A 72,089-nucleotide genomic window follows, 5' to 3' on the forward strand; every position below is an offset into this window, starting at 1 on the left:
CCACTATCTAAAATTTGAAAAATTAGAAAATATCAGAGGTCAGTGTAATAATATGCAAACTCTTTTAGACGGTATATGAGAAAAAAAATGACAGCTATCCTACAAGGTCAAGGCTAGCTCATAATCACATCTTTAATCCAGTTTGTGGGAAAGGAGAGAAAGAGGAAGCCCAGGTCAGGCAATTTCCTTTCAAGTAATGAATCAGAGGTTACACTAATTGCTTCACTCCTCTTTCTTTGGTGATAACTTTATGACATGGCCACGCCTAATTAAGAGTAAGGGCAGGAAATTTAACCTTTAGCTGAGTGTTTATGTGCTCAGGTAAATTCACTGACTAATACAGAAAGATAAGGTTTTTATTGACAATATGTTCAAAAGCCAATTTCATAATCTTAAATTTATATCAGAAATACCTAATGAGGTTTCTGTTTCTTGGCCTCCATAGTCCTCCTAGCCTCCAGAACCAATTGTCTATGACGCAGAATTTCTACTTCTAAGAATATGAATTTATTTAACAAATATTGAGTAAACTCCTATTTTATGCCCAGAACTTTTCTAATAGCTAAAGACATGGTTTTGAAAAAAAAATAAATTTTATTGCTGCCCTTATGGAGCTTATGTTATACTGGGGGGCCTGATGATAAAGTTAAGGATAGATACCACAAAATAAGGACAAATGTTAGTGAGAATAAAAGGAGACAGCACTCCCTCTTTAAATATTTCATACTCAAGGCAAAATTGCAAACAGAGAAATTCTGCATGATTCTTAGATAATAATTATGTATCTTTTACAAAAGTTCATGAAATAGTCACAAAATTAACAGTATATAACACTATAAATTAAGCCTCTTTAATTCCAAAAAAATAAAAATGGAGATAGATGATATTTTCTGTTTATAAAAAACATGAAGAAATGTCTCAAATTTAGAAAAACAGTAAAACATTTTAAGGAACTCTAGAGTAAGAGGCAATATACACTGAAATTTCAGTATTCATAGAAATCAACTGTAATGAAAATAAATATCAGAACCTGTAGACTACAGCTGATGCAGCGATCAGAGGAATATCCATAATCTTAACAATGTATGTCAATGAAAGAAAAAAGAATAAGAGAAAATTAAAATAGGCATCTTATTGAATTCAGTAAGGAATAATAAAATGAACAAAAGGAAAGCAGAGTAATGTATTAATAAAAATTAAAAAAGAAATGAATGAATTAGAAAAAGTAGTACTAGAACTAATAATTCTAAATTATGATTCTTTGACTTAAAAAAAGTAAAATAGGCAACTCTTTAGCTAACCTAATCAGAAGAAACACAGAAAGCACAAATGCATAAAATAAGAAATGCTAATAGAGTAATAATCATATGAACAAATAAAATTAAAACTACCATAAAAACATTTTTTGAACTTAATGCTAATATATGTGAAAACTTGAGGGAAATGAGTGAAATAAAGAATTTTCTACAAAAAGCACTTTACCAAAACTGACCACAAAATTGATAGACAATCACAACAGACTAATTTTCACAGAATAATTTAAGAAAATTATTAAAGAGATTATCTCATTGGACAAAAATGAAAACAAAAATAAAAATCCAGTTTAGAAGATTTCACTAGAAAATTCTAGCTTTTAAAGAGCAACAATTTTACTTCAGAGAACAGAAAATAAATACTAACAAAAGCAATTTAATTTCAATGTAGCTATTTTAACACCTATACTAAAAATTCAAATAATAACACAAAAATAAAATGATAGATCAAGACAACTTAGGAAAATTGATGTAAAAATCAACATACAAAATTAAAAATCCAACAGGACATTAAAAAAACAAATGCGTAGTGAGTGAGTAGTTTATTTCGGGAATGCAAAGATGGCATAGTAATAAAAAATCTACTAATTTAATTCGTCTTCATAGTAGATCTAAGAAAAATATTTACTGACTCTATAAAATGCTGAAAGATATATGGCAAACTTCAAGAAACTCTTGATTTAAAAAAATCCTTAACAAAATAAGAATGTATGGATATTTTCTTTATATAATAAAATATATCTACCTTACCCTAAAAGACAGAATCATGTTTAATGAGGAAATACCAGATGCATTCTCACTAAAATAAGGAACTAGATACATATATACACTATTGCTGTTATTGTTTAATATTATTTTGGAGATACTAGCTAAAACAATAGATGAGTGAAAGAAATTAGTTATAAATTAGAAAGAGAGAGGTAAAACTATCCATATTTGCAAATGACATTATTGTCTTCATAGAAAACCCACAAAAATCAACTGGAATACAAAAGGTATCATAAATTAATAAATTTGTGAGATGCAAAATGATATACAGAAAGCAATAACTTTCATATATATACACAACTATCAGTAAAGTTGTTGTCATCTGGAATAAATAACAATGAAAGAAGTCAAACATTTATAGTAGCAACAAAAATGACAAAATATTTAAGATAAGTATTAAAAGTGGTAGGTAAGTTCTACATAAAGAGAATCCTTTAAAATCACTCTTGTGGAACATAAATAGGGTGAGAAATATATACTGTCTGAATAGAAATTGTCAAAAAAAGGGAAACTTCAAGTAGTTTTAATGAGAATTTATCTTATTGTGAGTCAAGATGTCCATCTTTTCCATTCATAGTTTCTATTTATCTATCTATCTAAAATAGAATTTCTAAGACATTAGAATATATTGCTAATTTCTATATAAGAAACAGTAATTACATTTGGATGTGGGGTGAAAATTGGACAAATGAAGCACAGAGGTGGAAGGGGTATTTTTACTGTATAGTTTATATAAAATACACTTTTAATTTTGAACCACACGAAGGGTTGAATTGTGTCCTCTTAAAAAGATGTGTTGAAGTCCTAACCCTAGAATTTCAGAATATGACCTTATTTGGAACTAAGGTCATTGAAGATGTGATTAATTAAGCTAAGATGAGGTCATACTGGAGAAGGGTGGACCCCTAATTCAATACGACTGGTGTCCTCAGAAAAAAAGAGACATAGACACACAGACACACAGGGAGAATGCCATGTGATGCTGGAGGCAGAGATTGGAGTTGTGCTCCAGAAGGCCAGGAACACCTGGGCCTACCAGAGCTGGAAGAAGCAAAGAAGCATCCTTCCATAGAAACTTCAGAGGGAGCACAGTCCTGACAACACTTTGACTTTGGACTTCCAGCCTCCAGAACTCAGAAATGTGAGACAATACATTTCTGTTGTTTCAAGCCACCCAGTTTTTGATCATTTGCTTCAATATCCTAAAAAATAGATACAAGCACCTGACTATTTACACACACACACACACACACACACACACACACACACACGAACACTCTTAAATGTTATATGATGGCAACAGTTTGAGTAGGTAATGAATTTATACAGTACTTTTCACCTCATATTGGATCCATTCTTCACATTTGAGTTTTATGTACAATTAGGCTCTATTAAGCTAGTAAGAGAGATGTATTTGCTTTTGAAACTTAGAGAATTAATAATGATTTAACAAAAACCACTAAATCTACTCTCTTACAGATTATACCTTGTTCACTTCTTTTCTGTATGCATAATTTTATATCAATTATGGTAAGACTTCACAGGATATTATACTAAAGACGCACCTTGTAGAATAGAATCTCTATAAAGCAGTCTACTGTTAAAGCTTAAAATACTAAATAGAACTAGCAGGATTTGGGGGGGGGAATTACAGGTTTCACATATTTATATTAGAATATGTGGTGTTCTGGGATAAAGGAGAATCCATTAAGATTTATTATTTTCCATTAAAAGCAAAAAGCATTCTCAAGGAGACTGTTGTTAAAAAACTGACTTGATTTAAAGAGGAAAGAGACTGTATAAACACATGAATCACCAGAAGATGGTTAATCAGCTTTGTGTGACTCATAAGAATTCTTTAATACCTGCTAATAACATGCATTTGACATCATATGTATAGGGACTACTATTGAATAGAATAAAAATCCTATAAGCTGCATTAAAGTGTCACTTGTTGAAAATCACTTTAGATGTTTGTTTAATATAAGAAGTCTTAACCAAATGTGCTCTCATATTTGAAACCCACCTTACATATGACCTCATAAATGAATCTGTCTGTGCTAGGTGGTCAGCTTCCTTCTTGACAGATTGCCGAATTCCTAAATTCTGAAAAGTAGGGCAGCTGAGACTTTGGGGAGAGAACAGAGTCCTCATTTTGATATGATACTGGATATTAACTCAAGCTGTACTATTTGAAAGGGAGCTGTAGTATAGGAGATACAGCATTGGAAAAGGAAACAGGGAGCTGGGACCGAAAAGTCTAAATCTCAGTAAATCACTTCACCTCTCACAGCATCATTGTGCTCATCTATAAAAGAGAAATAACAGTACCAAGATAATTCATGTTGTGTGTTTTCTCCAATACACAAGGTTATTTGGGGGATCAAAGGCGCATGTGAAAGTGCTTCACTATTTGTGAAATTACATATATGAAATGTTATCTTTCAATTTTACAAAGAGGTGGTTTTTCTCTCTTAACTAAATATATTTTTCAGATGAATAAAAGAAAGAGGTGACATGAATGCAAGTCAACCATGTGGCATTGTGTATTCAATCAAATCAAGCCTACAAAACCATATTTTTAAGATGGTTGTATATATAACATTGCATTCATAACATTAAGTTCATTTTCCCATGAACTTATGCAAACTCCTATTTTGCATAATTATATTTTAAAATATATCTGTTGATATTAGCCAGAGCACTTTGAAAAATGCACTAGCATTTAATGCAGCGATATTTAAGAAGTGGAAATAAAAATAAATATAGATCACACATAAGGGAATTGGCACTTAAAATTCTAAGTACACCATTTTTAAAAAACGAGTCTGAATAACATTAATACCTTATATTAGGATAAAATTTCATGGCTTAAAAAAGTATTTCCACTTGCATTACTCTATTTGATTTTCACACTCACCCTGTGTAGTTATTTATATTGTTTCGCTGATGAGAAAATGGAGATTTTGAGAGGTTATCTAGGATATCACTGCCAGTGAATGACAGAACTATAGTAAAAGTTGGTTTTCCTGGTTCCTAAGTCATCATACTAAGCATCATGATTACTTGATTCAAAGTTATGTATTGGGATACACTATATGCCAGCTTTTTCATATTTTAAGTAGAAAATTTTTTCACATAACTGATTTTTTTTATTGTTGATTTTCAAATTGTGTTTCATTAATCCAATAAAATAAATGGCAATAGTTGTACATATCTGGGTGTATTCCTGCCACTGTGGGTTTGCTTGCTAGCTTTTTTTTACTGTTTTCAATATTGCAAATTGTAAATGGTAGCTACATGTCCTAAATGAGAAGATATTTAAGTCAGAGTGAGTAATTTTAAGGAGTTAGTTTCCTGCAGGGATCTGAGATTGAAGAACAAACACTTGGAGAAATGGTGGGGGAAGAAGCCTACCTGCTGTGCGAGTCCCTTTGTTTCCACACTGTTCCAGGATGCTAAATAGACCAGGATATGGCTGCGGCTGTTCATCCAGCCTGAATTAAAAATGCAAGGATCCACACAAGTAAAAGGGAATGAGATTGGGAGCAGAGCATTCATTCCGGAAATTCTAACCATCATGACATTTTCTATTTGTGCAAACAGAGGTAGTGTGGGTTGGCACGAATGCTTCCCTGAGAGTCACTGACTCTACTCGCTGAGACTGGGCAGGTGACATCTCCTTTCCAGTCTTCACTCATTGCTTCTGCAATGTAAGGGTAGCGGGCTTCTCTAGAGTATCTCTAGAGTTCTTTTGAAGTTTTTGTTTACCTTGTACAGCATTATCCTTCTGACTTAACAGCCTTCCTCTCGCTTTCTAACTTTCCTCAGTCTGGTGAATTTGTACACATCCTGTAAGACACAGCCATAGCTCAAATGCAACCTCTCCGCTAACATTTCCCTGACACCCCTAGGAACAAGTTCCCATAAGTTTCTTCTACATTCAAATGTTATCTACCCTCTAGTGTTACATGATAATGTAATGTAGCATATTCACTTAAGAAAGCTGTCTTCCCTCTCGAAGTGAGTTTACTGGTGGCAAGGGACTGATCATATTTGTCTCTGTGTGCCCCTTGCATATTAAATTCCATTGCAAACTAAACGTGATCTAGAACAGATACTAAATAAATGTCTGTCGAAATGGTATTATTAAGTTTCTCTTTAGTGGACAGCATATGCTAAGGGGTCTACCTTGTGCTGAACAAATAGGCCTAAAAGACACTTGGTAATAATGTACATTCTCTTCTAAAACCTGTTCAAAAGGAATGAGCTGAAGAAAGATATGAGGAGGTGTTCCCTTAATGTTAAAAGTAAATGCATGGTAACTGAACTGTAGAATATTTCAGTTACAAAGCAATTAGTGCCTTCATGCCAGTAAGATCCCCCCCCCTCAGGCTTTAAGAAATGAGGATTTCATACACTCAGTCCCTATTGGATGCAGCAGACATTGGGCATAAAAATCCCCATGCCTTATGTAATAAGATGCAACTCAACATATATTGGCTAAAAATGACTGAATTTTTAAAATTTATTCTTTGAGCTTTTCCATTATTGATTTTAGAAATATTTTAACAGGGATGTCAAATCCATTATTATTTCAAACTGAATCCTCTTTTATCATTTCTACCATTTGGCCATATAGAAATCCTAATTGGCATACCACTTTAATTAGCCCTAGAGAGTATCCGAAAATCACACTATCTAAAATATATCAATTCATAGGTGTAAGTTTCTCCTGTATATATAAAGGAAACTTTGACTTCAATAAATGAAGAATACAGGCTTCAGATAATTCATTGAGAAGATGCTTACTTCCTGGCTTTTTCACAGAACACATTTTCTTTCCTTTTGTTTATAAATCTTTCAGCACCTTGTGAATCTTAATTGCCTGATGTTATAATTCAAGGCGGACATATAATAGCAGGCTTTGTGACAGGTAAGTGCATACAATGAAATGGAGAAAAAGGAAGGCAGAGCATTGAGGGAACAAATTTTAAAACCCATAGATATTAGCTGTCTTGAAACCACACCTCCACATTCATGGCCAGCTCACACCCCTGTCCTGTATGTCCCACTTAACCCCTTCAAGAAGCCTGATGTATAGACCACTTGTGTCCACACATTACAAAAATATATGTTCAAGGAAATAAGGGTAAGGTCTGTTACTTCACTGCTTTGATTTACGTAGAGATTGAATTCACTAAAGCTTAGCTCAGTTTGATGGAGAACCTGAAGTGCAGATCTGATTTAGGTTTCCAGATCAAAAATAGTATTAACTCATTCAAGTTATGAGTAACTTCACCAAGAGCAACTGCCCTAGGTCATAATTTACAAAAGTGTTTGGTTTAAATTCTCCTTCATTTGTGGGTGCTTATATAGGTAGGGGAAGGTGAGGAAGGTTAGGGGCATGGGCCGGCTTAGACCAATTAATTAGCTCCTGTCATAGTGATTAGTTTAGAGGTATGGAGATGGCCTAAAGTGGTCTAATCTACGTGACTGATGGGACTTTTGATGTGGTTTATTTCAGAACTTAAAATCAACACAGAAGTGATAAATTTCAGGAAAATAAGACCAAGATTAGAAATGAATGAGTTCTAAGGCTTATGCCTTATAACCATCACCATGCATCCATAAATCTCCAAACCAAAAGATATCTCATATCTTGCAAACTTAGTCACTGGCACCATTTCCTCAGGGGCTGAAATAATTCACAGGTTGTTGTATTAAAGTGCTTTCGACAAGCGTATGTCATAAGGAATGATTTAAAATATACTTCAAGGCACTTAATATGCCAAAAAACTTTTACTGTTAGGGAAGGAAAATGAACACATATAACCAAAGTATGAATAAATAGGACAATTAAAAAAGAATTGCACAATGTATTTTGATATATTTGATTCAGAAAAAAAAAATTCCCCAAACTTTAGAAAGTGACCAAGATACTGTATTTGAAAAACAAGAAAGGTACAACATGGGAGACAGTTTGTTTGAACTTATGCACTAGAGATGGCTTAAATGGTATAGGAATATAAGATATGAAGTGAATTTGAAACTAAAGTTTTAATTAATTGAGGCAAGGCTTGAGTGATGAGCTCATAAAGCTCATAGAATTTTTTTGTCAGGCAACTTATTAAACTACTCCTCTGTTATTAACTGGCAGAAGCTAGTATTAGTGCACCTGCCTCCCTCGTATTCTCCTTCTGAAAGAAATAGTGGGAAGGAAGGAAGAATATGAAATGAGGAATCAGAAAAAGTGGACTAAGTCCTAGTTCTGCAAATTATAGGAACTATAACCTTGGATAATTCATTTAATTTACTTGCATCTGTGTGTTCTCATCTATACAGCGGAAATAATGTTAATACTCTCTAAATCTGGTTTTTAGTCAAATACAATAATACACAGCAAATTACTTTTATTATTATAAAAGCAATAGCAAATTATTTTTATTATTATATAAAATATTACATATTACATGATATCAATAAATATGGAACACTAAAGTGGCATGACTGAAAATCATCTATATGCATACAACCTTGAGATATTATGTTAATGTTAATGCATTTCTCTCTTTTGATGCATTTTTTAATATAATTGAGATCATTCTAAATATGCAGTTTTCCATTTTTTAGTTTGATTTAATGTGTTATAATAATTTCCTTAGGACTTTAGAAATATTTTCTAACATAATTTTAGTGGCTACATATTTATGGTATTAATTTATTTGTTCAAGTAATATTTGTCTATTTAGGTCCTTTCTATTTTTTGTTCTATGTAATGATTCAGTGAAAATCTTTATGTATAAATCTTTCATTCAATTTTAGTTTATTTCTCCAGACCAATTCCCAGGAGTAGAATCATTGGCTCAAAGACTATGAGCATGTTTTCATATGGTCATGCACACTGCCAAATTGTCCACAGAAAATTTAAACCACTTGTATATCCACGAGGTCATTATGAGAGTATCCATGTAAGAGCAACTCTGCTGACATTTTGCCCTTGAAATGTTCAGATTTCATTTAAGTTATTTTATTTTGCATATCTGATTATTCTGTAAATCTTTGATTATTCATAAAATAAAACATCTTAATAAAAGGTCTTTGGAGTAGTAAAATGTTATATAAATGATACTCTTATTTAAAGCCATTTATTACCACTTCTCTGCTGTCAGCACTGCACTTAGAGGTGCCTGGCTATGCCCTGCGCCTTGTCTTTAGATAACTGTAACTCTGCTATACCATGATACATGGTTCAGTATTCTGACTCCTCAAACCTTGTAATAAGCATTGAATTTACTTGCTTTGGATTTCTGACTTGACTGATGATCTACGAGAACTTATTCACTCAACCACATTTCTCCAAGGCCCATAGTTCACTTATTGACCTCTCTGAGGATACTCACCCCCCTGAAGGGGCATCATACAAATATTATGAAGTTGCTATTATTGGGGCCAATTAAATTCTGTGAAGATATTAGAGATGTTACTTGTTCAATCGTGTGGTGGCTAAGGGCAAAATGAGATTAGTATAAGGGAGCTCACTTCACATTCTTATTTCCCATGGGAAATCATATCAAGTTTAATTTTGCTTACACGAGTTATTTGAATAATTATATTGAAAACATAATTTTCAAATGTGTAGATCCTATTAGTGGCAGAAAATCAAGACAAGCAGCAAATTAAGATTTACAATGTGACCTAGACTGTGCCGATATGAAATCCAGGCAAATGTTGCATTCAGCCAAATCTATCAACTCACGGAAAATATCAGTCCAACCAGCTTTTTGACTGAAGCAACAGGTAAGTGGACAAAGCTGGCTGACCCGATAGGACCTGGCTTGTCAGGAATTAGTGTGAATAAAACAGCTAGCAGGACACAGTGTGTCCTATGTTTAATTCCTGGTCCCTGACTGGCTCTTTCCTGGATTATTGGCTTTTATACTGATCCCCAGAAACCATCTCTGGCTTTCCCCACAAGCCACCTTACTTTTTTTCCTGGACTGCCATTCAGAGGTGTTCACTGATAGGAGCTAACTTTGCTTAACATTCTTTTGTTACCCTTTCTAAAATATATTTCTTATTTTCCTGCCCTATCTTGTGAAAATGTAGACACTGTTTTATAATTTTCCTCTGGCAAGCTACTACTGTTCAGATTAATTCCTTCTGATCCCAGCAAAGACTATAAAGCAATTTTATTGCTCAAATGGAAGCAAATTCTAATTAATATACCAATTTTCATTTTTATGAGACTGTGGGTACCTATATAACACTAAACAACACCAATGAACCAACAATGAAGCCACCCGAGGTAGCTTTGTGATTAACCTTTGGTGATTTTAAACAGTGCCCCTCTGCATGCATTCATAAAATGAACAAAGCTTGATTATATGTCTGGCCTTTCCCACCACTCTCCACAGTGCTTCTCTCCTTCTCCCCCAAGAATGCAGTGCTCCCACAATCTCCTTTCTCTTATGATATGAAATATATCTTTTAGTATAAGATCCCATTAACTTCCTCACAAAATGAGGTGTAAGAAATGATGAGGTTGAATGTAGGCCTCATCTCAAGAGAACTGGACTATTAACAGCTGAAGATAGTATCACTTAAATCAAGGTAATAAATGCCTAGTTCCATGATGGCAGACTCTTGGCACTTATGCCAACTGCTCTTCCCTCCCACATCCATAGCAGTCATTACTAATCATAACACTCTTTACTGCTGAGGCAGGAAGCATCCTCCTCAGAACCTTTCTCAACACAGTGCTTGAGGCAGTGACTGCTAACTAATCAGAACTGGTAATTAAAATGGAACTTATTTGCTATCTCTGGTTTTAATGAAACTCTTTTTAGGTTTGAGAAATATGGCTGATAGACGTGTTTGGAAGAATAGTCATTTCCTCTGAAATTATACCACATAGATAACTGAACATATTCTGTGTGTGTGTGTGTGTGTCTGTGTGTGTGTGTGTGTATGAATTTATTTCTCATCTTTCTATTGAGATCTCTCAATCGCAGAATGGAAAAAAAAGTGTATTTTTATTTGTTTTTGTTTTTGTTTTGCATCAGATAGACATGAGTTTAAATTTCAGCGCTGTAACTTAATTTATGACCCTGGTAAAGTCATTAAACTTTCTCATTGTATGGTCATAGCAGGTATTAAACTTTTATGTTTACTATTCCTGAGCTCTCCTCAAAAATAAGAAAAAAATTCTGGCGCATTTAACCCTATTGCAAAGGGTGAAAAAATGGTATAAGAAATAAAAAACAGGGGGAAAATCTTATAATCTTATAATGATTTGATCACCAGATCGGAGTCACAGAGCTGTAAGGGACTAATCAGTGGCTTAGATTGGAGAGGCCAAGGTATTGCTTCTGCTTGCCATATGCACTACTGTTGTTTGATCACTTTCTTTGACCCAGTTTTCTTTGTCTCTCAGTTCTTAAGTGGTACCAAATTATAGGGAAGAACTTCCTTGCTCACTCTTTCAACATAAAACAGAATTATTCTAAATTTAGATTTCCCTCAGATGTTTCATCAGTCTAGATTTTCAGTCTCTATGAAATAAGTCTCATCCCAGCTTTTTATGTCAGATATAAATTATAAAGCAGTCAAAAATGACCTGGCATCCTTAGTGCATTGATATTTTTCAGCTTTTATCACTATTTTACTTCAAATAGGTTATGCTTGGAAGACATTGACCATCTTCAGAATCCTCTGATTTTATAATAATTCTTGCCTCCCTGACAAGATGACTCACTAGGACCATGACCTAAGCCCCATGCAATTTTCCAGTATTTTCCTGTTTCTTAACAAGCCTTTACATTTGCATAATATTTAATAATCCAGGAAGCACTATCCTTCACTGTTTTTGACTCTTTTAACTATTCTATGTGGAGTAACCAGAGCCAATATTATCACCTTTTGGCATATAAAAGAAACTAAGCTCAAGCAAGGGTAAATATTGTATGTGCAGTCAAAATGCTAATAGACAGTAGAGCTCAGAGTAGAAACAAGTTCTATATGAAATTTCAAATTGTGAGCACATCCTAATACATAAAACATACCCAGAGTACAATTTCAGTCAACAGAACCAATAAATATGATATCATTTTCAGATCAGAGGAACATCAAAACCCCCTCAATCTCAATTTAACTTTGATTCTGGTCAGTGTGTTCTCTTTCTTACTTTCACCCCAAGTTAAATGCACTGTGCCAAGATCTCAGAGAAGTCTTTAATTGAAGTAGGAATAAGAGAATTCTCTATTACACATTCAGAAATCCATGAAACATTCCAAATTCCTGTCAGCAGACAATCTCTGGGAATGCAAAAAAACCTGCTGTATTGTATGTTGCTAAAATAAAGAGCATAGCCATCCAATGATTCCGATTAATGCCATGGTCCTCTTTAGGTCAAGGCTATGGATTGGGATCTTGGAAATACAGCAAATTCCCATGAATTACCATGAGATTTTATTTGTCTTATCAAAGTTCCCTGAATAATGATTCACTACCAAGCTATGAACTTATACAACAGGAAGGGCTTTAAAAATTCACATCCTCAAAAGCTGGAATGAAAAGTATGAAAAATGCTAGAGAACATATCATGAAAGATGTGAGTATGATGAGGCCAAGATGAGTGATTGTGTTTAAACATTTCTATGGTCTGTGTATTTTGAGGAGAAAGAGAAAGATACTAATTCACTTTAGATTTTTTTAATGTACATGTATATATTAAAAATAAAGGTAAAACACAACGCAATAAAACAAAAAACCACCACCACGATCACATCAGGAAAGCTAAGCATAATCACTACAGATTTAGAAATCAAATGACTAGCTTCAAAAGCAGGTCTGAGAACAGTGAAAAAATAAAGACAGTAAAAGGATCACAGCTGAGATGAACTTATCCGGGTGCCAGCTCTTGAATAAACCTACTTTCCAACAGGACAAGTAATAACAAATGTTGGAGAGGATGTGGGGGAAAAAAGAACCCTCATACACTACTGGTGGGACTGCAAAATAGTACAGCCACAATCAGAAAACAGCATGGAGTTTCCTCAAAACACTAAGAATTGATCTGCCATATGATCCAGCAATCCCTCTACTCGGTATTGACCCCAAAGACTTGAAAACTCATATCCAAAGAGATATTTGCACACCGATGTTCATAGCAGCATTATTCATGGTGGCCAAGATATGGAAGCAACCGAAGTGTCTCCTACAATAGATGATTGGCTAAAGAAGCTGTGGTACATATATACAATGGAGTGTTACTCAGTCATAAGAAGAGATGAAATACTGCCATTTGCAACAACATGGATGGACCTCAAGATAATTATGCTAAGCAAAATAAGCCAAACAGAAAAGTTGAAAATCACATAATATCACTTATTGTGGAATATAAACCTAAAAGCAATAAATGAGCAGGACAAACAAACAGAGACACATGGACTATAGGATAGTGGTTACTAGTGGGGTGGGGGAGGAGGAGAGAGGTAGGTAAAGGGGGTCAAATATAGGGCTTAGAGGGAGGGTGAAGCAGGTAAAGGGGATCAAATATATGGTAGCTAAAGGAAACTGGACTTTGGGTGGTGAGCACACAATATTCTATGATATTCTATGATACAGATGTCAAATGATAATGTACATCTGAAAATTATATAATTGTATTAACCAACGTTATCCCAATAAACTTAATTTAAAAAAATAAATAAAAGTGAATGGCACACATACTGCTTTCGATGGCCTAGACACAGCCAAGAAAAGGATCTGTGAGCCTGAAGATAGGTCAATTGAAGCTTTCCAAACTGAAATACAAAGTAAAAGAAGGAATGAAAACAGCAGAATATTCAAGATCTGTGATCATCTCAAAATGTGTAATATATATGTAATTAGAATACCAAAAAGAGAAGGAAGAGAGAAGAGAGCACAAAAAAATATTTCATATAATGATGAAGAGAAACGTTCCAAAATTAATAAAATACCAAATCACAGATTTGGGAAACTCATTGAATATCAAGCAGAATAAATATCAAATAATCCACACCCAGGAAAATCATATTCAAACTGCAGAAAACCAGAGGCAAAGAGAAGATCTTGAAAGAACTCAGAGGGGTAAAAACATCTCATCTATAGAGGAAAACCTTAAGAATGACATCATACTTCTGTCAGAAGCCATGCAAGCAAGAAGGGAGTTGTGAGATATTTAAAGTGTTGAAAGAAAAAGAGTCATAAACATAACCTAGAATTCTGTATCCACTGAAATTATCCTTCAGAAATGAAGATGTAAACACTTTCCTATACCAGAAAAGAAAAAAAAAAAGAAAAGAAAGGAAAGGAAAGGAAAGGAAAGGAAAGGAAAGGAAAGGAAAGGAAGGAAAGGAAAGGAAAGAAAGAAGAAAGGACGGAAAGGAAGGAAGGAAAGCCTGGAAGTGCCGAGGGATTTGGGGGAGGTAATGTTTTTTCCTTTCTTTTCTTCCCTCCTTCCTTCTCCCCTTTTCCTCCTCCCTCTCCTCCCTCCCTCCTCCCTCCCTCCCTCCCTCCTCCCTCCCTCCCTCCCTCCCTCCCTCCCTCCCTCCCTCCTCTTTCTTCCGTCCTTCCTTCCTTCCTTCCTTCCTTCCTTCCTTCCCTTCCTTCCTTCCTTCCCTCGCCCTCCTCCCTCCTCCCTACCTCCCTCCCCCTCCCTCACTCATCCCTCCGAACTAAAGAAAGAAAAAGCAAGCAAGAAAGAAAGAATCTCATTTACTTGGTTTGAATCCTGTGCCCACCAACCCTGGATCAACAATCGTGTCCAAGAGAACAAGATCCCATAGTATTAACATGACCACTGGTGACCTATTACTCCTGTATATTGGGGCCATTTTTAGCAGAAGGAGAATTGTGAGCTGGGGCACCACTCCAAGAGGTGTTTACTATAGGATGATAGAGGTTAAGAGAGTTAGTCGACATTAAACAAAATATAAACCATAGTTCACTCTTCCACTCTTACCACATCTGCATTATTCTATTGAACTTTCCGTCTGGTAGAAATGTTGACTGATAGTGATTTGCCTTTATTTAGGAATTGGAAAACACTATTTTTGCCATCAAATTTATATCTCTAAATGAGCTGCCTTTATTTTCTTGTCATTTGTTTTTTAAGTTGTCCACTTCAGAGTTAAAGCCACAAAATGTGCATGTCTGCTCAGCTCTAACGCTTAATGAAACACACACACACACACACACACACACACACACACACACACACACACACACACACACCCTAACTCTCTTCAGGATTAGTTAAATAGCTTTTTTTTAAACCAAACCATTACCTATAGGCAATCGTGGACATGATATAATGACTTTGCAGGTTGAAGGATACAGTTTTTATCAGTCTTCAGTAGTTCTGAGAACCAGGAATAGAGAAAGTAGATTCTGGAACTTCTCCTGTTTTGGTCCTTAAAGAGGACTGAAAGAAGAAAAATTAGACTGAGAGTGAAAACTAGATTTCATGTACCATAGATATTATAAGGACCAGCATCATCTTTATGGTTTTAAAAGGCATGAAACATTTTTACAAAAGGAGTAGGGATTAGTTTTTCTCTTTGCAGAAAAATCTCACAATACAAGGAACTGAACTTACATCAAAACAGGAAAAGTTTTCCTTAGTTATAGGCAGAAACTTTTTGTATGTTGATGTGTTAAGTTGCCTGAATGGGTAGTCAAAGATTACATGGCATTTCTGTTTCCTGGAATGCTTTGGAGAAGAGCAAAAACTCCTACACTGTACCTACATTGTACTAAATTGTACTAATCCTGCGTTATACTATACCAGACACTCCCTCAAACTTCTTACAACTCTTCAACTCCACTTGCTGTCCTTCTGAAGGTTTCTAAATGCTACTATGTTAGCAGCAATTATTATGTAAAGACTCCTCTGGAATGATACTTCTTACGCTTTTTCAGGTCTTTTGTAGGTTAGCTGTAACTCAAGTAACCATTCACTCAGTGGATATTATTTGCATTCATTTATTTGCACAATGCATAAAAATTAGAGGTATTTTCAGACCTACTTTTATATCATTTCTTGGCCTTAATTAACCTAAACTTTGAACAAATAATAGCATTTTCTTTTATTGCTCTCCACCCTGGTGACTGTAATAATTATTAATAATAAGGGACTTCAATAGTCAAGATATTGATTTAATAACTCAGAGTTTTTAGGGAGAATCAGAGAATCCACAGAGGCACTGAGGCACTGTCCTCCCTTCCCTAAAGTCATAAAATGACACTAGGAAAGGAACTAAAGTGTAAAAAATTTAAATTATTCTCTGGTGGAAAGAAGAGATACTTGTGGGTAGGTCCTGGGTTGGAGTTTCTATAGTGCCCTCCCCCAACTAAAAATTTTAAAGCCAGGCTGTGTGAGGAGGTAGAGAGTTCCCCCCCCAACTCCCACCATATGCAAATGGCTTTCAAAAGACCTAGCCAGCCTATGGGAACAAAATATTTGATTGCTGAGATACCTTTATAGTAGTGTTTGAAGGAGCTTGCTAATCTTAAGTGCCGTGCCACACATCAAAGGAAAAGTAAAATGGCAGCTCGTGACAAAGTACTCTGATGAGGGGCTCCCTTCAAAAAGTTAACATTTGTCAGAGCTTGACTGTGAGATCCTCAAGGGCAGAGAAGTTATTCAGTTTTCCTACCCAGAGAGAATTATGGGAATGCAATATAAAGGTTAAATTTGTGAGATAAGGCTGCAGCTAACAAGGATATACTCATGTTTTCCAAAGGCAAATGGCTTCATTCACTCATCACTTACTAAGCATTTACTTCTATGCTTTGCAGTGTACGAAGAGGTGGAGATTCTGTCCCAATTAAGACATTATTCCTATCCTAGAAGATCCCACACGCTTAGTGGAGGAGGGCAGAAAACAGGCTATTAAAGTGCAGCTAGTCGGGTATTGTGGTATGGAAATTATGGGGGCAGTAGGATGGAGTGCAGGGGAATAGCAAGCACTTCACCAGGAAATGGCAGGGGAAAATGGAGGTGGGCATGGACTTTGGAGTAACTGCTATTTTGTATACCTCATGCCACAAACCCTCTCTATTGGAATGACTAAGAGGTATTGAATGAATTTTAATTTTCTTTAATGTTTCAATTCTATTTTAATATTTAAGTTAAAATTATTTTTTTGCAAGTCACCATTGCAAAAAAATAAAGACAGCTTTTTCCAATTCTTTATTCAATAGGTAATTTCCTACATGAATGAGATGGTATCAAATGGAACATATTCATTCATTCAAAAAATTACATGTTAATGCCTCAAGAAGAATTTGAGCAGGAATTCACCTGACAGAACTTGGAAAATACTCCACTGAGGCCCACTGAGATGCCCTTGCCAAGACGAAGGACAGGTAATTTGCCATGACTAATTGAAAAACATAAAGAACATTAATATGAAAAATGAAAGCATAATCCATGGTATAACAGGCAGTGAAACTATTCGCATAATTGATTAATCTTCAAGGTAACGTGTTCTTTCTCTCAGGAATCTTTTTCTTTAGCCCAGTCTGTTTTAAAAGACTGCTCAAGTGACATCACTTGAAAGGTCATGGAGCAGCTGTTGCTATCCTAGAGGTGCAGAGAATGATACTGGATGCTTGTAAATTGTGAACATAATTATTAAAGAAAATATTTAGAGACCTTGGTGATTCTATATGCTCCATCTGGACATCCTGAGGCATAATATTAAGAAACAATGATTGTAATATTAGTGGCTTTTAATTTGAAAATTAGTTGCAGGCTATAAGAGGACCTAGAATTTAATCTTAGCTCCACCACTTACTAGCTATGTGAACTTGGACAAGTCACTTATCTCCAGGTGACATTCAGTTTCTTTATCAGTAAGAGAGAGATAATAGGATCTCTGCTTATTTTGCAAGGTTGTAAAAAAAAATAAGAGAGTGCTGGTGAAGCTTTTGAAGAATATAAAGATTAAACATAAGATAATTAGGAAAATCATGAATAGTTTATTTGTTCTTAGGTTAGTTAGATCATACTAGCTTATCAAAATGATAAGTAGCTTGTTTTTTTTTGCTTTGAAATTTAGAAACAAATTTTATTCAAGATCTGAAATATAATTCCTCAAATAGCAACTTTTCCAGAAAATCGTGGCTACATGATAATGCATTGCCTCTATCATGTTAGAACATGCATTAGACTCAAATACATAAACCATGAAACAAGCCACCATCCTTCAACAAATTTGAGCAAAGTTAGAATGCTTAAGGAACAACATAGATGGACTTGCAGAGGACGGGCTGTTTTACTTCAAGCATGATAAACAAGAGCACAGTGCGTGGGTTTTGGGGTATATACATTAAGTTGAACCACTGGCACTAGGAATCGGGGCATTTGGTCCTGTAGCATTAATACATAATTAGAAAATTATGTAGTGTCAAATGGATAGAACCACCAGCATTCAAGCAATGTTATCGACTAGGAAATAAAATGTTCTACTGAATGTTTGTTCTTTGTCTAATTACTGCATACACTGGTAGCAACTTTGAAATGAGAAAAGGAGCTTGTACTCCTTTTATTTTCTGCTTAAAACAACACAAAACAAACTGAAACATAAGCCCTGTTATACATTAACAATGATAAAGAACATCAATCATACAAGACAAAGACTTAGAGCCAAAAGAGTGTTTATAGATACCAGACATTACAATGAGCAGGTCAGTAGACCCTCACAGGGCTTTGAGGTGGTACTTAACGGAAGCCACTTTGTAATCACTGATAGTAAAGAGAGATGCAGCATCCTTTGCCAGATACTGCAGAAAATCATGGAAGTAGTCCAACAATAATGCAAGGCTCTTCTCATCAAGGGACATGTGTGCCAACATTGCTCCGATTTTTACGAATAATCTCAGTAGGTGTGGTGCTCCATAAACCTGGGACATCGGTGCATCTGGGTGAGCCAAGAGGATTTCGGCATACTGGAGCCTCTCAAATTTGTAGAGCAGCTGAGTGCCCAACATCACATTGAAGTATTCTTTTATTCCTGCCACGACATCATTCACTGCATATTTCATATTATCATCATTTCCTTGTGATTTCCTGCAATTTGCATACTCTTCCAGAACTTTATCGATATTTTTCTTAGCAGGGAGTTGAAACAGCTTCATCTGCCTGGTAACTAAATCCCAGTCCTCAACAAGCCATGGCTTTAACTCGTCAGGAATCTTCACTTTAACTTCCACTTTATTGTTTAAAGCCTTGTTTTCAGCAGTGGGGTCAGCCTGGGCCCTTTTCTTCCGAACTGGACGCGGGGGCCGAGGGGCTTCACTGGTACTGCCACCATCTCCATTTCCAGGAGTTTTATCTTGATTCTTCCTTGTCTTCCTCACAGGTCCTGAAGGGGGGTTCTCTGAGGAGTGACCCTCCCATCTTCCTGGAGGGGCCGGATCCAGATTCTTCTGCTGTGGACCAGCAGTCTTCCTTCCGGAGGAGGCTCCCCTCTTCTTACTTCTCTCCATATTGCTTCTGGTTGGTTTTTTGAAATTTTCTTCTACAAATTGTTGTCCACGAGTTTGAGAACCCTGCTTTCTGGAACTCACTCAACTCTGTTTTTATTCCAACCAAGAGTCCTCTTCTTTCTTGCTCTTCCAAGAACTAGCGTTTTCCCAGATTGAATCTTACAGATCCTCTAGGATGGTCTGGATGGCTGAGGTGGGAGACACAACCCAAGATTCTGTAATCAGGATCAGATCTTCTGATTCTTACTGTACAGCAAACTTAGCTTATCTGATAATGGCCTGAAACGAGAGTCCAGTTCTTTCCAGTAGCGGAGGTGTGCTCACCGCTGTCCCTCCAACTGCTGTATTAGTATAGCCAGGTATCCCCGGCAACTGATATCCGTAGGCAGACACGTCACACTGGAGGCGGGCTTATGCCCCTCAGCCAATCACAGTCGTCTAAGTTTTAGACTGTTCCACGACCAAATGATTGGACGAGGCCCATTACATCAGCAATGACACTTTGCTACAGATAAGCTGCTTGCTTTGCATATATTGTTCTTCTTGAAGCCCAAGGCAGAATAGGGCAAATAGGGCACTTTATAACATGGAAGCCTTTGATCTTCTGCAGATAGGTAGTTTCGTGGAAATACTAAGTTGGCAATGGGAGCTTCTGAAATGCTCATTTTCCCTCATGGTTTTGGGGGATAAAACGTAGAAGAGGATACAGGATAGAACTGGGAAAACACAGTAGCCATCGTGTGCTGACGAGACAAGGGTGAGTACCATTTTTTTCAATGTGTTGTGGCCTGTGACATCAAATTAGTGACTGATCAGTGTCCCTAACTGACCCTGTGCAAACATGCGAAGACAATCTACCTGGAGTCTAGATGGTGGCATATTGTAGTGGTTAAGAGAAAGGGATTTGGGGGCAGGTAAACCTGGCTTTAGATCCTGGCTTTGCTGCATGATCTAGAGTAAGTTACATAAGCTCACTGAGCCTGAGTTTCCAAATTTTTAAAATGGAGATGACAATAGTGTATAGTATATAAAGGCCTATTGGGAGGATGGAATGAGTTAATTTATGTAAAAAGATGGAATTCTTTGGTATTTCACAAATATTAACTATTTTTATTAGGGAAGGAAAGGGAAGGGAAGGAGAGAGAAGAGAAGAGAAGAGAAGAGAAGAGAAGAGAAGAGGAGAGGAGAGGAGAGGAGAGGAGAGGAGAGGAGAGGAGAGGCGAGGCGAGGCGAGGCGAGAAGAAAATAGAAAGAAATAAAACCTGAGGAAATTGTTCTCCAGTGGTTTTTCCTTGGATAAAATTTAAAATGAAATTCTTCAAAAGAGAAGAAAAATGAGGTAGGAGAAATGCATCTAAGTAAAGAAAGAAAAAGTATTAGATAAGGAATAAATGGAGGTAAAATCTTTTATTTACTCTTAATTAACATAATGAATAACTACTCAAAATTATGATAACAATATATTGTGTAATTATAACATATGGTCAAATAAAATGAATTTTATAAGGCAAAGGAGGGAGGAATTCTTATTTCTCTTATGTTACCTGCACTACACATGAATTCATATAATTTTATTTAAGGTGGACTTAGATTGGTTGTAAATGTATATTGCAAACTCTAGGGCAACCACCACTAAATTTTTTAAAAAGAAGTACAAGTCATATTGTGAATACCATTTCACCATAGATTTGAATTGATAATGTGAATAATCTGCACATATTAAAAGAGTAACAAATAGAGAAGAGTTACACACACAGTAAATATCATTCCAATTATACTGATAATCACTTTAAAAGTGAATGCTGTAAATATAGATATTAAAAAACAGTGATTGTCAGAGTAAAGTAAAAAAAAACATTATCTTAACTAAATGTTATTTAAAAGAAATCCAGTTTAAATACAAAGACCAAGACAGATTAAAGAGTAAATAAAGATATACCATGCTTTCATTAATCAAAAGAAAGCTGGAATAACTCTATTAATTTCAGACAAAGAAGGTTTCAGAACAAGGAAAACTATAAGGGATGGAAAGAGGCATTGCATAATAATAAAAGAGTTCCCTCTCTGAGGAAATGTAACAATCCTTAATGTGTGTGCATCTAACAAAGGACAACAAACGTGGGGCGAAAACTGATAGATAATTGATAGATCAGACAGGCAGAAAATCAGTGAAGACAGAATTTACCTGAATATCACTATCAATCGACGAAGTCTAATTGACATGCATAGAGTACTCTATGCAACAACAGCAGAACACACATTTTTTTCAAGCTCACATGAACACACTCACTAGGACCATATTCTGGGCCGTAAAAGACAGCTTAATGAATTGTAAAAAAATAGAATCACACAAAGCATGCTCTCATGAAATTAAACTAGAAATCGATAACAGAAATATAGTGAAAAATTACAAAATAGTTCGACATTGACATAACTCATGGGTCATAGAAGCCTTTTTAAGAGAAATTTTTAAATATTTGGAGCTAAGTAAAAGGTAACTTATCAAAATTTGTGAGATATAAAGAAAGCAGTGCTTTGAGAGAAATATATAGCATTAATGCCTATATTAAAAAAGAAAAAAAATTAAAATCAATAACCTAAGTTTCCACCTTAAAAAACTAGAGAAAGAAAAGGAATTAAAGACCAAAGCAAACAGAATAGAATAAGTAATAAAAAATTAGGGCAAAAATCAATAAAATTGAAAAGCAGAAATACAATAGAAAAAAATTAACAAAAATGCTCATTCTTTAAAAAGAGCAATTATATCAATAAACCTATAAGTAGGATAACCAAAAAAAGAAGATAGAAGACAAATCACCAATATTAGAAATGAAAGAGGGGTCATCATTATTGAGACCTTGGCAATCAAAATAATAAAGCAATATTATGAAAACTCAATGGCCGCAAATTTTATAACAGATGAAATGGACCAATTCCTTGATAGACACACAGGAGAAAGAGATAATTACTAGACACACAGGAGAAAGAGATAATCTAAATGAGTTTATTCCTATTAAAGGAATTGAATCATGATTAATAACTTTCCCCAACTATAAATTTCAGGCCCAGACAGTTTCATTGGTGAACTCTACCAAATCTATAAGGAAGAAACAGCATCAGTTTTCTACAATCTCTTTCAGAAAACACAAGCAGAAAGAATACTTCCTAATTCATTCTATGAGGTCAGAATTACCCTGATACTAAATGAATATTGAAGTATTACAGTACAGAGTTTCCTCAAGAAACTAAGAATAGAATTACCATATGATCCAGCATTCCCTCCTCTGGATATTTACCCCCAAAATCTGAAAACATTTGTCTGCAAAGATATATGCACCCCAATGTGCATAGCAGCATTATTCATGGTGGCCAGGACATGGAAGCAACTGAAGTGTTCTGTGATAGATGATGGAATAAAGAAGCTGTGGTACATATATACAATGAAATATTACTCAGCCATAAGAAGACATGAAATACTGCCATTTGTGACAACATGGATGGATCTTGAGATTATCAAGTGAAATCTTGCTAAGTGAAATAAGTTATACAGAAAAAAGTTGAGAAACATATGTTTTCATTCATATGTGGGATATAAAATTGAAAGCAACAAACAAACATGACAAACAAACAGAGACTCATGGACATGGACAATGGATTAGTAATTACCAGAGGGTAGGGGGTGAGGAGGGAGGTAGATAGGAGTGAAGGGGGTTAAATATTTGGTGACAGAAGGAAATTTAACTTTCGGTGGCAAACACACAATGCAATATACATATGCCATATTATTGAATTGTGCACTTAAAAACTACTTGATTTTATTAACAATGTCACTTCAATAATTTTAATTTTAAAAAGTATTACTAGAAAGATCTACTAACCAAAATTGCTCATGAACATAAATGCAAAAATATTAAGCAAATTATTAGCAAATTGAAGCCAATAATGCATAAAAGAATTACAGGTGATAATAAATTGATATTAGTTCCACTTATGCAAGGCTGACTCAATATTCAGAAATCAATCATGGTAACCCACCATATCAACCCACCGTATATTACAATAGCCAAGATACGGAAGCAACTTAAATGACCATCAACAGATGATCAGATAAAGAAATTATGGTTCATATATACAATGGAATATTACTCAGCTATTAAAAAAATGAAATCCTACCATTTGCAATGACGTGGATGGACCTAGAGGGTATTATGCTAAGTGAAACAAGTCAGGCAGAGAAAGATAAATAACATATGATTTCACTTACATGTAAAATCTAAGAAACAAAAAGAACAAACTAATCAATAACGGACTTGCAAATATAGTGGACAATTTGGTGACAGATAAAGGGGAGGGGAGTTTTGGGGGTTGGGAGAATAGGGTGAAAGGCTAAAGAAGTACAAATTAATAGTTGATGGATGATCTCGGGGATGGGGAGCAAGGCATAGGGAATGCAGTTAGCATTAATACGTTGGCTAGGTGGAGGATGAGGGGAGGGAGGAAGCAATTGGGGTGATTGTTTTATGAACTATATAGATGTCTAACCAATGTACTGTATACTTGAAACTAATTGGAATAAATAAATACATTCATAAAACTATGCTATATTGCCAATGAAATTCTGACATATTAGTTCAAATAAAGTTATTTTAAAGTTTTAAAAAATCATATGATCATGTTGACTGATATAGAAAAAACATTTAAATTATTTAACACCCATTATTAATAAAAATTCTCAAGTAAATAACAATATACAGGAACTTCTTCAACATGAAAAGGAACATGTATAAAAAACATAAACTTAAATGACAAAAATATATTTTGAACACATATAGCAATCAAATTGTTAATATTAAGCATACTGAAAACAGTCCTATAGATCACTAGGAAGAAAAAATAAAAATAGGTAAATAATATAAAACTGAATTCAGAGATGAGGACACTTGATGGACGATAAACACTGAAAAAATAAAATTGTCCTATTGCAGTGTAAATATGGGAATATTAAGAAAATAAGCTTAATATTACCAAGGAATGATGAGTATGTGGTAGAAAAGTAGCTCATATAATCTTTGTGGGAATATAAAATTAGTACTACCACTTGGGAGAGCTATTTGGAAAAAAATGTTAGTTTGAAAATATGTAAACTCTAACTCCTCAGGAATTTTTCTTTTAGGTATATACCTTTGAGGACCTCTTGTACATGTACACCATAAAATATGTATAAGAATGCTCACTGCAAACTTATAATAGCATGAAATGACATACACATCAACAGTAGACAAATGGACAAATATGGTACTTTCTTACAATAGGAGAATATGCAGAATTAAATATGGATGAATAATATATAACGACATGGATAGATTTCAAAAACACACTATAGATTGATAATACCAAGTATATAATAATATGAAAAATTAAAGCGTTCATGCAACTTTTATAAAATATATAATATACAGCTCTGTATGTATATTAAAAGCTATGACTGGTAGGATATGCACAAAATTCATGGTATCAACGGGATTGTGTCTAGGGACTTCTGTTATATTTTATAATTTTTATAAATAGAAAATTTGAAGTAATAAAAATCCAGAGTAAAAACAGGTTTTGTGTTCTTAACAATATTTCAGAGTACACTACATCTATAAACTAAGAATAACCAACCATAAGGGGAAAATGTGAAATTAGGAACAATTTTGCAGAAGTGAAAATTCACAATTATCAAATAAAAATATACCGCGGGGGAAGCATAAACCAGATTGATGCATAATCAAATCATTGAAGTAGAATACAAATTTGCTATATTTTACCAGAACTCTGAAGAAAAGAATAAATACATTAAAATAATGAAATAACCTCTAAAAGACACAGAGAACATATTGTGGAAATCTAAATTAAAAATAATCCAAAATCCAGAAGGCAGAACAAATATCAATGAAACTGTGTGTGTGTTATGTGCTTTTGAGTCTACTTACTCAATGCTAGCAATCTTATGAATGAGTGATGGCCACAGAGTTTCATCCTCAACAGCCCTGCTCAGCTCCTGTAGACTCACACATATGGCCTCTTTTATGGAGTCAATCCATCTCATATTTGGTCTCCCTCGTTTCCTGCTACCTTCTATTTTCCCCAGCATTATTGTCTTTTCCTTCCAGAGAACCCTGCCTTCTCAAGATGTGCCCAAAGTAGGACAGATTCAGTTTTGTCATTATTCGCCTCCAGCAAAGTTTCAGGTTAATTAACTACTGTTAACTAATTAATGTTAATTAATGGAATTAACGATAAAAAATTATTGAAGAAAATCTTCCTAAGTGAAAAAGACCCAACTATGATTAATAAAAATGTGTGCCATGCAATAGGTAAATAATGAAAAGAAATCAAGATTTAGATTTATTTTGGAAATGTCCTTGAATTTGAAAGCTTTTTCCCCCTACAAGCAAGCAGTTTAGTAGGAAAAAATAATCGATGGCAAATTATCAAATTCAGTTCGTTGTTTTGTTTTCTTTTCAGTATTTTTTAAACACTAGAGGAATTATTCTACAGAAGTCTGAGAGAAAAAAATTTGTGAATGAGAAATTATATACATAGCCAAGGCAGTACTTATGGGAAGTTAGCAAGAAAAACAAAATAACAATAACACTTTCTCATATCCAAGGGTGCAAAAAGAATGCCACCTACATAATTCCCAGAACTACACTCCTCCTCTCAAATTGCTAGAATTGAAGATTTGCTCCAGTTTCCTCAGGAAATAATCAAAGCAAAGAAGTCAAAATGAGTTGTTTACAGAATAAAAGACCTGCTGTGAGCACTAAAACCAGTTAAAATATAGACTTAAGTCTAAATAATTTAAGTGTGCTAATAAAACCTAATGCTACACTAAAAATACCTCTTAGAAGACAGATTTTATAAAATATTTCTGTAATAAAAAGTAATAATCTGAATATAAAATTCCATAGTGAATAAATAGAAATTGGTAAGGAATAAATCTCTCTCATCAGATAGGATATGATAGATATGGTTTCATTGTTAAAATTAGTGAATATAATTAAGCTCAAATATGTATTTAAATATTGAAAGTAACCTCTTGAATGAAAACAGAATGTATGCCTTCAAAATAAACTGAGAAACGCATTTTATTTAATAAAATAAAACAGGAAAAAGATATCAATGACGAGCAAGACATAAAAGAACATAAAGCATCAAACAGGATGGCAGAAGCAGCATTAAGTGGGTTTTATTACTTCTGAAGAAAAAAAATAGTTTAATTTTTTAGTGCAAAACAATTTAAGGTGCCTAGATTCTGGAATCAGCCCCTTCCTCCACCCCAGGATAACCAGTCAGGAATATCTACATTGACTTTTGCATGAGCAAATATGTTACACTTACTTGGTACTGTTATATAACATAGGGTACTACTACGTAAATTAGTATCTTGAAGTAGAGTGCTGCTGTAACAGAAATCTAAAATATGTGTCTTTGTTTCAGCTATGAGGTGCTGGGTAGCAAGGTAATAGATAAAAGAGGTTTAAAAGCTGACATTTTATGGTATGTAGTGTAAATCTTTTAACAAATAATTACTTACAGTAACTTAGAGACACAATCAGATGCATCCTTAGCCAGTATTCCTAGAGGATGGGTTGAAGAACAAACTATGAAGGTGTGTTCTGCTGGTTATTGCCTGCAAAAGTTTGGCAAGATAATAGGAGGAGATGAACTCAGGGTATAGTCACTTTGCAAGCAGAAATGAAAGGAAATAGGGAGAGTTAAGGAATTGGGGGTTTTGCAGGTTTAGAAAAGGCCAACTGTTCTCCGGACCCAATATTTTCAGAGTTGGGAATATAAAAGATGTTGAGAGAATAAGATTTTAGTAATACTTCTCAGTTGAATAAAGTGATTAAGGACAATAATCAGGTTAAAGCTATGGTTCTCAACCTTTTTATAGATAGCCTCAAGATAGCTACTATGAGAGGGAGGAAAGGATGGTGGGAAGGAGAGAGAGAGAGGGAGGGGGGAGGAGAGAGAGAGAGATTAGTTTTGTGTGTAAGGAAGCAAAATAGATCAGACTTGGAAATGCTTGTTGGTTTAGTGCATGGAAATGACTAGAAGCAAATAAGTCAAAATCCTTCAAAGCCTCTGATAATTGAGTTAAAAGAACTTGCAGTCTTATCTTTCAATATCACTAGTAGTAAGCTGGGACAGCTGTGGAGCCACTAAGGAGGGCATATTCCCATGTATTTCAGATGTGACCAAGGAAAATGATGTTAAAGAACTTCCCAGAAGGCAGAGCCCAGGCTCTGCAATAACCAATGAGGATTCCCACCCAGTGAGATGGGAAATCACGAGATTTCTACCACTCACACCGTAGGGGGCCTTCATAATGCCTGATTTTTAGGATTTCAGCCTTGCTATGTCCTACTGATTGATGGGTATATATTCCTTTACTCCTTTTTCTTAATAGAAATTTGTTTTTCATTCTTTCCTTCCTCCCTTCCTCCCTCCCTCCCTTCCTTTCTTCCCTGCCCCAATATCCTTGTACTTGCTCCACTATTATACTTTGGACGTGTGAGGTGGTAGTAGACAAAAAATTGTCTTCTTTAATTCATAAGTAACAAAACCGAAAGTGATCACATCCAGCCCTAAGGGAGACTGCTGGGCATAGGTTGGAGATTCTACATTCGAGCTGGATTCAGTACATGGAAGGGACTTTGGTTTGTCTCCATTAGGGGGCAGGTGAGCATTTTTAATTTTAGGAGAAGGAGAGTGAAATGGATATTTGGTGACTAAAAGGGCGAACTATGACAGAAACAAATACAGGAAAACTAGATTTCTCAGCTCTTCCTTATATCTAAAAGAGATTTTTGTGAATAGTAGTTCTAGTCGAGAAAATGTGCTAAAATGAGGTATTTTTTAAGAAACTGAGATTTTTTGAGTTGTTGGGTTTTTTTTAAACAGCCTATCTAGACTGATACAACAAAAAAGCATAAAACACAAATTTCATGGGAAGTATAAAAACAAATATCTATGCAAAGTTATAATGGAAATTACAACATAATGAAAATAGATTTTTTAATATTGCTGAAAGATAAAGTTGAATACAAGCCTAAAAGCATTAAAATGGGAATAAGATGCATATCTTATATTTAAAAGTCACAAAGAATGATGAAGGCACACCAACAATTATTCATGTACTGAATAATATTAAATTAAAATATAAAACAAAAATTTTTATGAGTAGTAAGAAGTAACAACATACTTGGAATATGTTATACAACTTGCTTTGACTTTAATAAATCACATTGGTAAATACAAATGATATGGGTGTAGTGAGCATAATTAACAGTATGTTTTATGTGTATCTGTTTATCCATTTATCCATCTAATTGTAAAATTCTTTTTTGGTATACATATATCAGTTTAATGAGCTATTGTGCATTATGTCATACAGAAACTTCATAAATTCTAAAATTCAGACATAGGAAAGGCCAAAATTTTGGACCATAATATATTTAGATTTAAAAATAACATTAAAAATGAATACAAAAATACTTAAAAGACTTAAAAAAGTTTTACAAAACTATTGCTTAGGTTAAATGGGAAAGAATAACTTCTGTTATAGATGATCCTAAAAGTAAATCCAAGGAGAAAACTAATTGCCAAACCTTTAGAATATGGCTAAAGTGACATTCATTATAACATAACTGGCCAAACCATAAATACTCACAGTATTCACTATAACATAATTAGCTTCAACTGATTTCATTATTAAAGAAATAATTTTAAAATGAGATACATGATCTAAGCATAAAACGCAATTATTAAAAAATAAGTACCAAATATTTCGAGAAGAATGAATTAATAAAGATAAAATATAAAATTAACGAATTTGAAAACATAAAAGTATAGAATAGATATGCGAAAATCTCAATAAGAAGAGCAACTTCTGCAGGCCTGATCAAGGGGAAAAGAAGAAAAAACACATACATAAAATCTATTAATATAAAAAGATGTGACCATAAATAATAGAGGTTATAAAATCATGATAAGTAGCTATGTAAAACTTTATGCTAATAAAGTAGGAAGTCTCGATAAAATAGATGATGTTTTTAGAAAAAAAGTCAGTCATACAAATGTATTCAAGAAATAGAAAACTTAACTGTATCAACTGAAAAAAACTGTAATAAGAAAAAAAAGATTGCATTAAAAAATGGTACCCACTCCAGAGATTTTATAGATGATTTCTTCTAAATTATTATAGAAGACCTAATTATCATCAATTTATGCTATTACAGAACACAAAAATGAGCTACTTTTCAGTTCATTTTATAAACCTAAAATGTCCTTGAAGCAAAATATAAAATTATATTTCTTGCTTTAATCTTTTTTATGCACACAGAAATACGTGCACTGATAAAACACTACCGGTTCAAACACAGATCTATAAAGAACAAGTAGAATTTATTTCAGGAAAGTATGTATATTTTTTATTCTTGATACTTCTGTTTATCACATTAAGGGGACGAGGATCAAAACCATATGATCATCTTGATAGATTCCAATAAGGCATATGTAAAAGGGATTAGTGTCTATTCTCCACAAAACATCACAGTTACCTAAAAATAAATATTCTTAAATTAAAATGATAAAATATATCTAAAACTTACAGATGGAGCTAATTGAGTATCTTTATGACAGTTATTTTAAGTTCTTTGTCAGGTAGGTCTTAGATCTGTATTACTTTAGGGTCAGTTTCTGGAGTTCTACTTTGGCCTTTTGATTGGCCCATCTTTTCCATTTTTATTTGTAAGCCTTATCATTTTTTCCTGGGAATTTAGATTCGTAAAAACGACCATCTCTCCCAGTCTTTGCCTACTGCCTTCATGCAAAGGAAGGTCTTTACAAATCTTAGTTTAATTAAATTTATTGGGGTGACATTGGTTAATAAAATTATATACATTTTAAGCATACAATTCAATAATATATCATCTGTATATTGCATTATGTGTTCATCAAAGTCGAATCTTCCCCCACCATATATTTGACCCCCCTTTATCCTTACCTACCTTTCCTCTTCCCTACTTTCCTTCTATTGAACTTTTTCTATCTCTTCTTTCCCCTGGCATCTGCCTGAAGAACCACAGGTCTAATGTGCTGCTCACTTTTTTTCCCTTGTGGCTTCCAATGTCTGGTGACTGTCTCATCCGTGCCTCAAGTCAGGTGATACACAAACCAGTACCTTGAACAAACCCAGACAAGCCAGAATATTGGACACATGTCTCACTTTTGATGTTTCCCTCCTGGGGGCAGAGACCCAGTTTGGGGGTTTTTCTCCTGGGTGCTATGCTATACTGCATAAACAGGTTGACCAAATGCTGTGACTTTTCCTACCTCTTTCAATGAAATCCCTTATTGGTTTTACAAAGGTGTTGGTGCTATAGTTTCTTGACTGTTCTCTGGAGTTCTCACAGAGCTATTCTGTTCTATATGTTGTTGCTAACTTGGTGTCTCTTTGTGGTAAGTAAGAGGGCTTATAGCTTCTTAATCAGCCATCTAGCTCTACTTAACAGGGTTTTGAACTTATTTTTTTTTGACACCATAGTCCACATTTTCTATGTAGTATGCTGCTTTGTACTATGCTCTCTTAGGTGAAATCTCTTTATGCTCATCTTCATTTCAGGTCTAAATTCCCATTTCTGCTCTCTCAGTATAGTTATTCAAAAGTGAACAGGTTTTAGAATTTTAAATGTCTACACTGGCACAGAATTCACTCATTTACAAGTAAAACTCCTAGTTAATAATACCATTTCTACTTACTTACATGTTATAAAATTTACTTAACTAATAGTATTTGACACTATGGTATCGACGTTGATTTAGGAAGAGGATAAATGAATGGTGACCTGGAATGGCTTTACAGGGTTGTGAGCTACGCTATGTTGTCTACAAGGTGCTTATAGCAGAGGCCTGGACAAATTGCTGGAGGCCTTCAGAAGAGAAAGTGATTGAATCTACATTGGGAATTCAGTTCTTCACTCATATAGGCCAGTTGAGCTGGTTCTTCAAGGATAAATAGGACTTGAGTATGTGGTCAATACGTTAAGGATATCTTTTGCAGAGCAGAGTGGATAAAGATGGAGAGAGTGGAAAAGAAAAGTTGAGGCATTCATTGTAGCAAGAGTGGAAGGAGGGGAAGGTGGATTTATTAGAGGGTAGATTTTAAAGTGTCAACATAATTTGTAGCTGGACCTCTTGCCTCAAATTCTGGATGAATTTCCTATGATGCAGAAGGCTGTGCATTGCTACTTTTAGCATGGAATCCATGTGGGGCATTGCATGAACTTCATACAGCTATCTGCAGGGTTTGGTTTGATTCCCCCAGAATTGTATCCAGAGGGACCACAGATTAACTACATATATATACCTGCTCTATAAAATTCATGCTGACATAAGCAATTTAAAACTAGAGATTTGGTCCCAAGAACAGGGCCAAGCAAACCACCTTAAACAGAGGACCTCATGAAGGTGAAGAATTCTTTAGGAGCCAAAGCTTCTTTGAATCAAGACAGGCTTTGAGTTTAGGTTTTGGTCATATAGACCCTAAGTGCCAAATTGCAAGTTATGTGACCCTAATCAAGTTACTTAAGGTCTCTAAATCTCAGACTCTTCATCTCTAAAATACAGATAATAACAGTGTCCTACCATAAAGAGTTGTGAGGGTGAAACAATGCATTAATGGGATTTGTATAATGTGGCCTTTAGCATACAAAATAAAATTTTTACTGCTCCTACCCCAACAGACCCCGCTCTGAGTTATTTTGAACATGCTGATCTATATTTTCTTAACACTGAGTGATGTCTTCCTCTACATTGTTTCTATAACCAACCCTGAAAATGTCTGTAATAATAGCAATATTGGCTTTGATGGCCCTGGGCACTTCCTAGCATGGATCTGTAAAAATTGCTTGACCCAAACTTTACTCAGTTGCCCAGACCTCACTGACCCTGCCGCTTTGACTTTTTCCGCATGACTAGCCATAGTTGGACATTTTTGACACCTTGAAATCCAAATCTCTATCCATGAATTCCCACTTTCCTGGGCCTTACCTTAATGAGCAGAAAAGGGAAGATACTTACTTTGAATTGTGATCCTTGAATAAACCTTCCCTTTGTGTAATGGTTTGATTTCTTTATTTAGAAAAAGTCATTTGCCATGCGTCCCAAAGGATGCTTCAACACCTCATTCATTGTCTTTTCTAGCTTCTTTCCTTTTGACAATGAATGAGCCTCCATTGAACTATCTTTCAAATTTTACTTGTCAGGAAAACAGCCAAAATATTGAAACAGATGTCAAAATTTATTTTCTTAGCTTGGATTCATTAAGTGATTCTCTATTCATAGACAATATTAAATATAATTACATGATATAACTAAATTTTAAATCTAATGTTTTCCTTCCAAAATATTTAAAACAATGTTTTAATATAAGGGTTTCATTGTTCCAGTGTGTCTTTTACCCATTAATGATTTCTGATTTGTCTTCATTTTCAAACTTTAAAGAAATCTTTAACAACTGAAGCTCCCTGAAGACATTAAAATTATAGTCATCCACTGATTTCTTGATCTTTGCAAGCTGGAGTCAGTACTATTACTATTGTTTGTTTGTTTGTTTATTTTCTTATTTTTATGGCGACACTGCTTAACAAAATCCAATAAATTTCAGCTGCACACTTTACCAGTAAGCCACATATATATTTACACTGTGTGTTCACCTCCCACAGTTAGATTTCTTTCTGCCACCACATATTTGACCCCCTTTACCCTGTCTACTACCACCCTCCCTCCTCCCCCTCTACCCTCTGGTAACCACTAGTCTATTGTCCATGTCCATGAGTTTCTGTTTGGTTGTCCTGTTCATTTGTTGCTTTTAGGTTTATATCCCACATATAAGTGATAGCATATGATTTTCAGCTTTTTCAGTCTGGGTTATTTTGCTTAGCATGATTATCTTGAGGTCTATCCATGTTGTCACAAATGGGAATATTTCATCTCTTCTTATGGCTGAGTAATATTCCGCTGTATATATGTGCCACACCTTCTTTAGCCAATCACCTATCAAAGGACACTTCGGCTGCTTCCATGTCCTGGCCACTATGAATAGTGCTGCTATTCACATCGGTGTGCAAATATCTTTTAGGATATGAGGTTTCAAGTCTTTGGGATAAATACCCATAGAGGGATTGCTGGATCATATGGTAGATCAATTCTTAGTTTTTTGAGGAAGCTCCATACTGTTTTCCATAGTGGCTGTACCAATTTGCAGTCCCACTGGCAGTATATGAGGGTTCCTTTTTCTCTGCATCCTCTCCAGCATTATTACTTGTCCTGTTGATTATAGCTATTCTAACAGGTGTGAGCTGGTATCTCATTGTGGTTTTAATTTGCATTTCCCTAATAGTTAACTATGTTGAATATCTTTTCATATATTTGTTAGCCATTTGCATGTCTTCTTGGGAGAAGAGTCTGTTCAGGTCCTCTGCCCATTTTTTGTTGGATCATTTATTTTTTTGTAGTTATTGAGTTGTATGAGTTCTTTGTATATTTTGGATATTAGGCCCTTATCGGAGGTGTTGCTTGCAAATATATTTTCCCATTCATATGGTTGTCTTTACCTTGTTGATGGTTTCTTTTGCTGTACAGAAGATTTTTAGTTCGATGTAGTCCCATTCATTTATTTTAGCTTTTACTTCACTTGCCTTTGAGATCAAATTTATAAAATCTTCTTTGAGTCCAAGGTCCTTGAGTTTAGCTCCTATGTTTTCTTTTATGTGTTTTATTGTTTCAGGTCTTATATTCAGGTCCTAAATCCATTTCGAGTTAATTTTGGTGTGTGGTGATAGACAACAGCCTAGTTTCATTCTTTTGCAGGTGGCTTTCCAGATTTCTCAGTACCATTTATTGAAGAGGCTTTCCTTTCTCCACAGTATGTTTTTGGCTTTTTTCTCAAAAATTATTTGCCCATATAAATATAGGGTTACTTCTGGACTCTCAGTTCTGTTCCACTGGTCCATGTGTCAGTTTTGCTGCCAATACCATGCCGTTTCGATTACTGTTGCTTTGTAGGATATTTTGAAGTCAGGCAGAGTGATGCCTCCAGCTTCATTCTTTTTTCTCAGGATTGCTTTGGCAATTCAGGGTCTTTTGTGCTTCCATGAACCTCGGACCATTTTTTAATCTATTTCTTTAAAAACTGTTGATGGGATTTGATGGGAATTGCATTAAATCTGTATCATGCTTTAGGTAATAAGGTCATTTTAACTATGTTGATTCTTCCAATCAAAGAACATGGAATATCTTTACATTTCTTCGATTTCTTTTAATAGGGCCTTGTAGTTTTCATTATATAGGTCCATCACATGTTTTGGATAGATCTAATTCCTAGGTATTTTATTTTTTTTGTTGCAATTGCAAAAGTAATTATTTTTTCCACTTTCTTTTCTGACACTTCATTACTAGAGTATAGGAATGCTATAGATTTTTGAACATTGATTTTGTATCCAGAGACTTCACTGCATTTTCTTATTATTTCTAGTAGTGTTCTGGTGGAGTCTTTAGGGTTTTCTATATAGAGAATCATGTCATCTGCAAATAGGGACAGTTTGACTTCTTCATTTCCTATTTGGATGCCTTTTATACCTTTCTATTGCCAGATTGCACTTCTAGGGCCTCCAATGTTATATTAAATAACAGTGGTGATAGTGGACAGTCTTGCCTTGTTCCTGATCTTAGAGGGCAGGTTTTTAGTTTTTCACCATTAAGTGTAATGTTGGCTGAGGGTTTGTCATATATGGCCTTTATTATGTTAAGGTACTTTCCTTCTATACCAATTTTGTTAAGTGTTTTGATGGTAAATGGGTGCTGTATCTTGTCAAAGGCTTTTTCTGCATCTATCAATATGATCATATGATTCTTATTTTTAATTTGTTTACGCAGTGTATCACATTAATTGATTTGCATATGTTGAACCATCCCTGTGCTCCTGGGATGAAGCGCACTTGATCGTGGTGTATAATTTTAATGTGTTGCTGTATTCGGTTCACTAGTATCTTATTTAGGATTTTTGCATCTGTTTTCATGAGAGATATCGGTCTGTAGTTTCCTTTTTCTTGTGTTATCTTTACCAGGTTTTAGTATCAGGATAATATTGGCCTCATCAAATGAGTTGCGAAGTATTGCCTGTTCTTCAAATTTTTGGATGAGTTTGAGGAGACTAGATATTAAATCTTCTTTGAATGTTTGGTAGAATTCACTGGCAAAGCCAACTTGTCCTGGACTTTTACTTTTTGGTATATTTTTGATGATTGTTTCAATTTCCATGCTGCTGATTTGTCTATTTAGATTTTCCAGTACTTCTTGATTCAGTCTAGGAAGGTCGTGTCTTTCTAAGCACTGGTCCATTTCTTCTAGGTTATTAAATTGGGCTTTATATATTTTTTCATAGTATTGTTGTATGCTCCTTTGTATTTCTGTGATGCCAGTGGTAATTTCCACTCTTTCAACCCTGATTTTCTTTGTGGCTGTTCTTTTTTTTCTTTAGTGAGTCTAGTCCGGAGTTTGTCAATTTTATTAATTTTCTCAAAGAACCAGCTCTTTGTTGCATTTCTTTTTTCTTTTCTTTTCTTTCTTTCTTTCTTTCTTTTTTTTTGTTTTCATTTTCTTTTATTTCTGCTCTAATTTTGATTATTTCTTTCCTTCTGCTGACTTTGATCTACATTTGTTCTTCCTTTTGTAGTTTCTTAAGACGAAGTGTTAGGTTGTTTATCTGGGGTTGTTCTTGTTTTTGGAGGTAGACCTGTAGTGATATGACCTTTCCTCTTATGACCCCTTTTGTTGTGTCTCAAAAGTTTTGACATGTTGTACTATCATTATCATTCATTTCCATGTATCTCTTGATCTCTCTTTTAATTTCTCTTCTGACCCAGTTATTCTTCAGTAACATGTTGTTTAATCTCCATGTATTTGTGGTTCTACCTGCTTTCTGTTTAGGGCTGATCTCCAGCTTCAAAGTATTATGATCAGAGAATACTGTTGGTATGATTTCAACCCTCTTATATTTGTTGAGGCTATCTCTGTGTCCCAGTGTGTGGTCAATCCTTGAGAATGTTCCATGTGCACTAGAGAAGAATGTATAAGCAGCTGATTTAGGATAGAAGGCTCTGTATATGTCAATTATGTCCAGATGGTCTAATGTGTCATTTAAGGATGTTATTTCCTTATTGATTTTCTGTTTGGATGATCTGTCCATATTCGACAGTGTAGTATTCACGACAGTGTAGTATTCAGGTCTCCTACTACAATAGTGTTTTTATCAGTTTTTCCCTTTAGTTCTGTTAATAATTGCTTTACATATTTTGGGGCTCTATGATTGGGAGCATAGATATTAATAAGTGTTATGTCTTCTTGGTGCATGATTCCCTTTGCCATTATGAAGTGTCCCTCCATATCTTTTTCAACCTTTTTTATTTTGAAGTCTATTTCTTCCAATATTAGTACCACTACTCTTGCTTTTCTCTGAATGCCATTTGCTTGAAATATCATTTTTCATCCCTTCACTCTGAGTCTATATTTGTCTTTGGAACTGAGTTGTATCTCCTGGAGATGGAATATGGTTGTTTTTTTTTTTGGTTTTTGTTTTGTTTTGTTTTGTTTTGATACAATCTGCAACTCTGTGCCTTTTTATTGGTGAGTTCAGTCCATTTACATTTAGGGTGATTATTGAAATATGAGGTCTTCTTATAGCCATTTTATCTTTTGTTTTCTGGTAACTAGGTGTTTTCATTGCTTCTTTGTCCTTGTGTTTCTGTTTTCTTTATTTTGGTTGGCTCTTGCGGGTTTTCCCTCTGGTTCTTCTTGTTTTATGTTATATACTTCAGTTCTGAATCTTCTCTGTGTGTTTACAATTACCAATATGTAAAGGATAGTTATATATATATACAGTCATCCATTTTCTTCTGCATGTGCCTTATCTCCATTCCCCTTTGTGAATTTGGATCTTTGAGTCCTCTTCTTTTCAGTCATTATTATCTCAATTTGTCCCTGGGTATGCTGAACGTTCATTACTCTCTTGTTATAACAATTCTCTTATTATTATTTAAGCTTATAATGCCCTGTTCTTAGTAAGGTTTGCACTCCTCTGCTTCTATTTGCCTGATAGTCTCTTTACTCCTAATTATGTATTTTTTTGTCATTTTGTTTTAGGTGAGCAGACCCCTTTCAGTATTTCCTGTAATGCCGGCCTTGTAGTGGAGAATTCCCTCAATTTTGTATGTCTGGAAAGGTCTTTATTTCTCCTTCATGTCTAAAGGAGAGTTTAGCTGGGTAAATTATTTTTGGTTGGTAGTTCCTTTCACTTAATAGTTTGAATATTTGATTCCACTCCTTTCTGGCTTGTAGGGTTTGTGCTGAGAAGTCTGACCACAACCTAATGGGTTTTCCTTTATTGGTTACTGTTTTCTTTTCCCTGGCTGTCCTGAGAATTCTTTCTCTGTTGTTGATTTTTGATAATTTTAATACAATGTCTCTTGGTGAAGGCCTTTTTGGGTTGAGATAATTGGGTGTTCTGTTGACTTCTTGAATTCCAAGCTACAGCTCATTCTCGTGGTAGCTCTTATGTGCAGATACCATGCTCAAATGTGCTGGTGTGCAGTTTGCGTGTTTTTTGTTGAGTTTTAGATGTTCAGCTTATTGTTTTAAGGGGAGAGACCTGGGGACATCTCTCACTCCACCATGTTTCTGACATCACTCAGTTCTATTATTTTTAATTTCAAGATCAGGAGCATCTTCCTACCCACTCTGCCTGATCCTGAGTCAATTCTGATCAGGACTGGAATTAGATCTCTGAGCATGACCCAATTGTCTTAGAGTCTAGAATTTGTCACATTATCCAAGGCACAGCATGTGGTGGTAAATCCAGTAGCTAGATCTCTGTGGCCTCTGAGTCATAAGCTTTCCATAGTGTTCCCTGCACTGTTCTACTCACTCATCCACATGACTGGCTTTCAGTGTTGTCTTTTTTTTTACCTTCTTTCTTAACAGATATTTAATTTCTCCTATGATTAAACCCTGTCAGCTTGACTAGAAACCTGATAACCTGCTTAGGTCTTGCAAGACAGCTATCTCAAGGGACTAGATCAACACTGTCTGGGTAAGTGTATTACAAATGTAGAGTATCACATTGAGGCTAAAGGCTTAGGCTACTGAACCATAGATATTTGTCTTAATCTCAGCTGCAGACCTTGACTTAAGTATTCTCTTGGAGCCCGGGGGATAATACTATTTATTTTCATAGGGTTATTGTGAAGAATGAACCAGTTAATGAAGAGAAAGCACCTATAACAGTACGTGGCATGCAGTGAGTCCTCATTAATAAAACTAATAAATTCACTGATTACACAGAACCATGGTATTTTTACATTTAAATTTGAGGATCACCTAGTACCTAAAAGTTTTAGCTATCAAGAGTTTTTCACATCCTTCAGATTGTATGTTCCCTACTCACAGAAAATTTACAAATGTTCTATTTGACTTTTTCACACAGGAGTCCAACTGATCCAGTCTTTGTGCCCCCCAGCATCTGCTCTACACACATTATTCTTCCTTTCCCCAGCATGAGAGCCAGTGTTTCTCATCAAAGCGTACCTAAGTGATAACAGCTGTGGAACCGGTAATCATGTACTCAACCTGACAAAACATTGAACCACAGGACCCTTTCTTTTCACAGAGTATGTCCCTTAAATTCTGCCTAGGTGAGAAATTAGCACACTTACTCGTAGAGACATAAGATTTTTTGTGCTTTCTGAGCTGACTAAATCATGTAGCTGGTTCAATTTGCTAAATATAACCTTTATGACTTATCAGTGAGTAACTCAGGAAACAAGGTATCTCTGCTGTGCCTCCTTCCCAATATCCTGTTGAAATATCAAGAAAGATGCACAGAAACAGAGGACAGACTGAAGAGAAGAGCAGTCCATATGTTGAAGGTACTGTCTTGGTGGAAGATCCACTAAATGTATCTTTCATGGGAAATAATGAAACGATGCTTGAAAGAAAGGTGATTTTCCCTTACATTAAACACTGGAGATGAGCAACTAATTGCTACAGAACTATACAGAGTGACTACATCGTTCACATTGCTTGCAACAGTCTCAGTTTATACCACTTTTTCTGTATTAATTGTGCCCCTTTTACTTTTAAAAGAGCCTGAATTTGGATGATATATAGTCTCTCTAAGATGACAGAGTGCTTCAATAAAATACACAAGATTTATTAATGGCCTTAATGTATATTTATAAATATTTTAACAAGTCACACAATCTCCCCTTCCAGTATCACTGTTTTGGCTCACCTGAAAATTATATACACTTTGGGGAACACTCTGTCAATTCTGAACTAGCCAAAGTTTATTCCTGTTCCTGCCAACACTTTTTCAGATATTAAAACACCTCTAAAACAACATTGTAGGAAAAATAAGGCAGAGATGCATCACTATAGGAAAGAATTTTGATGTCTGAAAAAATGTTTTATTTCTCAGTGAATGGTAAAAATTTAGACTTTATACTTGTTTGCAAGAGCAAAGGATATGAAACAAGAATAGGAACAAAACAAAGAGAGCTCAAGCTGAGACCAAGGAAAATATTAAAATGGATGACTAAAACAAGCAAATAATGACATTTGAAAATAATCCAATACAGCAAAATAAAATTCTGCATTGGAGGCAACAATTGACAAAATGAAAAAATTTAGTCAGTAAAGTAGAAGAAAATGTTAGAAATGGTAATAATACAAAAACACTATGTGATTTAGAAAACCAAAGAATTACAGGTATTCCAAGGAGAAACTAGAAAAATAGGAACCCAAACAGTAAAGAAAAATAAAAGAAAATGTTCCCTTACTGATAACAGATGTGCATGTACAGATTGAAAGTATCCATCAATATTTAAGTAAAAGTAATGAAAATTACCTTGGGATACATTTTTTAAAACTTTAAATATTAATATTAAATTTATGAATTCTCTAATCATAAAGGCAAGAAAAATGTTTACAGACAAATGCAGAAAAAATCAATCTAAATGCAGTTTTCTACTTAGAAAAAAAAACTAAATTCAAGAGGAAAATGAAGAAATGCCTATCATGTTATGGGAGATAAAAAATTGTGACCCAAGATTTCTACCCAACTGACTTGTAATATACATGGGAAGAAAACAATGATGTTTTCACCTCATTGCACACATAGAAAATGTTTTTATAGCATAATAAGGAAGTAGATGTGGTGTCTCATGACAAGAAACTATTGGCCTGAAGGCTCTGGATGACAAAAGTTATAATTCACCACCTCACATTTGAAGAATGTCAATTTCTTGGCACACATCACTCATTTTTGGTATAACCATGTGTGGTGGCACACAAATTGGGAAGCTCTCTTCTCAAATGTATGAGGATTCTCAAAACGTAATTCTTGTTCTCTTTTCAGTAGAAACTACCTTAACGGTACCTCATCTGAAAGAGAGGTGAAGGTAGAACCCAAGAATGATAATATTTTGAAGGTGACCAACTAAATATAAGGTGTTAAACACGAACAATTGCTAGAAATATAGGTACTACATTGACTTCAAAATCCTAAAGCTTTTGCAAATAATTTATATGATTAAAAATTATGCTTTTATTATTTTGGGTTTTTAAGTATATATCAACTTAATACTGACAGTGCTAGTAACAGGAGCAATACTTCTAAACCACACGGACAATTGTCAGCCTTTGTCATATTCTCTTTGTAGCATTTATAACTGATTTTTTTAAAAAACTTATGTTTTCAGAAGTACAGCTTTTATAAAAACATTTTAAATATATACATAAGTTTTTGAAGTTCAAGATGAAAGGGTAATCCTCAAAGATAAGTCCTGTTAAAAATTCGTAGTGTATCCTTAAAAAGTTACCTATCTTATACCATATAACGCTATAGTGTAAGTACCTGACAATTAGCTTTTTTGATTGTAATGTAAGTGCCTGACATTAAACTTTTGATCTCAGAGGCATCTATTTCAAAACATCCATCTCCAATGAACACGTTGCCAGCTACACAACTAGATGTAGAGCCAGGCCGCCTCACCCATGGAGTTCCCCCTTTTAGAAAGCCCTGGGTGACCTAGATGACTGACTTTTGAGTGACTCTGCTTTCCCTTCCCATGTTTTAATTACCACTCTTATGTTTTAAATTCACTAATAAAGAGTGAATGTGTGAAATCCTAGGCCCACACTCTCCACCCCAATAAAGGCAGAACCCCAGGCCCTTGCTCTTTCCCTCTGTCTCTGTCTGTCTCTCTCTCCCTTTCCCTCCCTCCCTCCCTCTCCCTCTCCCTCTTCTTCTCTTCATTCTTCCCTCTTCCACTCCTCACTGTGTGGCCCTGGGGTGTGCCATGTACTCCCCTTGACCTATGAATAATAAAACCTTGTTTTTTCAAAGCACCCTGATGGTTGTTGCTGAGGTGTGTTTTGCAATCTTAATACAAACCACAAAGGCCAGTCCAGCTACTACATTGGCTCCGGGTGGGGAATTGTCTGTGAGGGAGGCCACAAGTAGAGTGGGCCCAGGTGAGTGGCCGTTGGCCACTCCTAGCCAAGAGCATGACTATCATCAATAGGCTGAGACTGACACAAAACAGCCGTGCCATATGACATGTCACATGTGCAATGTGACTTTTGTTACTTATATCATGTAATTTGACATATTTCAGATGATGACATGTAACATATGCTATGCAACATTTTTATTTTCTACAAATATGGGATCGTATAATATATACTGCTCTTTGTTTTTCTTTGTTTTTTACTTGATATGTATTACACGTATATCTCGTCCTTTTCTGTATATCTATCATCATGACTTTCAACTGGTGCATACTATCCCATTCATCAGCATATTAACATATTTTTATTTACTTATCAAATACATTATTGATTGATGCTGGAAGGGTTTCTATTTTAAAACATTTTAATAATATAGTATTGAACATCCTTACAAATGCATCTTTAAATCTTTGTGCATGTAATTCCATATAAGTTTCTAAACATAGAATTTTTGATTCAAAGGGTACGCTTTTGATGTTGAGACATACTGCTGTGTTGTCTTCTGAAAGATACGACATTTTATTTCGCAGTGAGCCAAAAATGAATGATAAGAGTTTGTTTCCTCATTTTCTTGACAGTAATATGGATTACCATCTTTGTACTTTTATTTTTAATTTTTATTCTTTTTTGCTTTAGGTTTTTGGGGTTTTTTTTCCAAATCCTATAGGCAAAATACAATGTATCGCATGGATTTTTACTGAGGTTATGCAATCACTTTGTATGTTAATTAAGCAGTTGTATTTCTTCTGTGCATATCTTGTTCTTACTGTTTGTCCTCCCTTTTTTCTTTACCAGTTTGTGTGTTCACCTCACAAATTTGTAAGAACTATTTACATATTCATAGTAACAGCCCTCCATCTATTAAAAAGTTATAACTTTTTCCCAATTACTGCTTTTTAAAATGTTGATACTATTTCTTGGTACATAAAATGTACAGTTTTTAGATCCTTCATTTTATCAGTGTTTTCCTCTACGGCTTCTCTCTTGTCCAGGAAGGCCTTCCTCACTCTAAGATTGTTCCTTTAGTCCCATATCCTTTGTCCTTCCTTTGTGTGGCCTGATCATGGCTCTAATCCTTATTGATTCAAGTTAAGTTTAATTGGTTTAGTCCCGCAGCACTCACTTAACTGTTCTTAGAAAAATAATTGTGTTCATGATCAAGATGTGGAGAAAAATGCATTGTTTCTCACCTTTGTCAATTTGATCATGTCATTGTTGCTAGAAAATATTATTTTAGTTAATAGTTATAGTTACTTTCTAGTTTTATTATACATGCTGTTTTCTTCAATTCTCTTTTTCTTTTTCTATTTTTTTTTAGAGGGGAGCGAATTCAGTGTTAAGTACTTAAGTAAAATTAATGAGAGTTAAATAAATGTTCTTCACTAGCCCAACTTTCACCAGAGGTACATTTGCAATTGTACTTTCCTCGAAATATAACCACTTTATTTCCTTGTCTCCGTGTGCTCTCTTGTTTTGTTTTGTTTTTCTATATCACTGGGTACTTGATTTAATTTTCCTTTGTTGACCTTATCTTCTCTAACCATCCCTTAAATGTCAGAGCATCTATGATTCTGTCCTGGCTACATTATCTTTCTTCTCTAAGTGATCTATCTGGATAATCTCAACAACTCAAATACCACGTGTATATTTTCTAATCTCAAAAACTATATCTTTACCCCAGACCTATGTCCTGAAATTTATACTCGTATCTAACTGCTTACTTTCATTTCTATTGTGATATTTACTATGTATCTTAAACTTATTAAAATATACTTGATTTTCTTGCCAAACCTGCTCCTCTGTAAGTTTTCCACATATAAATAAATAACAGTGATATCCACTTATGCCTCAGGCCAAAACCTAAGGGTCATTCTTGATTTCTCTCTTTTCTTCATGGACGACATCCAATCTATGAACGATGATGCCAAATCTACCTCCCAAATAGATCCTTCGTTTCTCTGTCTTGGCTTTCTCCAATCCACTCTCCACATGACAGCCAAAGTGCTCTTTTGGAAACACATTTCATATTATATCATTGTCCTTCTTTAACCTCCTGCAGTGGCCCCATGCTTAGTTACCCTTTGGTTACAATTCAGATTTCTTTAAACCACTTACAAGACCCATTATGATGTGGCTTTTGATTACATCTATGGATTCATCCATTACCTTTGGCCCCCTTCACATTTTATACTCAAGAAAAATTCCAATATGCCATGCCCCTCCTCACATGGGTTTTAAACAGACTTTTACTTTTTCCTGAAGCATTTTCCTCTCCTACTCCCATTTTTTAAAATAGCCTACTCCTAATTTTCCTTCAGGCATCAATATTTCTCCTTGTGTCATTTCTAACCACTAATCCCCTACAATATGTTATCATCAGCATACCAAGAAGAGGGCTAAACTTGTTTGTTTACATATGTAAGTCTCCTCCTTGTTTGACTGTGAGCTCTGTGAGGGCAACAATTCTGTCAGTCTTATTTCCTCCTGTCAATCTTTTTTGACTCAAATACTGGACTGGATGAATGATTTTCAAATCAGATTCTTCAAAGTTCTAAAAGCACCTTACAGGTAAGTTGAAGGTTGAAGTGGATGGAGTAAGAGGAGGTATAAAAGATGAGAGGTGATAACAAAACGAAGACTTCCAGTGCCTCAATCCCACTTCAAATACAGAAGCTGCACTTTTACCAATACTGTATATGAAACTTTGTGATTTTGGTTGAGAAAAGATTTTGCTGAGAAAAAAAGTTTAAGAAATGAGGTCAATGATATTGAAGATACCCTAAAGCTCTGAATTCTATGATCTTGTGAAATTGCAATAAATTAAATGGCTTGAATAATATAAGATGAAAGCATTAGACCCTATTCTACACACGAAACTCTTCAAAGAGGTTTGCCCCAGACTTAGTATATTTTCAGGCAATTTACCAGAACTTTAACATTACTGTATAAGACAACCAATCACTCACTGAGCTATTTCTAGGAGGATATATTTTTTTTCCAAGAGTACATATCCCACTGCCTAGAAACAAATTACTATGTCATGCCTGCAGAACTGGAATACTATTTTACTCAAAATGTTATTCAAACACATGATTGTTTCATTGCATTTTAGTTAGTAACCCATATAAACCTAGAAAATCCATAGCCTCTCTCTTGCTTGTGGGATCTTTTGATTTGGACAATGTGACTGAATATAAAAGAAAATATTCAGATAGGAAATACAATTGCATGGCTAATTAAATCACTTGCCTCAGGTTAATGAGTGTCACAACTCGGAATCACAAAACCAAAATTAAACATTTTAAACATGAGATAAATAGGTATTGTAATCTTGCTATTAAAAATTATTAAAGCTTTTAATTCTCTCTCTCTCTCTCTCTCTCTCTCTCTCTCTCTCTCTCTCTCTCTCGCTTTCATATTATGAAGCATAGGATTCAGGAAGTGTCAGGGGCTTTGGAGACAATATGGCACACATTTCTGCTCATCGAATGTAGAAAAGAAACCAGGGAAGGGAAACAACTTATCCTAGATCATTCAAGCATTAGAAACAAGTCTTAAAGTTAGGTCTATGACTTTTAATTAGATGATATGTCTTTGACACTAAATTTCAAGCTATTCATATTTTTGAAAAATATGTAATAATGTAAGAGAGAATAATATTGCCCATGAAGCAGTACAGCACACTAGACAGAATATCAGTTTTAGAGGAAGACAGATCTAGGTTTGAGTTCCAGTTAGGTCTCTTTCTAGTTTCTTAAGCTTTGGTCCTCGGTTTCTCCCTTGAGAAACTAACATGGCAATATCAATTGTGGCAGATTACACTTTTCAAATATGACCACAACATCTCTCATTCTGGATGTTCTCCTACAATGTGACCTAAATACTCCTACCATCAATAGGTGGGCCTTTGTTCTGTCCCCTCCAATCTGTCTGGACTTGTGACTGCTTTGAGCATTAGAGGGCAACAGAGTGATTTAATATGACTTCCAAAGCTTGAATGGAAATGGCCCTGAAGTTTATACTGGGTTTCTTAGGGTACTTGCTTGAAGGAAGTTGCTGCCAGGTATAAAATTGAAGTGCTTTGTGACTACTCTGGTGACTGGTGGACAGTCTTCACTGGGATTCCAGCCTATAGCCAGTATCTACTGCAAGCCATGGGAGTAAACCAGTTTGAACCTTTACAACAGTTGAACTTTCAAATGACTAAAGCCTCAGCTGACACAGTGGCATGAGAAACCCTAAGAACTAGCCATTCCTGAATTCTTGACTAGTTAAATCGTGAGCATAGGAAAAAGTTTTTGTTTTACTCTAAACCTGAGGTCATTTGTTATGTAACAATAATCAGAGCACAAACTATTAAAGGAATAAAAGGTAAAGTACACAGTAGAGTGCTCACCAAAATGGACAAACATAGTTAGTTATTACTGAATTCCATTGAAGTACTCGGTTTTTATATTAAGGCAATGACAATATCTCATTATGCCCAATTTAAATTCAACTTCAGGAATATACATGATTGGCTCTAGTTAATTTGGGGGCCCTCATCTTTTTCTGATTAACTCTCTTGCTCTCACTTATATTCTTAACTGTTTTCTTTTCTTTAGGTCTTGGTCTTCGTCATTTGACGACTGTAGTCTAAGTAAATAATATATATGTATTATATTTGGACAGATCCTATTATATAATAAGTATATGGTATGTGTGGCATTTTAAAAGTTCTCTCAATGCAGATATGCATCCATTTATAAAAATCAATATCCACTATTCCAAACACATACTTCTGTGTAACAAATGTCTGTAAAATATAAGCCTAGGAGCATGTAAATAAAGCCACACAATTTAAATGAATTGCATTGAATCATTGTCCTTGTAATATGTGAAAAACATACATGATAGTGTTCTGTGACATAAAGAGAAAATAACAACTCCCTAAATAATGATGAGAATATTTTCTTTGTAATGAATAAGGTAGGATTCATGTTTGCAAGAGATGTACATTAAACAAAAAAATGAGGATTATCTTAAATGCAGTAATATAACTATTGGCCTGCATATCATAGAATCTGAGAATAGTCATCTTTCTTCTCTAAGTAATAGTTGTGCAGTAAAAATTGCTAACTGTCAACATGAATCAATAGGGCTTTGAGCTAACTCAATGTCCATACAGAGAAATTTCTGATTTCCTAGGCTCCTCTTGAGAAGCTATTGCTCACCCCCACCCCGTTCTTATATCTCCCATCACCAAACATATTATGTGTAAGGAAAATTTTCATCTATTGCAGTGGATGGAAGGAAGGCAACTTCCATTAATGGAATGCACACTGTGTACCAGGTATAACACTACCATTTCACGTGTCAATATTATTTCATTCTCGTAGTACAGTATTGTGAAGGAAGAGAACACTTGGCTATAAGTGTTTAGTAGTAGTACAAATAAACAATCATTCTCTTCATAGGTCCATAAAATATTAATCTCAGAAGAAATTATTAGAGATCATCTAGTCCAGTGATTTGTAACCAGCTTTTGGCCTCCGTATTGGCAATATAGGTAACATATTATCACTAATAGTATATCTTATCATAATCAGAAGACCTGAAGAGTAGAGTTAGGGTAGGAGCATGTGTAGTTTGAAAGATAAAACTCATCCAGGATTTCTGATAGGCTTCTTTGGATGCATGTATCTGTCCTCCTTCTTTCTCTACCTGCCACCCCCATTTGAGAATCACAAAGTAACTGAATACTCTCTTCGAAAAGGAAACAGTTGGAACATTATGCCAATTGAGAGGAAGAGATTCTGTCAAAGCACACACTGCAAGATAAGACTAGAGATGGGTTTAGAATCATTGTTATCTCTATATTCTTTCTTCTAGGACACTGCTTACTTCTCTTCCAAACTGTGCACTAATAGCAGCATTTTCAAAAATGCTGAATTTGAGAACCGATCATGCCATCCTTATATAAGCAGAAGTTATTGTGTCCAGAATGCAAATTATATTAGCGCAAGGGCCCCCATGGTCTTCATATTTTAGTCAATGTTCCGTTTGAAGGACAAAGACCAGAATGGTGATACTGGAGTCAAAATCTGTAATTCCAGGCAAATGAAACACTATGCATATTGATTACAGTCATTACAAAATTGAAGTTGATGGGGAATTTGGGATGGTAATAACCACCATAGGAATTAAAATTATAACCTGAATTGATATCTGAACATGAATCAAAGTATTCCATCATTTGCAGAAATCATTTAATGGGTGTCTATTCTCTCAGAAATGTATTCTTTATGCTCTTTGTAGAATAATTTTTTACATGAATGTAGATGAAGAAAGCAGATATTTTATTTATTTCTATGGTCCTTATTTGTACTCTTTTATTAATTCCTAATAGTAGAATATTCTATTTATTTTAATGCAACCAGAATAGAAAATGAGCTCCTCCAATGGCCTATATCACCTGTATAAATTGTTTTTATAAAATTCAATCACTGGACAACAAAACCATTTGATTTTCTATAATAATGGTGAATGATGCAGCTTAGTAGGTCTCAAGTATCTTGGCATTCAAATTCAGGATATATTCATCTTTTGCTAGGATAAAACAGCTACACCATCACAACCTAATTCAGTACATCATCCAAAGTAATTTAAAAGAATGAGTAACACATTCATCCTTGTTCTCCCAGACTGCAAGTCAAGAATGTTGGAAACTTACTGAAGAGAAGGCACTGTCTGTCCATTTACTCGTTGACAGGAGATATATCCTTTCTTATGACTTACTCTTTGATTTGTCTTTGTGTCCTCACATCCTTAACCTGTATCATGTAGTCAACCCTGAACTTGACCTACTCATTACAACATACTATTCATGCTGAGCAATTTTGTTCTACGTCCTTCTTACATACCATCCATATCATAAAATGTGACATTACTCATTTTCTCTGACAAATGGTAACACTTTTTTCCTTTATAATTCTAATTACGATTCCCTTGGACTGTAACATTTTCTCACATATGACTTTCTGCTTCTTCATCACCATTTTTTAGCATCCTTACTCATAGAAAAAAAAATTGATATTGCTTATCTCTTCTAAAGCAAAGCTGCTTCTTCAGTTGCTTATCTGTTGATCACAATTTGCAAGTTTGCAAAGGCAATAACTTCAATTTGAAATTAGAGCTAGAGATTGCATTATCTTAAATTGCATTGCTATTTAAGTGAAATCAAATGACATGGACAGAAGGATTAGACAGTAGAATTAGAGTAGACTACCATAGACTGGAATCACATGCCTGAGAGTGCGTGTGGGAAAATATCTTTTGTTTTTCCTTTAAATCCAACTGGGAAAAAAGGAGACATAAGATTCGCTTTGCTTCTGTATCTGTTGCCTGGATAGAAAGTTTTAGCCAATTTTTGTTGAGTATCATTTATACGGGAAAAGTTCTGTTCGCACCACAAAAGATGAGCCCTGGGGACCAGCAATATGAGTTTAAAAAGAACTAAAAACACATGTTGTGATGGCACTATCATTTCATTGTAGAATAAATAAGCGAAAAAGTGAGACAAGATGCTAGAAGTACACACTCTTTATTAAATAAAATTATTGCTCAATTTAAAAGTTCAATTGTGATTGCAAATAGCCTGAGAATAAAGAGTAAATTTGCATAAATTGTTTAAAAAGGGATTCAGATTCCAGGTTTTGTTTTGTTAAAATTACACTAACCAACTCATGATGACTAATTAAACTCCAATGTGTTCCTGCTGTGACCTCAGAAGAACTGTAGCGATATACTTAATCATTAAAAAAATAGAATGACAGGTAAGTAAACACCATCTAACTGATCATGCCTCAAATTATTTACTGTGGCATGTCATGCTGTCTATATATGTGATTTTTCATGGCTTATGTTAACATGTATGTGGACTTGCCTCATCATCTTTATTTGAAAGTAAACACCTTAACTGCTGTGGCGTTTCATGATTTGGGGGGACTCACAGAACATCTTAAACATTCCATGGATAATGTGCCATCTGTACATGCCGAATGCTGACATCTACTTCCTCATTCAAAATTAACATCAGGTCACATTTGTTATATGTGTGTGTGTGTATGTGTGTGTGTATACATGTATATATATACATACGTATACATATGTATATATATGTATATAAATATATTTATATATAAATATATTAGATATATATGTATATATACACATATATAAACTAATCCAAATACCACGTAACATTCAATTTTTATTTTTCTTTCAACACCTTTTGTAGCTGAATGCAAGGTGTCTAGAACTGAGAGATATCATTATTTATTCATAGAGTTGATGTGCCACTGTTTGCATAGACACACATTATAGACACACACTAGTCTCTTTGTTTTGCTCTGCCTCCTCCAGCCCCTCACAACTGGAGGCACTGATGCTCTCCACCAGCAGTCACATGTGGTCCCTGAGCCAATCCTGAGAGCAGGAATATAAAAAGAGCCACAGCAAACTATCAAGTTGGGCCTGGAACTGAACTTCTGCTCTTGGTTTAGTAAGCAGGTATCTGTATACCTGCATGACCACCATATCACTGCACTCTCTATGATGACTGAGTTTTCTGCCATGGTTTCTTTGCCAAGTCCTACAATTCCCATTGCTAATATAGACTACTCTGAACCCTGGAGCCTGATGTCTCCATAGTTCTTGTTATCTTCCTCCAAAGCAGCTATATCCTGCATATTACATCCTTATTCCCCATCCTTTCCTTTATTCTTTAGACACAAGCTAGGATCTTGCTGGGGGAAAAAACTGAAACCACAATACTTGCTAAAACAAGTTCAAATTTATTTCATCCCTTTGGACTTTGTACATTGGACAGTTTGGCCATGATACTCAAAGTCCAATTCTATGCCTAGACTTAACCCCTCTAAACTCCCTCCTGGCTACCCTTCTCTCTTCTCACCAGCAAACTTTATCCCCTACTTGACAAAGCTAACCAAGAGATGATAAATATAAATGTTAACAATGTGACATTTTATATTTATGCCTGTCTTCATCATCTTCAATATCACTAATAATGAATCTCAGGTAAAATAAAAATAGTATGAGATGAGTCTTCATGAATTGATCACGCTGTCAGCATTTTAATTGCCAAACAGTCGCATTTGGTTTACACTTCTTTAAGTCTGGTCACAAGAAAACTTACTGAGAATGGAGGATGAAGATCTTGATGTCTATGTCTAATACTTTGAACATGTCTGCCTCCCTTTCCTCCTGATCACTGCTTCTAATGCATTTTTATTCTGAGATACAACGCTTTGAAATAAACACTATGTTTAAAATGTCTGCTTTGTAATTAGGTAGTCACATACATGTAGTTGAAAACAAGATCATAATACTCCACTTGGAAACATATAATTTAAACGAGTAAGAGGTTATGTATTCTAAGCAACCTTTTGTTTCTTGAACAACTATTTTTAGTATGCAAATATACAGATGTGCACACTTGTTGCTCCCTAATGAATAAGTTGTGTCAGACCTAACAAAAGTAATAACTCTTGTTTAGTTATAATTTTTAAAAGAAGTTTTCAATGCCTCTTTTTTGTGTTTTATTTATATGATGCTTCTATATATATATTTTTTGGCTAGGAGTCTACACATATCCTCCACATGAATATTGTGATATATATATATATATATATATATATATATATATATACTCTCAAGGTGATATGACAGCAAATGTCTAAGTAGTACTTGATGTTTTTACCTGAAATATCTACTGATTAGGTCAGATATTCAGCTCAGCTAAACCAAAACAAAAATCTTGCAGCTGATTATAAAAATTACTGTCAAATATTCATGTCTTATCCAAATTGGAAATGGTACAAGAATCCAATGTTCCTTGCTAGGCTATATTTCTTACCAAGGTTATGTCAATATTAATTATATGCTAAGATGTCAAGTGGTTTGGACAGGGTGGTCTAACACCTTCATTACTGTATTGTAAATTCCATGACCTTGATATATGTAAGTCTAAGAAATAAAATGATAAATTAGAAACATTTAGATAGAATGAAGGAAATTATGGCTATTTGGGGATTTTTTATGCATAACTTTGAAGTTTAATGAAATATATGGTAAAATAAATATTTTGCTTATTTTCTAATGCTACTGCACGCATACTTATAAAACATATATTTAGCTATACATGTGTGGATTTATATCACAGATAAAATATTAAATATTCATATACATATTAATATGTCTGTATACATTCTATACATACATGTATAATTTGGGAGGCACATATTCTTTGATTATTTGAAGGTCTATAACATATGTATGGGCATATCACATATTTTAGCTCATGTAATTCTCAAAAAATTAAATGTGCTAAAAGATATCATTCTCTTTTTACAAATAGGAAAACCAAAACTCTAGAACCCCGGATTGTTCTACTGTATCATGCATAGCAAACATTCTATCAGTAATTTAAGATTTTACCATCCAACTAATGGATGCTTCATAAGTTTGTGTTTCATTGTAGAAACTCTGGTTAATTTGATGTGCATTATCAGCCAAATTAGATTTTGACTTATGAATACTCTTTAGTACAGTATTTATTAGGTGGTAGGTAGGTGAGATGGCAAGTGGAGAGAGAATAATAATTAGAAGAGAAATGATGTACGATAATGTACGTTGATTTAAACAAAATTAAAAGGAATGTGTAAGTATATAGGAGCTAATGTGAGAAGAAAACATCAGAACCGAGAGAATCTCTTCCTAGTGGAAAGGTAGCGGAGATGAATATCTTTACACCTCATACTTTTGGATTAAGAGGGCTTTTAACTAATAGTCCACCACTAAGCCTTTACCTAAATAGTACAAATACACATGCTAAATAAATAAAAACACAAAACCTCCATTGAAAAAGAGCTTACACTCTATTGTCATAATTAAAGAAAATTTTCTTTTAACTTGAAACCTCACAACATTGAGTTAAAATGCACAATAAACAACTGATACATTCCACCTCATGTATAAAAGAAATCTAAAAGTCTGCAAGAAAGATGCTTTGCCCTCCTCCCTCTGGCTGTACTGTGACTAAGATGTCCAGGGTTTGTACCAACAAGAATCTTCTACAACCAACTCTCTACATATGATTGTTTTTATTTTCTACAACAATCTTATCGAGGTATAATTTATCTATATATAATAAAATGGACCCATTTTAAGTATGCTGTTAGATCAGTTGTTCCAGGTGCATATACTTCTGTAACTACCCCCCAAAAATCAAGATATAAAACATTTTTATCACTCCAGAAAGTTCCCCCATGCTGCATCTAGTCAGTATCAACCGCCCCCCACAGGCAACTATTGATCTGATATTTATCAACAAAGATTAGTTTGGCTGGTTTTGAACTCCATGTAAATGAAATTATGCAGCAAATGCTTTTTGTGTCTGGCTTCTTTAGCTCAGCATAATGTTTCTGAGATTTATCCATCCATCACTAGTTCATCTTTTTTGCTTAGTAGTATTAATTGGATCAACATAACAAAACATTTATCTGTTGATGGAAATTATTGTTTCCAATATATAGTGATTTTGAAAAAAACTGCTATAAAAATCTGTGAGTGAGTCTCTGTATGAATAGGTGTTTTCAATTCTCCTGTGTAAATACCTGGGCAAGATCTCTTTGTGGATTGTTTTTAATTAAGCTTTTTAGGACAACTTCTAGAGTTGCTTTTACTCTCAGCCTAGTGTATCCCTACTACTGAAGTGCAACTATTCTGAGATCTTTGTGGAATGTGTCACATGTCTAAATAAGTCTCTACATTCTTGTTGATCAAACTCAAATAAATTCCAGTTCTGTGTGAGCTCTCAAAATTGTTCACCTTATAGCTCCCCGGTGTTACTTTGCCTTATCTTATGAGGTTTTACTCAATGTATGTGAAACTTTGTGTTCAGCAATAGACTCATGGGGACTGAATGCAGACTTCTGAAGCATTTTTGTCTATAGAGAACCATCCTTCCAAGACTCTGACCTACATACTTTGGCTACATCAGCCTCTTTTAACTCTAATATCTGACTCAATTCAACAAAATCTCTGTGCTATGCTTGGGTTCCCTATTCCTGCACAATGGTTCAGAAGGTACCCCTTTATTTCTCTTCTCTCAGTTATCACTGTCATGGTCTGCATGTTTTTCAGGGTCTGAAAACAGATGTTTTATATATTATATTCATTTTTCTACTTGTTTGTAGTCTAGTACGAATCAGATATCAGACATTTTGTCATGACTGAAAGGCAATACCCATGAATACTATTTTTGAAGGTGGCCAAAATACTATGCTCCTCTCCTTGGATCTTTAGTTATTCCTCATTCAGTGGAATTTAATCCTTCACACAAGACAGCACAAGAGATTGAAGGAAGTGACAACTACATATTGCTTCTAGAGGGGGAAAATAATCATCTGTAAATTTCTAATGGATGGGATAGAGTGAGAAAGAACCCTGGTTTCATCACATGTTGGGGACCTTTGGGTTGCATGATAAAGAGAGGGATGTTGGAAATAGGTAAATATTTCAACTCATTCAAAGGAGATGCACTACAAAATATTCACTGGAAATTGTGCCAACTCCCATGTATATCCATCTATCCTCCAGCTACAGATATGCCAAGGTTATTCTACTAAAACCCAAATGTAGGGGTTTCCAGGTATAAATTTTAAGCCTGATTATGGTAGCTAGGCATTCTGTCAAGTAAAGGCATGTTTTATTGTGAATTTCATGCAAATGTTCTTACTCTAGTATTTTGATATTCATCATTCTGCTCATTTGCTGCTTTCATATGAGACCATAAAGCATACAATTCAGTATTTCGGTTGAGATTATCCGGTAACACCACTCCTATGGAAAGAGAGCGGGGCCAAGGGAGAGACTACACCACAGACTCTGTTGGCAAGCATCGAATCTGTGTAGGTACGTTCTTGTTTCACATTAAATAAACAGAAAACTACTTTGAGTGTCTGATAAAACAATATAGAAACAAAGAAAAGGAATTTCATCTCAATGATCACTACACTTCTGAAAAACATTTAATATATGATTAGAAGTAAAATACTTTACAATTTATTGCAGACTCAATATTATCAAAATGTCAATTTTTTAACAACTTGATCTATAGATTCCATGCAATTCTAATCAAACTCCCAGCAACTTATTTTGTGGATATGAACAAACTGATTCTGAAACTTATATGGAGATGAAAAAGACCCAGAATAGCCTAACACAATATTGAAGGAGAACAAAGTTGGAGGACTGATACTATCTGACTTCAAGACCTACTATAAAGCTACAATAATCAAGACTTTAGAATTTGTAGAAGAATAGATAAATATATAAATGAAACAGAATAGAAAGCCTAGAAATAGATTCACATAAATATGGTCAACTGACCTTTGTAAAAGGAGCAAAGACAATACAATGAAGCAAAGATTGTCTTTTCAACAAATGGTGCTGAAACAACCGGACATCCGCATGCAAAAAAAAAATTAATTAATCTAGACACAGATAGATCTTACACCTTTCACAAAAATTAACACATAATGGTTCGTAGACCTAAATGCAAAATGCAGAACTCTAAAACCTTTAAAAGGCAACCTAAGAGAAAAGCTAGATAACCTTGGGTATGTCAATGACTTTTTACATACAATACCAGAGGAACAATCTATGAAAGAAGTAATTGTTAAACTGGTTAAAAACTTCCACTCTGCAAAATGCAATGTCAAGAGAATGAAAAGACAAGCCACAGAGTGGAAGAAAATATTTACCAAAGACACATCCTATGAAGGACTGTTATCCAAAATATACAAAGAACTCTTAGACTGCACCAATAAAAAAATAATTTTTTTTAATTAAAAATGGGCCAAAGACTTTAAAAGGTACTTTACCAAAGAAGATACACAAATAGCAAATAAGCATATGAAAAGATGCTTCACCATATACCACCAAGGAAATGCAAATTAAAACAACAGTCAATTATCACTCCCCATATATTAGAATGTCCAAATTCCAGAACAATGACAATATCAAATGCTGATGAACACGTATAACAACAGAAATTCTCATTCATTGCTGGTGGAAATGCAAAATGGTACAGGCACTTTGAAAGAGCGGTTGGTGCTTTCTTATAAAACTAAACATAGTCTATCCATATGATCCAGCTATTATGCTCCTCTATTTACCAAAATGAGTTGGAAACTTATGTCCACACAATAGACCACACACAGATGTTTATAGCAGCTTTATTCATAATTGCCAAAATTTGGGCGCAACTAAGATGTCCTTCAGTAGGTGAATGGATAAACAAACTGCGGTATATCCAGATGATGGAATGTTATTCACTGCTAAAAAGAAATGAGCCACAAGCTATAAAAAGCCATGGAGGAACCTCAATTATATATTATTAAGTGAAAGAAATTCATGCTGTAAGATTCCAACTTTATGACATTCTGGAAGAGACAAAACTTTGTATGCAGTAAAATGACACTTTATTATACTACAATGGTGGATTCATGCCTTCATGCCATAATGCATTTACCAAAACCCATAGAATATACATCAATAATAGTGAATTCTAATGTAAACTATGTACTTTGAGTAATAAAGATGTGTCAATATAATTTCATTGATTATAACAAATGTACCACTTTGGTAAAGTAATTTGATAATAGGAGAAGCGTGGGGTATATGGGAAATCTCTGTAACTTCTGCTCAATTTTGCTGTAAATCTAAAACTGCTCTAAAATATAAAGTCTATGTAAATAAAATGGATTTATGTTCAAGATCAAAATGTAAACAGTATATTTTTAAAATCACAAAATAAGATTATATACATTCCCTGATCAAAATGTAAGAAAATTAAAAATCAATGTTAAATCAAATGTAAATCTAATTACTGACATACTTAATAAGAAAATCCTCCTCAAACTACAATTGAGCCAAAAGGAAATTGAAGGATTTTTATATGTAATTTTATCCAATTTATAAATTAAATCCTTCATATCAAAGCTCAATGAATATGGCCATCATGATAGAGGGAAATTCACAGCTACAAATGTTTGCATTATTAAATACAAAAGAATGAAAGTAAATTAGCTCAATATTCAACCCAAGAATTCTGATACAAGGAACTCAGACAATAAATTAGAAAAAAATAAGTAAATTTCATAAACACACTTTGGATACAATTCTTCGAAAGTATTAATATCTTATACAGACACCTGGCAAACAAAATCAAGAAAAAAGAGTGAATATGCAAAATAATAACAATAAGAAGAAAGCACTGCACTAAAGCCCTTTACAAAAACTGCATCATTTTATGCTCACATCATAACTCTGAAGGTGGTGATATTATCCTCGTGTTGGGACAAGTACATATCAGAAAGGCTACATGACTTTATAAGGCTAACACAGCCAGTAAAGATGGACAGCCAGTGATTCCAATCCAACTGACTACAGAGCCTATACTCTTTGCTATATTATTATAACTATTTCCAGATGTAGCAACAAGTATTATGATAATGCATTTGAAAATCTCAATAAAATTAACCTCTGAGAAAATTACCAACCTTTCCCTATATTTAAAGCTGAGGGGACTAATAACCATGGCAAAAACTGGAAAAAAAGCAACAAAGGAACATTTCCCCTATACTTCTGAGCATGTGGTTTGAAGAAGTACATTCTTTCAAGCATCAGAGATGGAATCACTCCTATGCTTTATATTCTGCCTAAAAACATTGAAACAAAGAATGTACCTGACTTTTTTTGCTCCTTAAATTTAAGTTAATTCTTATTTATACAAGTAAATTATAAAATCGTGTAGAGTATTCAAATTTTGCAGAAAAACGTACTCCTTTATTACCATATTCCTCCAAATACCTTTGTCTGAGGTACCCCATTACTTTGAGTAAACTTCTTAGGGGAATCTGCACGTTTCGTTGGGTGTGTGAACTTGCTAATGATTGCACTGTGCATTTACATTCATCAACTAGTAGAAATATATAGTATCATTTTGTACATGTATTTGTTTACATCATGCTATAGGGATCATTATGCAATTTGCTTTTATCAATGATAATGTCATGGAAAACTTTCCATTTCATCACATATCTACCTGGTCTTGTTTTAATTTATATTTTCATCACTGCAGCATATTTTATCGTGTGGCCGTACCATAGTTTATTTATCAATTCTCGTGCCAATGGTTATTTACATTGTTTACATCTATCTATCCACCTGTCTATCCACTTATAATTATACCTATATCTATAACTCTGTATATCTAATGTATAATACAAGCATGCCAGCATATAGTGTATCTTGAGATTAGGATTTGAGTGGAAAGGATAATAGCAGAAGGTTGTAGGATACAACATTTACATTTTAATTGTCTCCTAAAGTGTCAATACTAATTTACACCATCATTTAAAAGAGAACCCAATTCTCCTCACTTTGGTCAAGACTTAGCATTACTGAACTTATAAATAATTGGCAATCTGACAGGTGAAAAATGACGTTTCACTATTTTCGTTTATTTGTTTGTCTCTTAGTTGCACTTGGATTACCAGTGAGATTGACCATATTTTCAATTTTCTGTTTGGTAAATTGTCTATTCAAATCCTTTGCTATTTTTTATATTTAATATTTGTATTTTTGTATGGATTTTTAGGTAAAATTTATGCATTCTGATTGTTACTCTTTATCTTATGTGCGTATTAGAAATATTTTCTTCTGATCTCTTTTTATTTTACTTATGTTTTTGTCACATACATGGCATTTAACATATCAAACTTAACGTTGATCGTCTTGAGTTTGCCTTTTGGGTACTGCTTAAAAAAGCTTCAACATCCAAAATTAGAAACATGTTCTCATTTAATGTCATTCATAGAATGTGATTAAGTTTATCCTCAAAGACTTGATTTTCATAGACATGTCACTTTTGCTACTGACCCATTCTGTGTCACTGAAATGTGCTGCCAGTGGTGACTGTTCTAAAAGAAATCTCTGGAGCAGCTCTCATAACTCAGAAACACTGGCCAATGATCTACCTGTAGAAAGTCCTCTCACTTCTGTGTATGAGAAGACGTGTGCTCTGCGTCCATCTCATAGACTTGTGCGAACAGACCTGAGTTAAAGGCATGTACTTTAATGTGGTTGATAATTTTAATTACATCCTGCAAAATGTTGTTTAATTCAGGTGACATTCTTCTGGCTAGCTAGCATTTCTTGATGGATGACACTGTGCATAGACTCAACTTCAGAAGCAACTTCTTTGACCTGAGTAGTGAAACCAGAAAGCCATCCAGTCATGACAGCTGCTCCGTTCGTGCACATACTGACACAAAGTGACCAATTAACTTTTCCTGATATGCAATCATTCAAAGACTTGAATAGTTCTGCAGCTGTGGTGTTGGTTGGCAACAAAAGTGCACATAGCATATCCACATGCACATCCTCCTGAAAAAACAAATGGTACAGAAACAAGTATTGTTGCTTTATTGTCAACATCCGTAGACTCATCAACCTGGATGTGTACCGCAGTGACTCATTAATCCTCTCTAACAGTTGTGCCTCAATATCCTCTGCCATTTCAACAATTTGTCTAGTTACGGCGCTAGCCGAAAGAGGAATATGTGCTACCTTTTGAACTGCAGCCTCTCCTAAACGTTTACAACAAATGTCCTTAGCAGTGGGGAGGATCAACTCTTAACCAATAGTAAAGGGCTTCTCAGCTTTAGCAATGTGTTTAGACACTAAGAATGATGCTCTCAGTGCAGATACATTTGATGAAGTGGTGGCCTTCAATAATTGCTTCTGTTCTTTGTGCTCACATCTTTTTCTTATGAAGAATTCCAAAGGCTTGTCTTTTAATGCAGGGTGCTTGGTCTCCATGTGGCAAAGCAGTTTTGAAGGTTTCATGGCTTCGTTAGATAGCTGGTCTCCACCTATTACACAAAGCAGGCTTGGAGAATGTGAAGCACCTGTTGCAATGAACCTGTAATTTAAGTAGGACTCTTGATGTTTGCTTTTAAAGCCAGCTTTCTTTTTGTTGGCAGTCTTAGAGTCTTCTGCTGTCTCATCATTGGGTTTCTCCCCCTTTTCAAGTTGACGAACTCTCCCTTATTGAACTTTATGTTCTCTCACCAAACACCCTCAGAATCCAGTTTTGTGCATCATTTCCTGGCTCCTGATTATAGTAATAACCCCTAAGTGCTGAGATATTTATATAAATCATGCAATCCTCACAGACAACTTTGCAAAATAGATGTAATTTCCCATTTTACATATGAAGACAGTAGGCTTAAAAGGATTAAAGAATAGGTAGTACATGGTCACACCCTGAGTTATAGGTTAGTCTCATTCCATAGCTTATGTTCATAATAACACACCTCACTGGTGCAGGAACTCATAACTAGTAGATTTAGACAGAAGAATTACAGGTTCTTGACTCTTTAGTATAATTTTCTAGCCATTGTATCATCACTTTAACCATCAAATTACTAAGATTTTAACTATGAAATTAAGCCTCATTGAATGACTCTTCATGCATTCAGTGCTGTGAGATAAAAGTTTTGTAAATGGAAAAAAAATCCCTGTAGAATGTAATTACTGGAACTGAATGTAATAACTATAACTGAAGTTCACACAGGAAATGGTATGTGGAAGAATATCTGTTAAATTGTTAACCGTGCCACCAATCATAGCTTTTATCCAAGCATGTTGCCACAGATTTACCTTTCAGAGGCCAGACCATTTCAAATGATGTCTATGAAAAGCCAAAAACAGGTCAGCTGTTAAGGACTCATACAGTTGAATGGGGACCAAAATCTATAATTTAAAGATCCAGAGGCCTCCTTTATATAAGCAGTAAAATACAAAGATTAGAAGTATAATTTACCCTTAACTTTTTCTTCTAATACAATTTCCACTAAAATTATGCTAACACTTGTAGCTTTAGGGCAATCAAATTCATCTTACCTATCACTGCAACTTGAAAAACTACCATATGTCAAACTAGAGTTAGAAGCCTTGTATGCAACCATTCCTTGTAAACTGCATCCAGCCACAGACAATAGTGAAAGTCAGGGAAGTTCACCTTAAGTTAGAAGACCCACGAGAGGCTCTGTGTTATTAATTGAAACATTGTCATAGAGATATGCCTCCCAAAGCTTTCAAAATAACTAGAGATAGCACAAACACATTCATATGAAAGAACATTTATTCTAAACTTAGTATAATCAGCAACTGGTGTAACAGAAATGGGAAGTGGATACTTTGAAACGTGTCATTTAATCCCGTACATCTGCATATACAAAATAAATGATCTTAAATTCAGTCTCAAAGTAAAAGGTACATTTTAACCACATGCCAGAGTAGAAACAGACCTCAGGTAGGAATAGTTAGTTGGGTTCTGGCACTGGCTCTGCCACTAACATGGTGTGACATTAGAAAAGTCAATTTCACTTCTCAGGGCTTATTTTCTTCATTAGTAAAATGAAATAATCTCAAGAGTCCTTTAAAACTCTGAGAAACTAGGACAGCAAATAAATAACTTGGTTGTTTTTGACATACCAATATTTTCATGATGTCTTTAAAGTGGTTGATTAAAATATTCCCTTTTCAGATGGTTGTTGTGGAGACTCTGCTTAAGGAGAGGTTCCTCAAAGAAGGGACTATCATCCCACTTTCTCACAAGTGGGAGAAAGTTTAGAACATGCTAATTGGGCAAGCTTGAAATTCCAAAGATCTGCAAATGGAACAGGTGCAAATGTAACTGGTGATAATTGATGGCTAATTATGCAAGCAATAACACACCCCAGGGTATGGGCTTGTCTGCCAATACATACACTCCTTGGGTGTGAGTTTATTAGCAGGCAAATACACATCCCGGAGGTTGTATTGTGCAGAGAAAATGCTTTTGAAAACACAACGTGATTCTGAGTATAAGATTCTGAAACATATTAGCACATAAAATAGTTCAATTAAACCCAAGTCAACAGGACTGGTTTTAAAGAAAATCCCTTTGCATATCCCCTTTTAACTCTGTACTTGGCACTTCTCATCATTCTGACCCCTCTCCCTACACCTGCTGGATCCAAAGAAAATAAAGGCCATTTTGAAAAATATTAAATGCATTAATTTACCTTTAAAAATAGACCGTAATAAACTGAATTAGCATTTAGTGAGAATTCATAGGGTGATGCCACAAAAATGTTTTCACATAAAAGATCAAGTATATTTGCCCAGTCTGCAGTAAATGGTTTCTTGGTGTCTTCATTTTGATGATGGAACATAGGCCTCAGAAATTGAGATTTAATGATGACAGCCAGAAAAATAATGCTGTTAGCTGAGAAGAAAACTGGAAGAAAATTATGAAAGGGCAAGATTATTAGTTTTGTTCTGTTTTTTTTTTTCATATAGAGAATGTCACCTGAGCGGATTTCACAGATGAGACAGTTTTCTCGAGTATTAAGAAAGAAGTGGTCAGACCTGAACAGATACTTCTCCAAAGAGAAAATACAGAATGCCTATAGACATATAAAAAGATGCTCAAGGTCACTAATCATCAGAGAAATGCAAATTAAAACCACAATGAGATATCACCTGACATCTGTCAGAATGGCTGTCATCAACAAATCAAAGAACAACAAGTGTTGATGAGGATGTGGAGAAAAGAGAACCCTCATACATTGTTGGTGGGATTGCAAACTGGTACAGCCGCTATGGAAAACAGTATGGAGTTTTCTCAAAAGATTAAAAATGGATCTAACGGATCTAACTCTTGACTCAGCAATGAACTTCTGGGAATTTACCCAAAGAAAACCAAACCAATAATTCATAAAGACTTATGCATCCTTATATTCACTGCAGCACTATTTACAATAACCAAGATATGAAAGCAACCTAAATGTCCATCAACAGATGACTGGATAAAGAAGTTATGGTTCATATATACAATGGAATATTACTCAGGCATTAAAAAATGAAATCCTACCATTTACAACGATGTGGATGGATGGACCTAGAGGTTATTATGCTGAGTGAAATAAGTCAGACAGAGAAAGATAAATGCCATATGATTTCACTTACATGCAGAATCAAAGGAACAAAAAGAACAAACTAATGAAAAACAAACAAATACAGAGGATGGTCTGGTGATAGCCAGGGGGAAAGGGGTCAGGGGACAGGAGAATGGGGTGAAGGATTAAAGAAGTATGAATTAGTAGTTGATAGATGGTCACAGGGATGGAGAGCACGGCATAGCGAATGCAGTCAGCAGTAATGTAATGGTAGGTGGAGAGCCAGAGGAGAGAAGGAGCAATTAGTTGTATAAACTCTATAAATATCTAACAAATGCACTGTATACTTTAAACATAAGAAATAAAATAAAATGAAATAAGATAAAATAAAAAGAAAAGAAAGAACTGGTGAGATATAGACTAATTGGGACCATCAGTGCTCAAGATGCTCTGAAGGTTCCCAACTCACTCAATCCTTGCAGTGGTTATAAGCCGTAGACATGGCCTCCAGAGGCCTCTGTTCTTCTCTGTTTTCCTCTCTCACTCTATTCCAGCCATGCTGGCCTCTTTCCTGTTTTTGAAAATCTAGTCACACAGGTACTTCAGAGACTTTTAAGTTGTTCCCTCTATTAGAACACTCTTCCCTCAGATATCTACATGGCTTGCTTCTTTACCTCCATCGATTCTTTGTGTGAATGGCAAACTCTCAGTGAAATTTTCCCTGACAATCCCACCATCCATCTAACAGAAAATCATAAACTGTTCCACATTTCCTACCTATTTTCCTACATTATTATTGCTCATGTAAACTTCTAATATTTCTGAACTTCTAATATTTAACTTAGTTTTAGTTATTATCTCTTTATCTTCAACAGAATATAAGTTCCAGAAAAGCATGGATTTTGACTGTTTGGTTGACTGATATTAATCCAATAAAATTGAACAGAGCCTTGAAGGTTGCATTTGGTTAATAAAAATTTGTTGAATTAATGAATAAAATAAGAATACTATAAGCCAAGCTTCTAGTAGTGATTAATAGAGGTTAAATGCTAAGACATAGGTTTAGAGCACTGGTCAAATCTTTCAAAATATCTTGGGTTTGTCAGAATCATTACATTCACAAGAATGTAGAGATTTCGTATTAAAATAGATTGAACAGGAACATAAAGATAAAGCCAATTTTCCAGCTATACATTCAACCTTGGAACTCAGTGCTATGAAGATTATACATCAGACTTCAATAGAAATTTTATAGAGAACAAAAATTTTGGCCTGGTACTCTCAGCTTAACCTAAGTGAAATATCTTCTTCCTATTTATCTAATAACTATATTACATTGGATCAAATGAAATTAATATGATTTGACAATTTTTGACCTACAAGTTCAACATTCATAGTATTTCACAAATGTTTGACCTTCATATGTTTTAAACTAATACTTCCCAAATTACTTGAATCAGTCCTTTTTCTATCTTCCCAAATGGAGCACAACTACTGGGAAGATCATACCAGCCATATTGGAAGGAACTGTTCTATCTCATTCCTATAGCCTGGGATATTTGAAAATGTTTGCCTTCTACTTCCATACGGCTCCAAAAAGATCTATCCAAGAATTATGCTAATTTCACTCAAAACACAAAGTAAAATCCATTGCTACTGGCCAATTTCCTTAGAAAGTGGTTGAATTGGCAAAGCTCTTTCTGGTACAACTGATAGAAACCCAGCTCAAAATGAACTAGTTTTAAACAAAAATGAGAATTTATTGATTCTTATAAGAGAAGTACACGAATGGAGATGCTGAGACTAGAGACTCAAATTCTTCTCTTTCACCATCTCTTTGTTCTGCTTGGTTGCATTCTGCACAGATGTACTCTACATGCAATTGGAAAGATGGCTACAGATACCTCTAGACTCACATTCTCCTTAGTTAAGCTAGTGGAAAATTTTCTTTCTACTAATTTTCTGGATCTTGGGGAAGATACTTATGAATTTTCCATGAGTCCAGTAGCTATTACTGGTCCAATACTATACCTAAAGATGGAGTACAATGATTGGCATAGCCTCGGTCATGTATTGTGGTAGGCATGGGAGTTTGTGGGATGTGTGTGAATCAATGTAATTGGCAAGTCTACTAGGACCTCAGGCAATAGAGGGTGAGTGCCTCAAAGACAAGGTTTAAATTTAACCAAAGAGTGGATAAGAAAAATGTACAGAGTATCATTATCATTATCATCACCACCACCACCACCACCAAAAGTCCCTTTTTGTCCACCTATTTGACACAATAAATTTAAGGACTCTTACTGAAATCAGCCTGGTGTATACTTCAGATCTAACTAAGATAATCACCAGAAACTAACCTTTATTTCTAAAATTTAGCTTTTCATTGTGGCACTGTTTATGAACCCAGAGGCATCTTCATGAATCCTAAGGACATGGGTTAGTTTGTGGAGAGAGAAGAGTTTTTTGGTGTTAGGTGAGCCTCTTTGGGGTCAATGGGGGAGCAATCTAGCCCCTACTTTACTGATGAATATTGTTTCTCATTAAAAAGTTAATAAAATGTAGAAAGATACAATTTTGGAATCCTAAGAAAACAAAGCATTACAAAGAATCAAAGAAAATCTAGAAGGCAGTCCATAATAGGTTTAAAAGAACATGAATTGATATCACTGGGGGACAATTTGAATCAATAATGCCAAATTTCCTGGAGGGCGTAGAGGATGAGATTTTTTAAGAAGTAAAATTATTTTTTTTGTCACACACAGACAATGTAATAAAGATCTTAGGTGAAAAGTCATGTGCAGAAAACCCTTGGGCTGGCCTAGAGGTTCTCCACCCATCTGGGAAGTTTGGTTTGCTTGTTTGTTTTAGCAACCCCAATCCTAGGACTCATCCTGGGACAGATGTTCTTAAATTTTGATATAAATTAAAATAATAAATGAGAAGTGAGTCCTCCCTCAGGATATGTTTTTTTTTTCCGAACACAGAAAGGATCATCTGATTTAGGGAAGCTTGCAAGTATGATGAGCACAGTTAGTAGTAACAGTAGCAGCAGTAATGGTAATAAATCATAATTATTGTTTTTTTCTAGATAATACGGTCATAAAGTTTTCTATATCTAGTGTATTACATAGCATATAGACACTGCCACAGAGATAAGTCCAGAAAATTAAATCTAGTTCCAACTTTCTTAATATTAAGAAAGAATACATTTTCTTTCCTTTTTATTATTTGTCAAAATTTGTATGACAGGGAAGAGCTATTGGTTGGCATGAAAGATAAATATTGCTTAATCCTGCCATGGATAATTTAGGGATAATTACACCTACTGGAAGGCAGCACAGGTGGTTGCTTTCTTCCACAATAATGTACTATTTCATTTCAACAAGCAATTGGCAACTGCCTCTGCCAGGTTCCACTCTATACTAAATGACAATCAGAAACGCAAAAGCATTGGCGCCAGGTTTCATATTCCACAATTCCACAATAGAATAAGAATAATTTTGTTATTTAATTTGAAGTTAAGTCCTTTCTATGTTCTTTCTTTGACATTTTTTTCTTTCATGTCATAAATTCACTGTCAATAAGTTGATTGTAACAGGAAACACCCACTTGGATGCTAACATATTGTCATAAATAACAACAATCAAAAGAGTACTATCTATCTTTCACCACATAGGATGCTATTCTAATTCCAGCTACTGACAAGAAACAATTGCTACTATATCAACTGTGACTGTTTCGAACCTTAATGTAACTCCTGGGAAACTTGAATAGGCATTTTTTTTCTTCCAGAGAGGTGCATTGTGAATTTCTCTGACCAGATTATGTCATTAAAAACTCAGATGGGTTTAGTGATGGACAAAATAAAAAGAAATATTAAAGCATAAAGCATAATTTTCATCCTTATGACAATAAAACAGTCTGACAAATCTTATTTAACATGTTAAAATGTCTTCCTGGGGCAGTTCACTACCTCATTTCTCACTAGTACAGGATGCTTCTGACATAAAGCTGACAATAGGGCTGAATAAGAAATTTGCTAAGATGCTCATTTATATAGAGTTAAAGATGCTTTAGTCCAGGGATGAAAAATATGAGCAAATAGAAGCTGTATCAAATTATGGATCAATGGGATAAATGAATAATCAACTTAAAGGGGCCTGATAGAGAAGAAGAGCAGTGGGGGAAAACAGATAATGAGGAGTGGCTAAGAAAGAAAAGGCTTGAAGAGGATGATCAAAGACAGAACAAGAAAAAATCCTTCTGTCCGTGAAGGGATACTACAGTTATTTTTCACTGGGTTCCTGGGGCCTTAGGCATTGGAAAGAAGCTGTTGATGGCACTGCTATGGTGATCTTTTTACATTAATTTTCCCAATTCAATATCCTTTAAAAGCTATTTATTAAGCACCCTATGTGTATAGAATGCTACATTAGACCCACGGCTTCCTGGCAGCATGGTTTATGGCAGAGAAAGTGATCACTTTCATTGTTCGTGTCTCCCTCTAGTTGGTTAGGAACAGCTACCTGGAGCTCTGTGTTGTTGAAGATTCTGATAGTATGTCTGGGCTCAACAGGAATGTCTGTCATACTTCCTACATAGGGTTTTTGGTGAGGATTAAATGAGATAATCTATCTAAGGAGCTCAGCATAAGGCCTAAAACAGAATGAATTGTGTGAATAAGATGTCCCCCAGTAGAAAATACTGTTAAAACTCTTATCATACAAATCTCAAGAATAAAGAAAACTGATTGGCTCATTAACTGAAAGGTCTAGAGGTTAGATATGCTTCAGTCAAAATTTGAATCATAGTTTCATGATGTTATCAGTGGCTCTGTTTTGCTATAATTATCTCAGTTCTGCTCTTCTACCTGGGCAGGATTCTTCCCCAGACTGGCTCCCTCCACGGTAGGAAAATGGCTCCAGCAATTTCAGGACTCACATCCACACATCAAATGCTCAATCCAACAGCCCATACTGGTGTGTGCTTTCTCTAGAACAAATGGATGTTGGGGTTTTAACTACAAAGATCCATTATATAAGTACTCAATAAAGGTACACTGTTATACTTATGAATATTGTTAGCAAGATGGGTGACCGGTGGCCTCTATGCTACGGGTTTGCCAAATCTGTTTCCACCATTTAGGATTATCTGTGTTCTTGTACTTTAATGAACAAGTCAACATTAATTACAGAATAAATTAACTGATCAAATGAGTTCTAATAGCAAGGCTGGTTGTTTTGTATAAATCTAGCCTTGTCTAATACAACCTACCCAAAATAACTGGTCAAAACCAATTACACGTCACTGGGTTTCTAGCCATGTGCCGGATATTGCTACAGGAAGACATTAGAATGTGTGCACCTTCTACTAATCCTGATTCCACTATTTTCCTAACCATCATACTTGCTGATGGCTCATTTCATAGATCACTCTTCTTTCCTCTGACCCTAAGGCTAGATGTGATTCACTCCCCATTTAGGGCCTATAGGTAGTTGTAGCACCAATCCAAGCCTTTGCTTATCTGGTTAGCATCCACTATGTACCAAGTATCCTATTCAGATACAGAAATACCCCGAGATACTCACCAGGATGTGATGAATGCTATAATACAGATATAACCAAGGCCTTAAATGAATACAGTAGAAGCAACTTTCTTTGCCTGGAGAAGTCAGAAAAGCTCCTTAGATAAGGTTGGCTTTGCACTCGGTCTTTGGGTTCAGAAGTTGTGAATGGGGCAATAGCTAAAGAAACATGATCTTGTGATAAAATAATGCATGTGTTACAGAATTTGCCAAAGGAGACTTTTAAAAAACTTGAAATTCCTCAGTTCCATCAACTATGTGAAATTCTACAAGCTATCCTTAAGTACAACCACATGTTAATTAAAAAAATGTACAGAATACTATCAGTAATACATATTTTAGTGTAATTTTTCTATCAGATTGCTTCTCTTCTAATTCTTAATTGGTATGCCTTGCTGTAAAAGATTGGAAATTAGACTTGAGCTCACGACTGCAAGAGTTTTCTTTAACCTGTGATTACTGTACTGTGATTAAACTAGAATCATGCAAGAGTATGGATTTCGGTGAGTTCTGTAGATTCTAAGATAAGAGATGTTGATTTTATAAATTTCTTAATTTCTTAATCAGCCTTCTCTCTTAGTTCATGGGGCAGATAATTGTTGAGCAAATGGTCACAGCCACATTCTTAAAAGTGGGCAAAAAAATCAGAAGAAGTAAGATCACAGGGGATAGGAAATTATATCCACCTTACTCCATTCATCCTTGAATGCTGTTGAAGGAAAAAGGTAATTTGGTTTTGTTTTATAATTAAGAGGAAAGCAAAAAAATTACCTCCTTCATGACTTCTCTTACAGACAAACATTAAGGCGAATCTAGTTCTACTTTATCATTTTGGAGGTGGAGAAACTGAGTTCCATGTTCCCTACCTCATCAAAAAGCAGTGATCTTTCTATAATAATTGCCTCAATTTAATACACTCTGACATATATTTTGCAAGCATCCTATATGTAGAGTGCTACACTAGAGCCAAGGCTTTTAGGAAGCTTACAATTGAGTGCCTGTTCCTTTTTCTCTCTTTCTTCCCAGCATCTAACACAATCTTTTGCATATTGAAATAAATGTGTTTTGAAATGATGAATTAAAGTGTGAGGCATTTGCACATGTGAGACATTTGCACAGCTAACGACATGGGAAGAGAAATTGTCAAATGAACCGACCCTTCTCCTTTACTTATTGCACCCTAATACAACTGTAAGTTCCACATCATCTCCTTTTGTCAACAAATATTATTTAGAGATGATTATTCATCTACGGCCATGTCACCCTGAATGCACCCCATCTCATCTGATCTCAGAAGCTAAGCAGGGTCGGGCCTGGTTAGTACTTGAGTGGGAGACCACCTCAGAATACCAGGTGCTGTAGGAGTTAAAAAAATAGAGATAATTATTCAAAAGAAAAGAAAGCTGTGGGAAAAATTTTAAGAGCACAATGATAGAGAGTTTTTGTCAAGATGTAATTTGCCATTCTGGGTGAGTATGGCAAAAGATGCATTTAAAGAGAGGTGAGGGGGAAGTTCTGTAACTTACATCTTATATTTTTGGTATGCATTTCATGGTGTTAACATTTTATTTTGCTGGCTAGTTAACTCAAGCACTGTGAATGGTATAGTGTAGAGAGAAACAGAGAAAACAAGATTAAAAGGATAAAACCATTGAAGATCTGCTATTTCAGTACATTCATTAGGATTCGCTCCAATACGCTATTCCAATCTCAATAGATGTCAATGAGGCTTTTATTATCATCAACATGAGTGGTCACAATGGCACTTTTAAAAATCCATTTTCTCTAATATCAAAGAGTCTTGAATCTCTACTTCATAGCTGAGTCACCTCACAACTAAACTGCTTTCCTCTCTTGACTACGATTTTGCTGTTATGTCAAGTTGCAGAGTACAATCCTTGAAGCTTTTCAGGGTCAACAAGTGGACATCTTGGCCTTCTCTCACATTATCTACCTACTAACTTCAGATATTGTTATGGACTAAATGTTTATGTTCTCCCCAAATTTATATGTGAAGATATTTATAGATGGGGCTTTGGGGAGGTAATAGCTTCAGATAAGGCTATGTGGGTGGGCCCTCATAGTGGGATTAGTGTCCCTATAGAAATAAGAAAGGAGAACAGAGCTCACTTTCTACCTCACCCCATCCTCTTCCATGCGAGGACGCAGTGAGAAGGCAGCAGTCTACAAACCAAGAAAAGGGCTCTTTCTCAATAGGAACCAAATCTGCTGGCACCTTGATCTTGGAATTCTTGGTCTTCAGACTTGTGAGAAATAAATTCCCATTGGTTAAGACACCCAGTCTGTGGTATTTAGTCATGGCAGCCCAAGCTGGCCAAGACAGCTATATAACTGGCATTTTCATATAGGATGCATGTGTCTGTATATTTGTGCATATATGTATGTGTGCTTGAGGAGGATGTTTCATTTTGCAATGAATTTTACAGAAAGCCTTATATCTAGAACATAGCAGCCTATGATGATTAAAAAGGCCTACACTTGCACAGTGTGGACAGTTTTGCTATAATCAAATGTAATCAAAGCAGAAGGGAGATCTAATGTTATTTAATCTAAGGCAGCAGTTTTAATTTTTTAAACCACTGAATATTTTTCTTCAACCAGAATATATTTGGAACACCAATATTAAAGTGAAGTTCCTCAAGCCTACACCCTTTTTTAACAGATGAGAAAATTAAGTACCACAGAGAGGATAAGATTTACTTAATTCCACACAGCCAGTAACTGGCCAGGCCAAGTCATAAAACTAGTTCATTCTATTATAACACATAGGTTTGACTCCCACTTCTACCACTAACTAACTGTACTACTTAAGCAAGTGATTTAAACTCTCTGACTCTCAGTATTCATCATTTGCAAAATGAGGATAATAAGGTGCCTACTTCATAATGTCTATTTGTAAGAATCACATGAAGTACTCGATGCGGATATTTCTAGTTAACTAAAATGTGCTGTACGAATATTACTTATCATCATAATCACCATTTCCTGACACTGAACACAGTGTTTTGCCACCATGTATGTACCTTTTGACTTTATCCTCACAGTGGAATCACTTATTCAAATATAAACTTTCATAGAATCCCCTGAAATAAACCAGATAAAAATAGAACTGTTCTGATTAAAGT

General features: G+C 34.9%; 1 protein-coding gene and 1 pseudogene across 1 annotated transcript; one reads left to right on the top strand and one right to left on the bottom strand.

The window, feature by feature from the left end:
- Nucleotides 1–18,812: 18,812 nt before the first annotated feature.
- LOC107501755 (mortality factor 4-like protein 2) lies at nt 18,813–20,549 on the bottom strand. The gene is made up of 2 exons (XM_016128220.2): nt 20,432–20,549; nt 18,813–19,681 (listed from the first exon to the last, which is right to left on the bottom strand). Exons 1-2 carry the CDS (start codon nt 20,547–20,549, stop codon nt 18,813–18,815), a joined length of 987 nt encoding a protein of 328 aa, XP_015983706.2.
- Nucleotides 20,550–70,189: 49,640 nt separating this feature from the next.
- On the top strand, nt 70,190–70,308 carry LOC118608192 (annotated as a pseudogene).
- Nucleotides 70,309–72,089: the final 1,781 nt, after the last annotated feature.

The sequence above is a fragment of the Rousettus aegyptiacus genome, unplaced genomic scaffold, assembly GCF_014176215.1.
Source record: "Rousettus aegyptiacus isolate mRouAeg1 unplaced genomic scaffold, mRouAeg1.p scaffold_m13_p_9, whole genome shotgun sequence".
Classification (NCBI taxonomy): domain Eukaryota; kingdom Metazoa; phylum Chordata; class Mammalia; order Chiroptera; family Pteropodidae; genus Rousettus; species Rousettus aegyptiacus.

Coding starts and splice junctions, on each gene's coding strand:
- LOC107501755 (XM_016128220.2), bottom strand. CDS start 20,549: ATGCAGCAAAGCCAGGATCTAAAGCCAGGTTTACCTGCCCCCAAATCC. Junction 19,682..20,431: donor TCTTCGCATGTTTGCACAGG/GTCAGTTAGGGA, acceptor AACAGAGTTGAG/TGAGTTCCAGAAAGCAGGGT.